This window comes from Panthera uncia, chromosome A2 (assembly GCF_023721935.1).
Source record: "Panthera uncia isolate 11264 chromosome A2, Puncia_PCG_1.0, whole genome shotgun sequence".
Taxonomy (NCBI): domain Eukaryota; kingdom Metazoa; phylum Chordata; class Mammalia; order Carnivora; family Felidae; genus Panthera; species Panthera uncia.
This window is the reverse complement of record NC_064816.1, coordinates 12,056,603-12,119,643: the sequence shown is the minus strand read 5'-3', so window position 1 is coordinate 12,119,643 and position 63,041 is coordinate 12,056,603. Positions and strand designations below refer to the sequence as shown.

General features: G+C 55.0%; 4 protein-coding genes across 8 annotated transcripts in view; all 4 read right to left on the bottom strand.

The window, feature by feature from the left end:
- Positions 1–5,112, bottom strand: part of COLGALT1 (collagen beta(1-O)galactosyltransferase 1) — a 19,566-nt gene extending 14,454 nt beyond the window's left edge. Inside the window, exons 1-3 of the mRNA XM_049640202.1 lie at positions 4,762–5,112; positions 3,135–3,245; positions 2,338–2,455 (exon numbers count right to left, since the gene is read on the bottom strand). Coding sequence (XP_049496159.1) covers positions 2,338–2,455; positions 3,135–3,245; positions 4,762–5,021 — 489 coding nt within the window. The 5' untranslated portion in view covers positions 5,022–5,112. The remainder of the gene's footprint in view (positions 1–2,337; positions 2,456–3,134; positions 3,246–4,761) is intronic.
- A 1,850-nt stretch (positions 5,113–6,962) lies between these two features.
- NIBAN3 (niban apoptosis regulator 3) lies at positions 6,963–26,515 on the bottom strand. The gene is made up of 15 exons (XM_049640218.1): positions 22,519–26,515; positions 20,886–21,016; positions 18,185–18,310; positions 17,496–17,610; positions 15,681–15,848; positions 14,994–15,109; positions 14,815–14,919; positions 14,455–14,617; positions 13,671–13,861; positions 12,636–12,794; positions 11,563–11,679; positions 11,359–11,466; positions 10,561–10,672; positions 9,073–9,156; positions 6,963–7,585 (listed from the first exon to the last, which is right to left on the bottom strand). The coding sequence occupies exons 1-15, from the start codon at positions 22,571–22,573 to the stop codon at positions 7,440–7,442; spliced, it is 1,896 nt and encodes a 631-aa protein (XP_049496175.1). The 5' UTR covers positions 22,574–26,515; the 3' UTR covers positions 6,963–7,439.
- An 87-nt stretch (positions 26,516–26,602) lies between these two features.
- PGLS (6-phosphogluconolactonase) lies at positions 26,603–34,245 on the bottom strand. 2 transcript variants are annotated; one of them, XM_049640210.1, is made up of 5 exons: positions 33,922–34,245; positions 30,374–30,481; positions 29,839–29,940; positions 29,411–29,551; positions 26,603–26,967 (listed from the first exon to the last, which is right to left on the bottom strand). In XM_049640210.1, the coding sequence occupies exons 1-5, from the start codon at positions 34,207–34,209 to the stop codon at positions 26,830–26,832; spliced, it is 777 nt and encodes a 258-aa protein (XP_049496167.1). In that variant the 5' UTR covers positions 34,210–34,245; the 3' UTR covers positions 26,603–26,829. The 2 variants fall into 2 exon arrangements, with proteins under 2 accessions (XP_049496167.1, XP_049496168.1); XM_049640211.1 differs by lacking the exon at positions 29,411–29,551.
- Positions 34,246–40,365: 6,120 nt separating this feature from the next.
- Positions 40,366–63,041, bottom strand: part of SLC27A1 (solute carrier family 27 member 1) — a 32,880-nt gene continuing 10,204 nt past the window's right edge. For 2 of the 4 annotated variants that reach the window (XM_049640201.1, XM_049640198.1), the window contains 10 exons: positions 51,974–52,368; positions 51,684–51,845; positions 51,521–51,590; positions 51,086–51,177; positions 50,907–51,016; positions 45,681–45,890; positions 44,355–44,481; positions 43,892–44,266; positions 43,354–43,500; positions 40,366–41,713 (listed from right to left, as the gene is read on the bottom strand). In XM_049640201.1, coding sequence (XP_049496158.1) covers positions 41,556–41,713; positions 43,354–43,500; positions 43,892–44,266; positions 44,355–44,481; positions 45,681–45,890; positions 50,907–51,016; positions 51,086–51,177; positions 51,521–51,590; positions 51,684–51,845; positions 51,974–52,368 — 1,846 coding nt within the window. In that variant the 3' untranslated portion in view covers positions 40,366–41,555. The remainder of the gene's footprint in view (positions 41,714–43,353; positions 43,501–43,891; positions 44,267–44,354; positions 44,482–45,680; positions 45,891–50,906; positions 51,017–51,085; positions 51,178–51,520; positions 51,591–51,683; positions 51,846–51,973; positions 52,369–63,041) is intronic. The other 2 variants (XM_049640199.1, XM_049640200.1) reach the window with 2 other exon arrangements.

The window sequence follows — 63,041 nt, the reverse complement described above, 5'->3', positions numbered from 1 at the left end:
CTTCCTTCCTTCCTTCCTTCCTTCCTTCCTTCCTTCCTTCCTTCCTTCCTTCCTTCCTTTCTAAGAGGTCCTTTTCATAACAATTTTAAAACACCGGACAAAGGGGTCCACATCCCAGTGTGGATTTCCAAAGGCCCCAGTCACAGAAAGACACTGGTATGCCGAAAGCGGCTTTGAGTTTTAAACTAACACACTGAGTTCCGCCCAAGTTTGCTGAGGGAGAGAAGTGCAAGCCAGCCAGCCTCGAACCTGGGGAAGCAGACAAGGTGGCTCTGTGCTAGATGGTTCCAGGAGGGGCCAGTCTCCTCTCTGCACCTCACTGGTTCCGAGACTCCACCCAGCACGTGGTCACCTACCTCTCTGAGCCTCCACCTTCCCGTCTGTAAATGGGCTGATAAGACATCAACCTACAGGGCTCCCAGGAGGAGTCTGTTCCTTTTTTTTTTTTTTTTCCCCCGTTTAAGAAAAGAAAAAGTAATTTATAAAGGGTGTTCCATTCTTTCTCCTCCACCCTCTCTGCAGAGCTCAGGTCAGGGACATGGGGTCCTCCTGGCACCCTCACATCTAGTCCCCGAACAGAGCCTGTCCCCTCAGCCTGAAAAAGCATCCCCAATCCATTTGCAGTCACTCCCCACTCCTCCTGCTCCATATTGGCCTCTACCCTGGCCTGCTAACCCCATTCCTGCCCCAACAGACCCTGCTTCCCCATGGGGGAAGCCACGAGGCTTCTGAAAATCATAAATCGGAACACAGTTCTCCTGTGCTCACATACCCTCCATGGCTCCCCATTACCCTCAAAGTAAAAACGAAATCTCTCCCTTGGTCTGCGTAGTCTGGCCCCCACCCACCACTCCAGGACCGCCTCCATCACCCCTCCAGCCACACCGGCCTCCTTCCCAGTCCCTGTATGCCCCACGCTTGTGCCCTACTCTGTTCCCTCTGCCTCAGACACTCCCTCAGTATCCCCCCGGAGGCCAGCTTCCTTCTTCCTTCGGATCCACTGCCAGGGTCCCCTCCTAAGGGAGGCCCCCAACCCTGCTCACTCATCACAACACCCTGATTATGCCATCTGTTGTGGACTGAACGGGGGCCCCCAGAAAACGATATGTTGAAATTCTGACCCCATCTTAACCTATATCTTACTTACATGTGCAAAGACCCTATTAAGATCACAGTCACAGGTCACCAGGGGTCAGACTGGAGTAGGGTGGGCTCTAAATTCAATGACTAATGACCTGATAAGAAGAGACAGAGAGAGGAGTCCGTGTGACCCCAGAGGCAGACAACAGAGCGATGTGGCCACAAGCCAAGGAACATGCGGAGCCCCCACAAGCTGGAAGAAGTGAGGAAGGACCCTCCCCTAGAGCCTTCAGAGGGAGCAGAACCCCGCGGACACCTTGACTTGAGACTTCTGGTCTCCAGAACCGCGTGACAATAAACTTCTGTCATTTTAAGCCCCCCCCCCCACCCAGTGCGGGCTACTTTGTCACCGTAGCCCCAGGACACTGATCCGCCACCAGCTGCCTTTGTACGATCGCAGCACTGGCTGCCTTTGGCTATATCCTCACTCAGTTTCATTTTCTGGTCACGTCCGCCTTTCCGGGGACGCTAGGAAGGCAGGGTGCAGCCCGTGCTGACCCTCACCGTGTCCTCGGGGTCCGGCCCGCGGACGGAAGGCAGGGGACAGGCTCACAGACGTCTGCCCACTAAGTAAATAAGGAAGGTGCAGACCGCAGCTCAGGGCCCGGCGTGTAGATGGAGACCAACCACAGGTACGTCAGGCTGGCACGAGTGCACTCAGCCTCCACGGGGAGCCAGGCCCAGCCTTCAGTGCCGTCCACCCCCACCCGCACCAGGGGGGAGATCACGTCCAGATCAAGGGGATGGGCGGACGGGGCTCGAACATCACTGCACTTGCGCCTGAACCGTCCCTCCCTCCAGAGGCAATGGCCGGCCCAGAAGGAAGTGAAAGTCAGGCCCCATCGCCAGTGCCCCCCAGCCCCCCACCGCATCCTCTAGCTTCTCGGAATTCGCCCAGAGGATGTTATCCTCGGGTGTGCAGGAGGGGCAATAAAAAGGAGACGGCCCAAGGGTCCCACCACAGGGGACGGTTAGGAACACAACCTGATGACTAAGAGCCCAGGGGGCCCTGCACTGAATCCCAGCAACTCTGCCACCCAGCTGTGTCACCTCTGACAACTCACTCCCCCTCTCAGAGCCTGTTTCCCTCCGTAAACGGGGGTGGGGTTAAAGTTGGTCTCTACAGCCCACTGCTCCGCCTCCCTCGGCCACCCAGACCTCCCCCGCCATCTGGGGGCGGCTGGCCGAGAAACTCACCAGGATGTAATCGGCCCACATGTCCCGGGCAGATTTCAGGGCTGCCTGGCGCAACTTCATAACGTGCTCGTAGCGCGAGTCGGACCAGTGTTTGGGGCCCTCCTCGTCCGGGTAGGACCTGCAGAGAGGCAGCTGTGCTGTGGGAAGCGTGGGGCACCATCGCAACCCAGGGGGCAGTGGTCAGAGAGGGCTTCCTGGAGGGGGGGATGTGTGGGCTGGATCTGAAGGCTGTGAGGAAGCAAGAGGAGAAAACTGGGGGAGGAGGCCCAGGGCCAGCTGCAGAGGAGGAAGAAAGCCCTGGAGATGGGGGTCGGGGGCCTCTATGCCTTGCAGGGTCATTCCTGAGGGTAAGAGGAGCCGCAGAAGTAAACTTGCAGCCTGTCCTCCCAGACTGCAATCTGGTCTGGGCAGCAGACGGGTTAAGAAAAAAAACCTGAAAGGATTAAAGAAACCAGGGGTCAGCACTGCCCAGGGGGTCATGGGGAAGCTAAGCAGTAGAGCTGGTGCCAGGGCACAGAGGGACACTGGGGACAAAGCAGTAGGTGTCCCCACCACCAGGAGGACAAGGGCCCAAGGGAACTTCGGGGAAGAGAATGTCTGGGGCAAAGGTCCAGCTGGAGGATTACGGCCCATTGAAGCTGAAGGCGGATCAGAGCAGCCAAGGCCAGCCCTTAAGGCTGCAGAGCTGGGACAATGGGGAATCAGGAAAGGTGTGTGAATAACGGCGCAGCCCAGTCCGGCTGTTGGGGCGTCGGGGGAGGGGGGTGGGGGGCATCCGGGCAGAAGCCGAAGCTCACCTGGGCTCCTCTGCCGGCCGCCACTCCACAGAGTGGTACCAACTCTTTACAGCCACCAGCCATTCCCGCAGCACAGCCGACGTATTGTCTGAGTTGTGGTCCGTGGCCACCCTGCGGGCAGAGCAGGACAGGCAGCGTGAGGCCGGGGACAGTGAGGCAGGGCAGACCACCGGGGCAGCAGGGCAACAACAGACTCCGGACCCCAAGCCAGCCTCCCACTAGCTTATAGCCCCGGGCAAGACGCTTCCCCCCTCGCTGCCTGTTTCCTCATCTGAAATACAGGTGAGGGAGGACTGGACCCACTTCCCCAGGCTGCAGAGGGGATCAAACGAGCTCATTCTGGAAAAACACATCAGACGTCATCAGTTCTATTGAGCATCTAGGATCTTATAACCACCGCAAGTACTAAATAGGTACAATTTAGTTTTACCATGTTTTCAAAGTTTATTCATTTATTTTGTGTGCGAGAGAGAGAGAGAGAGAGAGAGAGGGAAAGAGAGAGCCCCAAGGAGGCTCCACTGTCAGCACAGAGCCAGAGGGGGGACTCGAACCCACGAACCCATGGGAACCCATGAGATCATGACTGGAGCCAAAATCAAGAGCCCGACACTTAACTGACTGAGCCACCCAGGCGCCCCTGTGCAATTTAATTTTAAAATGTATCCAGTATATCACAGACCCTCACCCCCCCCCTCAATTGTCTCTTATGAGCAACACCACCTTATAGTGGGCTGTGGTTACTTATTAATTCAACAAACATTTCTTGGATTATCCAGGCCACGCAATCTGGGGTGGAGGAGCGAGAGCCATTTAAGAGTTCAGGTTAACCATAAAGATGAGAGCTATCCCCCCACCAAAAAAAAAAAAAAAATTGTTATGAAGTCGCCAACAGCAGTGATGATTAGTAATGCCAACATAAGGATAAGAGTAATGGTCACAGCTCTGGCCCATCGGGCACCAAATCAGAGATGCCAGGCGCAAGGGCTTCACGGGCACCAAATCAGAGATGCCAGGCGCAAGGGCTTCGCAGGCATTAACTGGTTAATTTTCTGAGATGGACCCAACCGCAGTGACATTAACGCCCCCCATTAACTGAGGCAGGAGGCGGGAAGTCACCAGCCAGGCAGAACTCGGCCCCATTCCCCTGCCACGAAAGAGCCACTTCCCCCTTTGGCCACTAGGGTCCGGTAACCCACCCACCCACGCTGGTTAGAGGGCAGGGAATCTGACTCCGGCTGGGTTCGGGATCCAAGGCAGCAGGAGCCGTGAGGTCTTTCTGTTAGCGGAAGTGCCGTGTGGGCCGCGGGGACCCCGGGTTCCCCTTCTTTGGGGCTGTGGGTGCTCCGAAGCGGGTTTGAGGGTTAGTCCCAGGCAGAGCGGCCCAGCCCTGGGCTGGGCGCGAGGGGTCCCGGATCTGCAGAGCGCGGTCGGTCAGTCCTAATGCGGCGGGGAAGAGACAGGGGGAGGGGCGGGACGGCAAAAGCAAAGGGCCCGCGCGCCCGGCCCGCCCCGAAGAGGGAAGCCAGCGGGGGCCACGCGTGGGTCCGGTCCGGCCGGGGCAGCAGGCAGCGCGTGGCGTGGAGCCGCCCGAATGGGGGCAAGCAGGCCGGGCGGGGGCCGAGCTCACCACAGCGCCGTGCGCTCCCGCGGGTGCCGCAGCCGCTCGAGCGCGCCCAGCGTGGCGGGCAGCGCGTGGGCCGCGTTGCGCGCCAGCAGCGCGATGAGGACTCGCGGCGCCTGCAGCGGCGACTCCGGGCTCCAGCGCTCCTCGGGGAAGTAGGCGGCGGCGCCCGGCGGGCCCCCCGGGGGCGGCAGCGCCAGCAGCAGCAGCAGCAGCACCGGGCGCGGCCGCCAGCCCCGCCTGCACGCGCGTGGGGCCTTCGCCATCGCGCCACGCGTCGCCTTTAAGCCGTTTTTTCTGCCGGCGGACGCCGACCGCGCCTTGAAGAGGCCGGGGGGGGGGGCCCCGCCCTGCCGCGCGCCTTAAAGGGGAGGAGCGCCTGGAGTGAATCAGCCGTCTGGGCCCGTTTCCCAGGCCCCGCCCTCAGGACGGCCTTAAAGGCACAGAGAGCCCGGAGCCTTCCAATCTGACGTGACTCTCGTGCCTTCAAGGTGCCGGAGCTCAGGACAAGCCCTGCCTCCCGACACCGGCCCCCGCCTGATGTGCCTCCAGGCGGAACTGGCTAGTTAGGACCAGGTTTCACGGGGACGTCGTCTAGGGCTGTTGGGTGTGAAGCGCGCGTGGCCCCTGGCGTCCTGCAGACCTGGCTTCAAATTCAGCCCCCACCGTGGGCTCCCAGTGTGAGCCTCAGTTTGTCCATCTGTGCTATAGGGTCTTCCCGACGCCTCAAGGCTGGCGGCTGCTGGAGCCAGATACTTGAAAATGCTGAGCACGCGATCTGGGGGCAGGGTGGGAGTTTCCAGAGAAATGCTATCAGGGAATTGTTTCCCAGGACCCTTATTAATGTACTTTACGATTGCTTGTTTCTGGGCCATTCTTAAAAACTAAGTTTTAAGAAGGATGCTGAGGTGTACATTTATTAGTATGGTGGTCGGAAGGAGGAGATTCAATATTGTTAAGTGAAATTCAGGGCACTGTAGTGTGTCCTTGTGCTCAGGGGACAGTGGGGCTTGAATTTAAGTAAGACAGGGCGGTGGGCTTGACCCAAAAAGCCTCACGTCTCCCGGCACGGCTAACCGAGTCACGTGATATTTGTCCTTCCTCCTCCCGATGCCCTTCTCCTTGTCCATCCCCTTCTTCCAAATTCATTTCTCTCCTTTCTTCTGTTCTCCAGTTTTTTCTACAATAATCATTTGTGCAAGTTCAGTTTTTAGCTGAATGTTTTGGAAGTGCAACCTAAAATTTACTGGTTACATGATTGACCAAGGGAGTGAGGAAGGCAGTGGACGAAGGGGGTCTGGCCACACTGGTCACTGCTGAATCCGAGTAGGGGCACACTTGGGGCTCTGCTTTAGGGGTATGTTAGCGACTTTCTGTGATAAAATGGCAAAAACAATTCTGCACTCTATGAACCTGGCCAGAGCATTCATATTAAGTTAGAAAAACAGAGTGACAAGATGTATCCCATACCCTGCTAAACTGAGAAAAGACTAGAAGGTTTTCGGACCAAAGAGAAATAGCGATTTTCTCCAGGAGGACTGGATGGCACATTCTTGTTTCTCCAGTTTTGCAGGATTAACATCACATCCTGGGTTTAAAAACTACAACAACAGCTGTACAAGGCTGCGAAGCCCAAATGTTATCTCAGAAGTTGGAGCTGGAGGGTGAAGTCAGGAAAAGTGAAGAAACTCTCTTTGGGGAGGCTGAAAACGCCAGGGCGGAAAGAGGCGGAACCATCTCCACGGGGAGTCTGCATCTCCCCCTCTGAAAGCTGAACCCAGAAGGACCCTGGGGAAATCCCTCCGGAACCTGCTCCGGAAGCAGCTGTAAGGCTTGTGATACAATGAAGCTGTCAACTGCCAGGACACAGGTGGCTTCTCTGGCAGGCAGAGGGAAGTCAATCACTGCTTCGCTCTCAGCTGAGAAACTAGATACCAAGTTAAGATTCGGAGCAAATAAATCCGAAAGGTCTATAGCATGCTGCGAATTAAATAGATAGATAGATAGATAGATAGATAGATAAATAAATAAATAAATAATAACCTGTACCGTATAGCAAAGCATTAATATCTTCAATATACAAAGAGTTTTTAGGGATCAATAAGAAAAAGAGAAAATCTACTGAAGAGGAAAGTAGGCAAAGCCATGAACTGGCAATACACTTTAAAAAAAAAAAAAAGCACAAACGGAAAAATGGCAATAAGCCTATTTTTAGGTTCAATTCAATCATTAAAGAAATTCAAAATGAAACCATGAAATGTGTGCGTCCCTCCAACTGACTTTTTTTTTCTCTTATGGACATTCCTAGTGTTTGGAAAGGATACAGAGAACGTGCACAAATGCTGTTGGTGGGACGGTAAAGAAACCCAGCGTTTCTGGAGAGGAATGAGGTAGAGATATGAGGGTTATAAAAGCCTCAGAGGGGCGCCTGGGTGGCTCAGTCGGTTAAGCGTCAGACTTCTGCTCAGGTCGTGATCTCACAGTTCATGAGTTCGAGCCCCGTGTTGCGCTCTGGGCTGACAGCTTGGAGCCTGGAACCTGCCTCAGATTCTATGTCTCCCTCTCTCTCTGCCCCTCCCCTGCTCACACTCTGTCTCTGTCTCTCAAAAATGAATAAACATTAAAAAAAATTGTTTAATAATAAAAGAAAAATAAAAGCCTTGAAATGGTATGGATGCTTTGACTTATTTGTCTGATGGGAACGAAGAGAGATGCGGTCGAGACGCAGCTGTGGATGTTCCTGGAGGAGGCCGTGAGCAGAGCGGCTGGACCTCGGCACCAGAGCCTGGTTGCCTGGGACAAGTCCCTCTCTGAGCCTCAGTTTCCTCGTCTGTAAAATAGAAAGCGTCATAAGGAAGACAAAATACATCAAATGCCTGACACGTAATAAATGCTCAGTAAATGTCAGCCTAGCAAAAGAAACTGAGCAGAAATTATAAGCACCCAGAAGATAAATGGGCCAAGGAGAGGAGCAAAGTTTCACCAAAAAGAAGCTAAAAACAGCTCCTAAACACATGAAAAGATGCTCAATCTCCTCTCCAATTAGACATGCTCATTAAGATGACGACCAGACACCATTATTCGCTCAGAAGATCTGAGAAACCCCGAGTCAGTGGATAGCCTGTGCAGCCGATGGGGAAATGGGCCACCTGCATACAGGTGAGGGGCACCAGGTGGGACCACCTTGGTGGAGAATGGTCTGGACACTGCTGTTGAAGTAACAAACACAAATGCTCTAAACCGTGAGATTTCGTATTGGGGGATTTACCCTGCACTTGCTTGGAAAGTCTGTTCAAGGTCATTTCCTGAAGCAATAACAGCTCAAAAGACTAGAAGCAAAATAACCATCACTGGTTAGATTCTGGTTAAAAACATTAAGGGGCCCGTTCAACAAGACCTCAACCTCAATTGCACATCCCCAAATATTTTGACACCCAGGAGTCTTTCTAAGACTGTTGAATCTCCATTTACGCCAGCAAGTGTGAATATTCTTCAGTTTATCTGCGCTGACCAACTATGGGATGCTAGCCCAGATCAGTGGTGTATCTGTTAGCTGCTGCTGTGTAACAAATGACCCCCCCCCAAAAGTGAGCAGCCAAAAACAACACACATGATCTCAGAGTTTCTGTGGATGAAAAATGTGGGAACTGCTTAGTTGGGTGGGCTCATAAGGCTCTCGTAACAGTCATACTCAAGGGGGTTGAGCTGTTAGCTCTTCCAGAATCCCTGCCCCTACCCCGGGTGCTGAACATCCAGATTATAGCCGTCCTGCCTCCTGGCCTGCTTCTGGTTGGATCGGTTGTTTTCTGCCCCATTTCAGGGAAGTCTCCATGACACATTTCCATCTCACAGCTGGAGCTGAGGGCCCCGGCACCTCCCAGCAGTGTCAGCCTCAGTCCTACATGCATTTACTGCTCCAACAAAGCGCTCGCTGTAGGATCCTGCAGTAGGAGGTCAGGCTCCCCCGGTGCTGAGCATGGCTCCCTGTACCCCTCTCCCAGAGCAGCCCTGGCTTGTGGTGAGCCCAAGGCTCCCATCACCATGAGCTCCCCTTGCAGTGTTGGGAACCGAGAGCTGCTGGGAGAGGCTCCACAGAGGCCTGGCAATATGCGATAGGACACAAATTCATGTGCATGTCAGAGGGTACCTCTGGCTCAGACAAACACTGTGGCTCCCCACTGCCCTTGTTTACTGTGAGCTTGGCCAACCTGGCTGGGTCAGGAGATAAGGTATACGCCGTTCCATCCAGGAATCCACACTTAAGAACCATCCCCCCAACAATTCAGTGGATGGCCCAAGAGCTTGTGAGATCCTCACCTGCTCCTGTCGGGTCCCACGGGGCCTCCGAGCAGCCATCCAGAGTGCAGGACATGTCACTGACACCAAGGGCCTTTTTCAGTTCTAAAGCAAGAGATAAGCCTTTGGACCCATCTGGGGATTCCATGCGTTCTCTCAGACAGGCCACAAGAGGGCAAAGGATGGCAGGAAATGTCTCAACCAGGAACCCAAAACAAGTGGCTCAAATAACCCTCTCTTCATATCTGTGGCCATGGCAGACATTGCTAGTCGATCGCCACATCTTCACTGAGCCCCCTGCCAACCCTACCTGCCAACACCACACTCCAAGCAGACATTACAAGTCAATTAAGGATGAAACACCACCAAGGACCCCTCTAGGAATAGAGACTCTCTGAGGTTACCTGTTTCTGGATTTTTTTTTTTTTTTCCCAACTAGAGAATAGCCTTCTTCCCTTTAAAATGCCCCTTTTCTAAGGGAACTTAGTTCTTTTTGTCACCCTTACTTCCTGGCTCCTAGAACCCTACTGTCTTCGGGTCCCCCCCCCCCCCCCCCCCCCAACTGCCCCTTCTGTGTCCCTACTTTCTGTTTGCTCCTTCAGATACAGGCGCTCCAGGACTCCACTCTTCCCTGTAAACACCATTCCCAGTGTCGTGGCCCCTCTTGTGCCCTCAGTGACGCCCAACAACCTCAGGCTCCCACCTCAGCTTCACGCCTGGGCTCTATCCCCTTGTTTGCTGCACCTTCAGTCCATCCTTTGCCTCTAGGACTGTGCCCTCAACCTCCTCCCCTGGCTTCCGGTGTGGCCGGTGTTGCCCTCTGCTCACACACCCTCCATGGCTCCCCATTGCCTGCCCAATAAAGCCTAACCTCCTCTGCCTGTTATTCAAGGCCCTGCACACCTGCCCCAGCAGCCTCCTGCCTCCTCTCCTTCCGTTCCCCTTCATATCCTCTGTATCAGCCACACGGATGCCATGACATCCCCTGAAAGTCACGTGGCTCATCCGAGCACACATCTCTTCAGCCACAGGCAGTGGGTCACGAGCAAACTGAAGAAGCAAGAAGGAGAAGAGATGGTTCTGGAACCACTTCCCAGCCCAGAAGATCCAAGGACTCTCGGGGCTTCAATGCCAGCCCAGAAAAAAACAAAAAACAAAACAAAACAAAAAAAACAAACAGACAAAAAAAGAAAACAGGGAGTGGTTGCTGAATGAATAAAGGTCAATGTGTCTTGTATCCCCAGTTTCTGAATTTTGCCTCCTTCCCTTCAGCCTGAGAACTCCTACACACCCCTTACAGCCTTGCCCCAATGCCCCCTCCTTTAGGGAACCTCCATCGCTGCCCTAGTCCCCATCTCGCTCACCCTAGTCCCCATCTGTCCCAGTCCTAACATTCAGTCAAAGGTTAGTGTTCACAGGAAGTAAGAGGTGATGGGGAACCCGGTGGAGCTTGGTATATACAGCCAGGGGGCACCAGGCTTCCTTGAGCCATAGAGGAATGGGGCTCACCTCCATCAATCCTCTGCAGCAGGACCCCCCGGACAATGTCTTCATAGATACCCTCGATGGTCAGGGCCGGGCTACCCACGGCGAGGACCTCCCCTTCGAACTCAGGCAGCTCCTAGAACAGAGGTGGGTGAGGGGTTGGGCTGGAGGAGAGGGCTGCGATCTTGACCCTGATCAGCTGGGGGACCTTGGGACTAAGTTTCCTCATCTTTAAAATGAACTCCTGGATCCATATGCCCTCAGGTTGTTGCGGGCATTGATGAACCACAGCACGGCACATCTCGATGGGAATTGTGCGGGGATCTCTGTCGGCCAACCCCCCTCCCCAGCTTCTTCTTCTAGAGGATCCTGTGAGCGCCTGAAGCAGACCCCTGCCTGGTGTCCCCGTGTGACCGGGCCCCTGTGACCTTCTCTCTCATTGCCTTCCAACCCCCTCACTCACTGAGCACCAGCCACGCTTGCCTCCAACGCACCAGGCATAGTCCTACCTCAGGGTCTTTGCACATGCTGTGTCTTCCCCAGGCCATGGCTCATGCCATCAGTTCACTGCTTCTCAGGTGTCATTTTCCGGAAGAGCCTCCCTGGCCACCTGGCAACCCCTCCCCCCCCCCACACACACACACATTCCCTCTCTGCCTCCTCCCTTCTCTGAGATACAATGCATGGCCCCCCCATCCAACCCAACCACAGGGCTCAGGGAACAATAGTCTCTGAGAGAGAGAGCATTCTGCCCACTTTTATAGAAAGACACAGGCACATGGCTGTCCTCTGGGCCCTGCGTGTATGTGCCCCATTTCTCACCGCTTTGCAGCTACTCTTCAGCTGGCTCAACACAAAGGGCAAGAAGATACAGAGCAACCATCCACGGATGAACCTCCTCCGTGCTGAGCTGCTGTCCGACTGGAACTTCTGCGGGGGCGGGGGACAAGCAGCAGCGGCCAGTCCAGTGGCCCTCTGAGCGCCCGGGCCCACTGCCATCTGCCATGCCCTCCCGGTGGACCTCACCTTCAGCACACGCCCCCTGACTTTCTCCAACTGCTGGGCAGCCTGGGTGCAGTCCAGGGCTGCGGTCAGACACTGGTCCGCCAGCTGTAGGAAGGTGGCCACGGCGTCAGCCATAAGCTGCGGGAAGAGTAACCTGCTAGAGCCCCGAGAATCACGCTCCGGCCGACGGAGCCCTGTGCCTGCCTGGCTGACCCTTCTCAGCACGCAGACTGACCCGACCAGTCACTTTTCCCCAGCCTCCTTCTTGTTTCAGGAAACAGCATCCCCTTCCTCTCGGGACTGGGGCATCATCCAATCAGTGGGGATCTGTGTGTAATCTAGCAGAAAGTGCCCTCCGCTCTGGAGGATGGTGCCTGGGTGCTCGGCCTGGGGAGCGGAGAGCCGGTCAGAGTTCAGCCTCGTTGCCTGAGCGCTCTTGTGCAGCGTACAACTTGAAAAACTGTACCAGGCAGCACTCGGTCTTCTCCATCCCCGTCTCCTTCACTCACCATGTCAATTTAGCAGGTCCCCTTCCCTTGGCCTTCAAACACACGCCACTTCTCTCCACCAACAGTGCCCATTCTGCTTCAGGCCTCCTTCCTGCGTCCTCTATTCCTGCCCCCAACAGCCTCTCTTCCCCACAGCAGGTAGGGCTTCCTAAATTTGGAATCTGGTCACGCCCCTCCCCTGCTCACACACCTGCTGTGGCTCCCCATGGCCCTCAGGACAGAGCCTGGCCCCTTCACCCCATACTCAAGTCCCTGACCCACCTGCCCCTCCACCTTGCTGGCAAATCTCCCGCCTTACTGCCCTCACTTGAAGCCTACAGCCCAGTGTCTCTAAATGGCTTCCAAATGCAGACGAACTCCCTCACCTCCCAGTGCTGTTCCCTCTACCCAGGACGTATTCCACCCCCCATTCCTCCCACCGCTGCTTCAGTTTGAAAGTCCTCTCCTCCTGGGGGGTCCTCCTAACCCTGGAGATGAATCAAGGGTCTCTTCAGAGCTCCCAAAGCACAACGGCCCTGTCCACCACGTGTGGTCACAGCCTGCTTATGGGCTGATGTCCGCACGATACCCCCCACTCGCCCTCACCTGCTGTGCGAGATCCTGGGCCCCAAATACCAGGCTTCGTGTGCCAAAGAAGCCAAATGGCGCCACCAGCTGCCCCAGGCGCTTCTGGCTTCGCTCAGCCTCACGGTAGCAGGCGTGCATCAGCTCTGAGTCCCATGGCATCTCCCCAAATGAGTAAACCTGTGCCCCGATGGCAGTCAGGTGAGAAAAACACCATCAGTCGATGGAAAAGCCGGGCCAAGGACCTCACAGCCAATTCGTAGCAAGAGAAATGCAAACGGAAACACATCCCACCTCAGCCATTACCCCCAAAATGCATAATAAAGACAACAGGTATGGTGTAGGACATAAAATGGTAAAACCTGAAAGAAATGGATAACACGCCGTGCTGGCACGACTGAGGGGCAACAGGCACACCAGCCCTTGTCACACCCGCACCCATCACCTGATCCCCTCTCTGTCCTTGGCTCTGGGGCCACAGAAATGGAGTAACCCGATATGGTCTCTGCCCTCAAGGAGCTCACAGAAAAGCTGGGGAAGATAAACTATCGACAATCAACTACAGAGGTATATAAGAGGAAGGAAGCACAGGTGGCTGTGGATGCAGAGAGGGAGCAGGGAAAGTTCCTAGAGGAAGTGATTCTGAAACGGAGGCTTAATGAGTTGAAGTTCTCCTGGCACTTAGTAGGTGTTCATTTAATATCAGAAGAACAGTGGCGACCTGCATGCAGCAGAAGTCACTGGCTTAGGGGAAGGGGGATGGGCTCTGGCAAACAGAGGAACGGGAAGAGGAGGTATTTGAGGGTAGGTGATTCCAGACCCATGTTGCTAAAATGCTTCTCTTGTCATTTTGCTCCTCCCCCGACCGTGTTTTAAACTGTACCCCTCAACGACCAGAGCATGGTGGTCTACAATAAGAAAAAAGCACCCTGGGGCAGAGTTCGGAAACGGTTTTCAAAGGAGGCTTTCAAACAGAAAGTGAGAGGGTTCACGCAACTCTTCTGTGAGGTTAACACGCCGCACGTCCGTCGAATGAACCCCACCCCGGGAGCTCACCTCCTTGCGCAAGCGGGTGCTAGAGGGGCTCCCACGCAGGTGGCGAGACAGGCGGTCCATGCCCTGGGCTAGGAGGGTCTGCACTGTTGAGAGCACGGCTTCCACGGTGCTCAGCAGCTTTTGCGTGACCCGGGACAGCTGTGTGTCCACCCTCCCGCGCAGGCAGGTCTCCAGGGGGCCCTCGACCTCCCCTGGAATGGGAAGACACTAGCCCGGGTCTCCTCCGCAAGGTGCTCCGCAAAGGGGGCGCAGGCGGCCCGGGGCTCAGCACGAGGAGGACAGGGGCTCAGACTCTGAGCACCCTGTTCGACCATTTTACAGGTGAGAAAACTGAGGCTTTGCGTGCGGCAGCAATGAGCTCAAAGCCGTACGCCCGAGAGGCCAGAGTCTGGATTCCAACCCGGTTGTCTTTGTCACTGAGCAGAGTGGGAGCCTCCGTCGTCTGACCGGGACAACCCGGGTCAGGTCTGCCACTACCTGTGCCTCCACCCCTCTCCCGACTGGATGTCATTAGCCCCATCCCTAGCCCGCCGCCTTTCCACGGCCGCGACCTCGCTCTTGACCCCGCCCTTGTCTGGCATCCTCCAGCCTTGGCCCAAGGCCACGCCCATACTCCAACTTATACCCCGCCCCTCATGCCCCGCCCTTTCTTTGTCCTGCCCTGTCCCGCTGGGTCTTCGGTCCGGATTCTCGGCCCCACCCCTTACGCCCACCCAGTTCCCCGCCTACCAGTCAGGCCCCTGGCCCCGCCCCTCCCGGCCCAGGCCCCGCCCCCAGGTCTCACCCCGCAGCCTCCGCGCCACGCGCGCCCGCAGCTGCAGAATCTGGTCCACGTCCGGGCGGATGGTCTTCTCCAGGGCCGCCAGCAGTTCGTCCTTTTCCGGCTGGAAGGCGCGGAGCCCGGCGGAGGCCCCGGCCAGGACGGCAGCGTGGACTGCGTCTAGGAGCTGCCCGGACCGGCCAAGGGGACCCCACCCGGGCCAGAGGCGCGACAGCGAGCCGAGATGGGGCGGGATGGGGGAAGAGAGAGACAGAGACGGAGAGCCAGAGAGACGCGCAGAGAGTTTAGGGGACAGTCGCCGGGAGGGGGAAGGCGGGCCCCAGGGTCCGGCCCCTATCCCCCTGTGCGGCCACCCGCGTGTACCTCGGTCCAGGCCCAGGCACGGTTGCGGCTGGCCCCCCTCAGGCCGGGCAGGGTCTGGGCTCGCAGCGCCGGCAGCAGCTCCCGCATCAGCACCCCGGTCAGCACCTGCGGGAGAGGGGGCCGTAGGCGCCCGCGGCGGGCCTAGAGGGGTCCCAGGGGCGGCCTTGCACCGCACTGACCTCGGCATCCGAGCCCAGGGTCACGTCGTCCTCGCCGAAGTGGCCTCGGCGCTGCCGATAGAGTCTTAAGGCGTCCAGGAAGGCACGGGCTGCGGGGGCCTGACTGCGCTGCAAGACTGAGGGGGCAGTTCCTGAGTGCCAGCCCACTTCTCCCCTGCTCTCACCTCTGCCTGGCTCCCTCTCACCCGGGCAGGAAGCCCTCCACCTCCTCACCAGGTCCCCAGACACCTAAATCTCACCCGTCTCCAGACGCTTGCACAAGCAGGGCCCTCTGCAGGGAACATGGTGCCCCAGGACCATCACCGGCCCATAAGGCACCTTGATACTCCGATTTAGGAAAAAGCATCCCCTGTGGGCAGTCACAGGCCAGGCTGCACGGCCCCTCCTGATAGGCACATCTGGGCGCTCAACAGCCTGCTCAACATGCATGTTGGTCCTGTTCCCCTTCTTCCCCTGGCTGGCCCCAGCTTCGACACACCCTCCTCTGAGCAGCCCTCCCTGATCTCCCAGGCTAAGCTCCCACAGGGCCCTGTCCCCATCACAGCCTGTTGTCACGTCTGTCTCCCCCCTCAAGCCATTTCGTAAACAAACTGGAAACTTGGGAGAGGACCCCACAGCCAGCAGGGGCAGAGCTATCTCGCCTCGGACCCCAGGACACGCAGCTGCCTGGCCTTTCCCGGGACCCACCTGTCCCACGGAGCCGGATGCCACCCTGGAGGGCCAGCCTCCAAGCCCGCCGCGCTTCCCCCGTGGCCGCGGAGAAACAGAGGTGCCGGCGGAAGGGGTGCTGCAGGAACAGGGGGAAGTTCACGGGCATTTCCAGGAGGGGTTCGGGCTCTTCCTGGGTATGCTCTCCTGGAAGCAGACGGAGGAGGCTGTGTCATCCTTCACTCACTCACTCTACAATCAGTCGTTCATTCGCTGGAAGAAAACACCCATGAAAGCGCCCCCACCCCCACCCCCCGCCGCCCGCTCGGGCAGTTGCCAACACTATCCTTATTCTGGCTCGGTCCCAGGGGGAGGTGCGCCCAGGGGAGACATCAGCGAGCCATCCCAGCGTCGTTTCTGAGCCTCAGCATCCTCCTCAACACGGAGGCCTGGACAGCCACCACCAGTCTGTCTGAGTTGGCACGTCGTCATCTGAGCCCTGCTTGCCCTGGGAGTCAGCCAGGGCCAGATTCAAACCCGGCCGAGTCACTTGCTAGCTCTGTGTGTAGGGCACGCTTTTCCTACCTGGACCTCGGTTTCCCTGCCTATAAAATGGGCCTAAAAGTGATATCGATGACCCGTTGGGAGAACTGTGGGGGAGCCAGGGTGAGTGAATTTGGGGGGAGGGGGTTAATTTATTGCAGGGGGAGGGCCCTAAATCCTCACTTTTTTCTTCTGATTTCCAGAACCGCAGCAAGATGCTGTAATCCAGAAGGTGGAAATCCCTGGGCATCGCGGCCCTTCAACGGCAGCCTCCGGAGGCAATAACAGCCTTTAACGCTTTGTTGGGGGGCATTACCCCAGATTTTAAAATCCGCACAAAGCGCATGATGTGCATCTGAGTGAGGAGATGAACTTTTCCGGTCTATAACTGGCCTTTTTGTTCCTGCATACGTCTGGGGCACCTTCAGCGGCTACCCAGCTTTCCTTTCTCAGGGCTGGGCCATAATTGATTTCATCAACCCCTGAGGGCCGGGTATTCGGATAGATTTTCTTCTTTCCGCTAGCCCCAACATTTCTGCAAACTGTCCTTATTGCTACCTCTTTGCATCGTTTGGTGGCAGGATAGCGCCACAGGGAAGCAGAAATGCGATTCTGGCTCTGTCCCTTACTGTGTGACAGTCCTCAGCCTCAGTGGCCTCATCTGTGCAATGGGGTAGTTAGCGATGGGGCCGGCTTCTGGGCAGGCTCAGTGAGATCACACGAGCCCCGCGCTGAGCACTCGTCATACATATGCCAGTCCAATAATGCGGTTCCTTTCCCTATTCGTGCACGGTATTGTGGTCATGAAAGAGAGAGGGGGGTAGAGAGAGGAAGTAGAAGGAGGAGGGAAGGGAGGGAGGGTGGGAAACCCTCCGGGGAATGCTAGGCTGAACAGTACCCCCTGCAGCAAATCTGTGTGATAGTCCCGCCCACCCGTGACTATCTCCCCACATGCTTGCTAGTATCGGGTTTTATTGTTTTTACCCTCGCTACTTTGATTCCGGTCCAGTGTCCCAACTCTCCTTCTCACTCTAGTAAGAGTGGATATTTCTCTTGCTAGAGCTGGGGTACTCACCCAAAGGGCAATGCTGCCCCCGGGGGACACTTGATAGTGTCTGGAGATATTTTTGATGGTCACACCTCGCGGGGGGTGGGGGGTGTCCTACGGGCATCGAGTGGGTGGAGGCCACGGATGCTGTTTAACATCCCGCAATGTATGGGGTGCCCCGCCCCTTGCAAAGAATGATTTGGCCCCAACTGTCAACAGTTCTGACGTTAAGAAACGTGCTCTTGAGATCTCGGGAACCTTACCTGAGGGGACTGGGCAGAGAGCATCCAACAGGCAGAGATAGTCACGCTGGGAAGTCAGGACAGTATACCCTGTCAAGGCCACGGAGCTGAGGGGATGGCCCCCATTCTCATATTCCTATGAAAGGCATCCAGAGAACCAACTTGGGACAGGTCTAAACCACGGCTTCCGTGTCCCAACTGTGGGATCAGGGGAAGGCTTGGGGTTAGCTAGGGAAGTCCCCCACCCCTCCTCCCTCCCTCCCTCCCCTGTAGTCGAGCACCCAGTACCCACTGGGTGCTAGGCCAGTCCTAAATATTATACGAAGGTTATCTCCTTGAATCCTCACGGCCCCATATGACGTGGACCAGCACCAACCCATTTCACAGAGGTGGAAACTGAGTCCCAGGAGCACAAATGACCTGCCCGAGCTCCCCAGCCAGGCATGATGTGCGAAGGCCTCTCGGTTTCAACCTCAGCTCTGCTGATGACCATGAGGAAGTCGCGACTCCTGGCCTGGACCTCGGTTTTCCTACCCAGCCCAGCGGGGGGGTGGTTGCCCACCCCAGGCCCATCTCATAGGGACCCTCAATTCATACTAGGTGACTGAAGACAGGAGAGAGGACCATGTTGGGAGCTGGACCCCAAAACCCATGCCGAGGAGCGTGGCCCGGCGAGGCCAGGAGGGAAGGGAGGAGAGCCGCTTCCTTACCTCCCTATGGCTGAACCACTCCAGGCGGCCATCCCCACGCAGGACACAGAAGATCGGCTGCCACCGAGGCGGGTGGCCCCACAGCTGGGTCAGAGGCCCTTGGTGCTCACGGACTCGGGGAAGCTTCTGCGGGAAGAGGGACCAGTGGGTGTCAGGGGCACAGACCGGTGTCCCCACGTCCAGACCGCCTGGAGAGCACCCCACTCCACACCCCCCATCCCAGGCTCTACCAAGTCCAGGGTGCCCGGGTGCTGCTGAGGTAGCCCTGTAACCTTTCTAAGCCTGCCCACGGCATGCACTTGTTTGGGAGAGCTCCAAATACACGTGGATTCAGTCCTCCCCACAGTCCTGGGGGCAGACACCTTGTCCCCACCTCCCCCTGAGCCTCAGATGACACCCCAGCCCTGGCCAACGTCTTTTTTTTTTTAATTTTTTTTAAGGTTTATTCATATTTGAGAGAAACAGAGTGCAAGTCTGGGAGGGGCAGAGAGAGACGGAGACACAGAATCCGAAGCAAGCTCCACGCACGCCCCGAGCTGTCGGCACAGAGCCCGCTGTGGGGCTCGAACTCACGAACCGCGGGATCATGATCTGAGCCGAAGTCGGCCACTTAACCGACTGAGCCACCCAGGCGCCCCAGCCCTGGCCGACATCTTGATTGCAGCCTGTGAGAGACCCTGAAAGAAGGAAACTCAGGAGGCTGTGTCTGGATTCCTGACCCACGGCAACTGTGATACGTGTGTGTTGTTTCCAGCCACTGGTTGTGGGATGTTTTGTTATGCAGCATTAGCTAACTGATACAAGTGGGATTGCTGGGTCGTGGAGCCGGTGGAGTTTACCTTCATGGGAGAAACAGCCAGTCCTCTGCCCACAGACCCCTCCCTTGGGCAGGATGGGGCATCCCTTTGTTTTATTACCTTTGTTACTCTTCTCACTACCTGGCCACCTGAACCGTGTGCCTTTTATTTCATCACCGGGTCCCAGAGCAAGTCCCGGTAACCCAGACGGTGCTCGATAAATATCCTGTGAATACGCTAACTGCATTTGTGATGTTTTCATTCTTTGATAGAAAGTCACGTGTTGGCTAAATGATTCTCCAAACCTTTTCTGAGGTCTGAGATTTTTCCTAGTGATATTGTTAAAACATGATTATAGAAATGATATATGATAAGTGTTTTATAAGATGTTCAAACTGAAGCCAGGGGAAAGCCCCCACACTGTCGAACCCCAACGTCAACTGTGCCCTGGCCCCCGTGGCTGGAACCTACAGGCGGTAAAGGGGCAGGTGGGGACCACACCTGCGGTCCCATGATGCCTTAGGCAGGACAAGGAGAGTCCCGGGTGAGAGAGGGCTCTGTGTCCACAGTGTCGGGGAGCCTCCACCCCAGGGCAGGCAGAGCTGAAAAAGGAGTCATCTGAGAGAGGTAGGAACAACTCAGAGCCCTGATCGGGGAAGTGTCAATAACCAGCATGGGCTCCAGGTTCAAATCCTGCCTTGCCTCTTGTTGTTGTTGTTGTTGTTTTTTAATGTTTATTTTTTGAGAGACAGAGCATGAGCATGAGCAGGGGAGGGGCAGAGAGAGAGGGAGACACAGAATCGGAAGCAGGCTCCAGGCTCTGAGCTGTCAGCAGAGCCCGATGCGGGGCTCGAACTCACAGACCGTGAGATCATGACCTGAGCTGAAGTCAGATGTTTAATCGACCGAGCCACCCAGGCGCCCCTCAAATCCTGCCTTGCCCCTCGCTGGCAGGGCGACCTCGGGTGCTTCAGTTTCCTCACTAGTCAGAGACTCATTTCCCAGGCTGGTGAGGACAGGGTGGGTGGTACAGGGCATGTGGAGTCATTTGTTGGCTTGGCAACATCTGGAGCTGGGGCCAGGCAGCTCTAGGCTCTTACGTCCTATCAAGAAACGTCCTGAGCTCCTACTGTGTGCGGGCACCACATGGACGCAAGGGATTTGGGGTGGGGGGTGGGGACAAAGCCTGGCCCCTGCCCTCCCAGGGCAGACAGATGGGGGAGGCAGACGTGTGACCCAAGGCTTCCCTGGATAAACAGCGGGACGGGGATCCCAGAGGAGGCACCCAGCCCAGGGAGGGGCTGTGCTGATCAAGGAAGGCTTCTTGGAAGAAGCGGTGGCCGAAGCACGAGGAGGAACAGGGAGGGTGCACCAGGCAGAGGGTGCCGCACGTGCAAAGGCTTGAGGGTCCAAGGGGCATGTTTCATGCCCAGTAGACAAGACGAGCCTTTCCCAACTTCAGAATTTGGCTGTGCCCTCCCCCTAGAATCCCCTTCTCATCCCGGGCTCCGCGTCCAGCAACTTCTCGTCCTGTACATCTCCGTTCAGAGGGGGCCTCCCTGCCCCCCGACTCCCCACCCCCGCCCCCAACACTGCCTCTCATCTTGTCTTCATGGCACCTAGCGGCAATGATGCTGCAACACGACACAGTAGTCTGTCATTCCTCTCCCCGTCACGCTGTGAGCCGGGGTGGGGGCGGGGAGGGGTGGCGCATGGCAGGACCCACCCCCACCGCCACTGTGTCCCCAGCGTCCGGCCTAGGACGTGGCATGCAGTAGGGGCCCAGCGCACGTTTGTTCAAAGGATGCATTTTAACAGTCTTCCCGGGTCTCGGCGCCAGCAGGGGCGAAGGCGTCAGGAGGGCCCCCAACCGAACCGGCGCCCCCTCCCTTTGTGGCACCCACTTTACTGCGCATCAGCTGGCATCCGGCGGGCTCCTGGGGCCCCAGCTCACGGGAGATCTGTCGCAGGACAGAGGCCGCCAGCTGCTCGCGGTAGCAGGGCAGGAAGTCCCTTAGCATGGTGTCCACCTGGCCTGCAGGGACAAGGGGACACTCAGGCGGTTGAATCAGACCTGCCTGGGGAGGGCCGAACAGGCGGGGAAGCCGCTTGTGAGCTCCTACCCTTGCCCCAAAGCTGCCCAGCGAGAGGTGCTCCAAATTCCATTCACCCTTAACCCTCCACAGACTGTTTCCATCCACGTGGGAACAGGGGGTGGGGGAGTTGGGTGACCCGGGCTTAATTTATAACAGACGTACAATAAATTTTAATCGTATAGAGCATCCGATCTGATGAGCTTTGACACCTTTCCAGCCCAAGAAACCATCGCCACAATCGAGGCGGTGAACGGAGCCATCCCACCCGAGTTCCCTCTTGCCCCTTCCGTGGGGAGGTTTTCAAAATCTTTTAAGAGCCTCACCCTAGCCCCAGGGAATTTTCCGGGGTGACTCGATCTAGGAAGCGACCACACAAGTGTTAAAGTCCGTCAAGCGGTTCCCCTAAGATGTGTGCACTTGGCTGTATGTAAAACATGAATCCATCCTGCTGCCTGGAATGTGGACCCAACGGCCAGAGCATCAGCAGGCATTATGCACCATGAGGTGGCCTTAGGCACAAAAGCCATGCATGGGAGAATGATGAAGCGAAGGAGTTCGGGTGTCTAACTTGTATCAGCCTGCCTGCCACTGTACCTCCCTATAGGAGAGAGAAATGAATCTTTATCTTGTTTAAGCCCCTACAGGAAAAGAAAAAGAAAAACACGGCATAGAGTAACTTACTGAATCCTTACAATGGTCCCATGAGATAGGGATTGTTGCTATCCCTGTTTTGCAGATAAGAGAATGAGACCTAGGAGATGAAGTCATTCACCCAAGGTCACACAGTAAGCGGCCGTGGTGTGAACTTGGATGGTCTGGGTGTTGGTAAGACTTGCCACATGCCCGTGCACATGCTGTTCCCCCTATCTGGGATGCTCTTCCCACATCTGCCCACCAACTCCGTCACATCCCTCCAGCCCCGGCTTGGCCCTCATCTCAGTGGGCAGTTGCCCACCCCTCCTTCTTCCCCTGATGTGGGGAGCGTGGGGGTTCTCCACCGTGCTCATCAATCAACTGCCATTCTTGCAATGATAACTTGGCTTTCCTTCCTGGTCTAGATCACGAGTCCAGGAGGGCGGAAGGATTCTCGACCCCACCGTGTCCCCCGCAGAAAACTCGTCCCAGGAGGTCTGGCTGGGCTTGGGACACCTCCCACCTGGCCCCCCGCCCTCACCCCGAACCCACGCCCTGAATAGGCCTATCAGATTTACCGAGTAAAACTACAGGACGCCAATGAAATTTGAATTTCAGAGAAATGAGGAGTCATTTTTTCGCATAAGTATGTACCCCAGGCAAAATGTGGGACATACTCATACAAAACAAGAATATTCGTTGCTTATCTGGAACGTAGGGCATCCTGCTACGGTCAGCCACCGTGTCGGACAAACTTGGCCCTGAACCCCACCTGGCCCCCGACCCACCTCACCCCGTGCCGGCTCACCTCTCAGGTGCTGTTGCTGCCGCTTGTCCAGGGGGCTCGAGGGCCGCCCACCCATCCTGCTGCAGTCACTGGGGGCTCCCTCGAGAGCAAAGCAGACACTCCCTTCCCTCCCACCACCCCCAGGTTTCTGGGTTCAGGGGCACCCCGGGAGCAGGGCAGCCCGTAAGAGGCCTGGATGCCGCTGAGACCAGCCGCCTGGGCTCAGAAGCCAGAACATAGCCCCTGCGTGAGTGTGTGCGTTTGTTGGGCTCAGTGGGGAATGCCCACCCCTGCCCTGCCCCACCCTGCACCTGCGTCCTCCTGGGACCAAGGCCTCCAGAGCTGCTGGTTTCTGCAGGGGCTGCTGGGGCAGCCCCGGGGGTGCTTTGGGGGTATGGAAGACAAGAGTCCCAGCTGGCTTTGGAGGAGGGACGCAGGGCAGACACCCGGTGGGACCAGTAGCTGTTGTTGGGGTGTGGGGCAGGGACGGGTGATGGGCAGGGACGGGGTGTCTAAATCCTGGTGCCCGCTCCCACTCTGCCAACCCCTTGCTGGGTGGTGCTGGGTTCTGAGAGGATCCGGCCCTGGCCCAGCCCCCAGCAGCCCCCAGCCTGACAGCCTCAATTCCTGGGGTCAGTGCTGGCGCAGGGGGAGAGGGTGGGGAGCTGTTGGTATGCCATGGACTGATGGGATATGTCCCTTGTGTTCCTGTCTTGTCAGCCTGTCCTCCATCAGTGCACATAGCACTGGACTGGGTTGGGTTAGTTGGGTCTCCCTACCCCTTAACCTGTCTCTCCAGTGCCTAGCAGACAGCAGCCCTCAGTTTAGTGAAGGGAGGGAGGGAGGGAGGGAAGAAGCAGAGTCGGCACTCCAGGCTGAAATATGATCAAATGGGAGTTTTGCAGGCTTTCAGATGAGGAGAGTGTTGAGTGCACGTGGCCAGAATGTGGATGTGATGGCTGGAGCAGGTGCAGTCCACCCTGGGCCATGAGGTGAAACCCACATACCGACAATGGCACAACTATGATGTAGGAACCGGGGATCCCCCCCCAAGAGTTCGTGACATTGCTCCACCGGCCCTGGGTGGCCTCCCTCCAGAAAAAGAGCTAACCCTCCATTTGTTTAAGCCACCAGGGACATCTGATTGTAACCCTCACCAATGCCCCCGGATCCGGATTCGTTTCTTCTGTCAACGAACATCACTCCTTGCCTGCCTGAGTGTCATCCTTGAACTATGTGCCAGGGATGCAGAAGTGGGTAAAGCAGACCGTGGTCCAGCCCCCACGGACCATCCGTTGGCACACCAACAAAACTGTCAGGTAATGAGAAGGGTGAGGAAGAAAACTGGAACAGGAAGAGGTAGAAAATACCAGGAGTGGAGAGGGATCGGGGACATGATTTGTGCCATGACCTAAAGCAAGTGACAGCCCGAGCCATGCAAAAAGCTGGAGGAAAAAGAATACTGGAGAGCAGGCACAGCACAAGCAAAGGCCCTGAGGTGGGAACGGGCTTGACAGGTTCCGATATAGCCCGAGGTGGGTGGGCTAGAGGAAGGCAAGTGAAGGGCAGACAAAACAGGTCTGGATCGCTGCGGCTACAGGGAGAGGAGCAGAGGGGAGAGGCCCCCCACATGGTGTCCCCATGCCCGTCTCCTCACTTCCCTTGGCTTCTTGGCACCCCCATCCTGCCTTCCGCCTGCGGCACTGGGGTCACGGCCACCTGCTGTTGCCCGAGCCCACGGCTGGGTTGCTTTCGCTGCTTTTCTTCATGTTTCCGCTCTGGCCCTGGCGCACTTCCTCACTCTCACATCTGAGTGACTGACCCAGACAAGATGTTGGAGGAAAGTTCAGTTTCTGTGGTTTTGGCTTCGGGGTTTCAATCCCCATGGCCCCGATCAGGTGCCTCTGCGGGACGCCCCCAGCCCCCAAACGTGGCAAAGCTCAAACACGGCTGAGAGGCACCCGTGCACCCACCAGCCTCCCCCACTGCAGCCCCTAACGCCACAAAGCCGACAGGTGACCCACGCGGGGTCACGCTCTGGGAAAATGCTACGGCGCAGGCACATCACAGACTGGGGTGTCTTGGCACATTCAAGGCTCTGAGAAGGTCCGCAGCCCAGGGGGACACAGCGGCTGCTGCTGGCCCCACGTGGGCCGGGAGAGCCCGGTCAAGTGTACAATGGGCTGAACCCTGTGCTCCAAAAGGATATGTCCACAGGCTACTATCAAAAAGCCAAAACAAGCGTTTGTGAGGATGCGAAGCAACTAGGACCCTTGCGCCCTGTTGGCAGGAATATAAAAGGGCACAGCCGCTACAGAAAACCCTACGGAGGCTCCTTGACATTCAAACACGGAATTACCATGTGAATCAATAATTACACTTCTAGGAATATCCCCAAAGAACTGAAAGCAGGTTCTGGAGGAGGCGTTTGCACACCCACGTTCACAGCAGCCCTCCCACAAGAAGGAGAGCGTGGAAGCAGCCCAAACGCCTCTCGGCAGACGAACGGGGAAAAAAACGTGACGCGTGCACGCAGTGGAAGAGGACGGGGCCCTAAAAAGGAAGGCAATTCTGCCCCAGGCTGCAACATGGAGGGACCGCGAGGACGTTATGCTGAGTGAGATAAGCCAGCCGCAAAAGGACAAATCTGTAGGACTCCACTCATAGGAGGTACCCAGAGTAGTCGGAGTCATAGGGACAGAAAGGAGAAGCGCGGGTGCCAGGGCCTGAGAAAGGGGAGCGTGGGGAGCTGTCTAACAGGGGTAGAGTTTCCCGTCTACAAGTGTTCTGGGGACGGAGGGCGGGGACGGCTGCACAGCAGTGTGGACGGACTTAAGGCCACTGCACGCGACACTTAAAAACGGTTAGGGTGAGGGGCGCCTGGGTGGCTCAGTCAGTTAAGCGTCCGACCCTTGATTTGTGGCTCAGGTCATGATCTCACGATTGAGCCCCAAGTCGCGCCGTGTGTGTGTTGACAGCGAGGACCCTGCCTGGGGTTCTCTTCCTCTCCGCCCCTCCCTGGCTCATGTGTGCGTTCTCTCTCTCTCAAAATAAATAAATAAATAATAACTTTAAAAAATGGTTAAGATGGTAAATTTTGTTATGTGGTTTTATTTTTAAATGTTTTTTTATTTTTGAGAGAGAGAGAGAGAACAAGCAGGGGAGGGACAGAGAGAGGGAGACACAGAGGGGCACCTGGGTGGCTCAGTCGGTTAAGTGTCGACTTCAGCTCAGGTCAGGCTCTGGCAGTTTATGGGTTCGAGCCCCGCATTGGGCTCTGTGCTGACTGCTCAGAGCCTGGAGCCTGCTTCGGATTCTGTGTCTCCCCCTCTCTCTGCCCCTTCCCTGCTCGTGCTTTGTCTGTCTCTCTCTCAAAAAAGGAAGGAAGGAAGGAAGGAAGGAAGGAAGGAAGGAAGGAAGGAGGGAAGGAAGGAGGGAAGGAAGGAAGGAAGACAGACACCGTATCCGAAGCAGGCTCCAGGCTCTGAGCTGTCAGCACAAAGCCCAACATGGGGCTCAAACTCACAAACTGTGAAACCCTGACCTGAGCTGAAGTCAGATGCTTAACCCACTGAGCCACCCAGGAGCCCCTGTTACTTGGTTTTTAACACACACACACAGGGTATGTCCATCCCTTAACCCCTAGAACCTCAGAATGTGACCTTATTTGCAGGTGTAATTCCTAAGGATCTTGAGAATTCATCCTGGATTTAGGGTTGTCCTATAGCCAATGACCTGTGTCCCAACGAGAACAGGAGAGGACACAGACACACAGGGAGGACACATGACAACAGAGACAGACATGGAGCGATGTGTCTAGAAGCCAAGGACGGCCAAGGAGTGCCAGCAGCCACCAAAACCCAGAAGAAAGGCATGGGACAGATTCTCCCTCAGAACCTCCAGAAGGATCCAACCCTACCGACACCCCAATTTCAGACTTCTGACCTCCTGCTCTGGGGGACCACACATTCTGTGGCACTTTGCTCCGGCAGCCCAGGGTGCCCATCCCTGCCCTCCACCCTCTGGGACGAGGGCTTTAGGTCACACGCACAGCCTGGGCATCCCTGATCCCGCTGCCCACCAAGGACCACGAGACAGTGCAGACTTCAAGCACACGCGCCCTTTAATATCTGGTCACCCAGAGCCACGGCCGGTGGGCTGAGGGCCCCCGGGCCGGGCCGGTGGCTGGACCCCGGGGGCTTCTGGCGGCACCACGCGGCTTTTCGAAAATGAAGCCTGGAGCGGCAGCGGGGGCAGCGGGGCCCAGCCCAGGAAGGTCCCGGCCCACGGGGGGCCGTCTGTGGTCCCAGCTGCGGTGTCCCTCGGGGCCAGCTACAAAGTGGAATGCTTCTCAAAGGGCACAGTCAGGAGTCGCGCCGCGGCCTCGTCCAGGAACCAGCAAAGTTTCCCCGTGTGGGGCTGGACCAGGGCGGCGGGGAGGGGGTTCTCCTCCTTGGCCTCCAAAATGCGCTGCATAAAAAAGGCAGGATCGTGAGGCCCCGACCCGCACCCCCAGCACCCCTCGGAGCTCCCAGGGCCCCCCACGGACAAGACTCTCCTACTCTCAGAATGTGATGTCACTCTTCCGGCTGTCCTGGCTTTAAACGATCAGCAGGGGACTGTGTAATCCTGGGGTTGGCACACACCTTTCCGGCACAGATCAGAGTCACTCTTTCGGCTCTGCAGGTCATACCCTGTCTCTGTCACAACTACTCAGCTCGGCTGTCACAAGCGGCAGGATGTGGTCCCGTGGGCTGTGGTGTGCTGATCCCCTGATGTGACCTCACGATCGGTGGGAATTATAAATACTGCTTTCTGATGGCCAGGCCTGCCCCCATGCCCTCTGTCATTTCCTCTGACCATCGCCCTGTGAGGTCGCCTCATTTTCCACCCCCATTTTACAGTCAGGGAAAGCCTGAGGCTTGGGCAGTCTCACGTGAGCCTACTCTGAGCTAAAACCGCTGCACTGATCCTCAGGAGGACAACACGGAAGGGCCCTCCCCGACCCACCTTGCAGATGGGAAAGTTGAGGCCTGAGGGCTTAAGTGGCTGCCCAAGGCCATGCTGGACGTCACAGGCAGGGATGCTGGCCTGTTGGATTCTTTACAGTCTGAACCCTTAATCCCAACCCAAGCCACTCCTGTGAGGACATCTGGGCTTAACAGTTTGGGAGGAATAATTATTACTTATTAATTTAAAAAAATATATATTTCTGGGGTGCCTGGGTGGCTCAGTGGGTTGAGTGTCTGACTTCGGCTCAGGTCATGATCTCAGTTTACAAGTTTGAGCCCCAGATCAGGCTCTCTGCTGTCTGTGCAGAGCCCGCTTCAGATCCTGTCCCCTCTGTCTCTGCTCCTCCCCTGCGTATGTGTGTGTGTGCACATTCTCTCTCGAAAATAAACATTTAAAAAAAATTTTCAATGTTTTATTTATTTTTGAGAGAGAGAGAGAGAGAGAGAGAGAGGGAGGGAGGGAGGGAGGGAGGGAGGGAGGGAGGAGGGGCAGAGAGAGTGGGAAACATAGAATCTGAAGCAGGCTCCAGGCTTTGAGCTGTCAGCACAGAGCCCGACGCGGGGCTCAAATCCACGAACCGTGAGATCATGACCTGAGCCGAAATCCATTGCTTGACCAGCTGAGCCACTCAGGCGCCCCTCAAAAGTAAATATTAAAAAAAAAAAAAAAAAAAAAGTAAAAGTAAAAAAATATTTCCTGTTTCTTCCATAATTGGACTTTTCCACTGATGGCAATTAAAATAGATTTTTTATTATTTAGTTTACTTCTTTTTTTTTATTAAAAAAATTTTTTTAACGCTTATTTATTATTGAGAGACAGAGAGACACAGAGCATGAGCAGGGGAGGGGCAGAGAGAGGGGGAGACACAGAATCGGAAGCAGGCTCCAGGTTCTGAGCTGTCAGCACAGAGCTCAACGCGGGGCTCGAACTCATGAACTACGAGATCATGACCTGAGCTGAAGTCGGTCGCTTAACCAACTGAGCCACCCAGGTGCCCCTTTTTAGTTTATTTTTTTTAGTTTACTTCTAATATCTTATTTGTTTTATATTTTCCTAAAATATTAAGTAAACTTTTTTTTCTTATTCCTCCTTTTTTAGTTACTCCTCCTGCATAATTTCCCTCCCTGATTAGTTTTGCCAGGGATCTAACTTTGGGATCTATTACCATTAAGCTTTTAAGAATATTAACCAATCCAGGGGTGCCTGGATGGCTTAGTTGATTGAGTGTCCGCCTTCGACTCAGGTCATGATCTCATGGATCGTGAATCAACCCTCACATCAGGCTCACTGCTGTCAACACAGAGCCCACTTCAGATCCTCTGTCCTCCTCTCTCTGACTCTCCCCTGTTTTCCTCTCTCTGCCTCTCCCCTGCTTATGCTCTCTCAAAAATAAATAAACATATAAAAAAAGAATATCAACCAACTCATTAATTTCTGACTTCAATGTCACTTATTCCTTCCACTGACTTTTCTTGGATTTTTGTTATTGTTCTTTTTCCTAAGTCTAGAGTAAAACACTCAATTTGTTTAACTGTTTTTTTATTTAATAATTTTTTTTTTAAATTATATTTTTAAGAAATCTCTACACCCAATGTGGGGCTTGAACTTCCAACACCAAGATCAAGAGTCGTCCCCTTATTTAATAATTTTTGAAAGTACACCTTAAAGCTACAAATTTACCTCTGAGTGCAGCTTTGGCCTCATCTCATCAATTTCACTTCATTTCATAATTATTTATTCCTAAGTAGCCTGTAATTATAGTGGCCATCTCCCCTTCAAACCAAGAATTACTCAAGTCCCTTGGGGCCTGGTGCTTCTAGCACAATAATGTCTGGGGCCATATTCCATCCCTGGGCCCACATGCCATGACCTTCCTGGGAATGGGGCCCTCAGCCATTACCTTCAGAACAGCTGCCTTGCCTTCTCCGGTTGCCACAAAAATGACAGTTCGGGCTGCATTTAGCACAGGAAGCGTGAGGGTCACACGCTCTGGTGGTGGCTTTGGGGAGTCGCTGATAGGGGCCACGATCTTCTCCCGCTCCTGGGGGAGGGAGGCCCCGGGGTGGAATGTCACTTCAATTTCTCGAGCACTCACATACACCAGGCATGATCTGTCCGTCATTCCATCACCCCGCCCCCACCATTAATCTTGTGGTGCTTGATTTAAATCCCCATTTTAAGATGGGTAAACCAAGGCTCCAGAGTTGGCTAAGGCTTGCTAGTTGGCAGAGGCTGACTCAAACCCTGCTGTGGGCACCTCCCGGTCCCCCAAAAGTGGTCCTCCGTCCGGAAGTTCTAGTCGGCAGAGGCCCATGTGGCTGTGCTCACCTGCAGGAGGGGGTGGTCCGGGAAGAGTGAGCAGGTGTGGCCGTCAGGACCCACTCCGAGAATCAGCAGGTCAAAAACCGGAATGGGGTCCCCTTGGAAGGCCTAGGTGGGGAAAAGACAGTCCTGAGAGGTTGGGGGCGGGGTGGGGCTCAAAGGACACAAAGAGACAGTGGTTGTAACACAGGGAGCAACAGGCAGCCTCACCTGCATGAAAGGGCCTCTGTAAGGTTCCACATTTCACCCGTGTGACTGGCCAAAAGCCTGGGGACACAACTGTCCCAGACCTGCTCCCAGAGTGTCAGAGGCTGAGCTACCTTCAGGGACCCAACGGTGGGGCTGTGGACTCCCGGGAAGGGGGAGCGGGGGTGGTCCTGAAAGGCATCTGTCCAGGGTGGGGCCGTGTTTGCAACCACCCCCGGGGCGGGGGCGGGGGGTGCTAGTTTTTGCTGGTGATAATCATACAGTGCCACCCACAGGCCTGCTCCATCACCACCGCATGGACCAGGCCTCCCTGGGGCCACACCGTGGGACTCACCTGTCTCAGCTTCTTGGCATAGTCCTCGGCCGCCTCCTCCACAGGAAGCTGGGGGTTAATGGTGATCACCTGGCTGTCGGGAATGGGCAGCCTGGAGAGCAAGTGGGTCTGCAGCAGAGGGAGGGACAAAGTCACCAACAGCCACACATGGTTCCCAGAGGCACAAGGTTTGCACGCGTGACCACCTGGATTCTCCAGGTGAAGATGCCTCCAGGACAGGACTGTCATACACCCACCTCCTGGGTGAGTCGGGATCCCGGGGGCGTTTCCGCCAGGAGTCTTTCAAGGCCAGCATGATTGGGGGCCTCCTGGCCCCAGCCTGCACCTGTGTGGCCACATCACAGCCCTGTTTCCAAGTCCCCAGGGTCCTTTGGACCTCAGGATAAAACCCAGCCCCTCTCTGCCCTCCATGATGCCCAGCTGACCTTGCCCCCCCCCCCGTGATAGCACACACCCTGGCCTCTGCAAGATGGGTTTAATTTCTGTGGAAGTGGCCGGAGTCGGGCCTCCTGCCAGGTGGAGGGCTCTGGCCCGTTCCCTCGTCTCCCCAGGTGAACCTCAGGGCCTTTGAACTGCTCTGGGATGGACCCTGGCGACCCCCACCTTGGTGCCTCCCACCTTGGTGCCTCCCTTCACACAGGATCTAGCCCGTGGACGCAGCGCCAAGCTGAGTCACAAAGGAAAAGCAGGAAGCAGCAAAAATATAGTATCAGAGGGGGAAAGTGACGGGGACATAGAGTAAACAGGCCAGGGGCGCCTGGGTGGCTCAGTCGGTTAAGCGTCCGACTTCGGCTCAGGTCATGATCTCACGGTTCGTGGGTTCGAGCCCTGCGCAGGGCCCTGTGCTGACAGCTTGGAGCCTGGAGCCTGTTTCGGATTCTGTGTCTCCCTCTCTCTGTCCCTCCTCCACTCGCACTTGTGTGTGTCTCTCTCTCAAAGATAAATAAACATTTAGAAAATTAAAAAAAAAAATAATTTTAGAGAAAGCAGGCCAGACACACAGTCTTGAAGAGTAAGAGCGATATACTGAGGATAATGGGGAGCCAAGGAGGGTGTGTCAGCTAAGAAGGGACACGGTCAGATCTGTTCTCGGAAAGACCGCTCTGCTTTGTTTGTCCAAGGTCCCCATCTATACACACGCTCGGGGATTATACTAAGCAAGCCAGTGGGGAATATCAGGGCCCTATTTCTGTCCCACGATCGTCTCCTTAGCTGCCCTTCCCCTACGGGCTCACAGCCATTCCCTCCCCCTCCTGCTGGGCTCCTTCCAGGGAGCTCAGGGGTGGAGGGTCAGGCAGACAGGTTCCCGGAAGCAGAACTGCTGGTTGATCAGACTGTTTCTCTCTTGACATTCTGCAGGCACCGAGGCACCATTCCCGCCGAAGGCAGCGCCTGCAAATCCTTCCAGCGGAGACAAAGCCCTGGCCTCAGCAGCAGAAGACCCACGGAGCACGCAGCGTGCACGGAACACTCACACCGACAGAGCCCCAGGGTATGCGAGATCCGTCCTTGAGGACAGAAGAGCCTCTGCATCCCTATACTGGGTTGACCAGTGCCCCCCCCCCCCCCCAAATTCATGCCCACCCAGAACCTCAGAATGTGACCTTATCTGGAAGCAGGTCTTTGCAGATGTGATTAGCTGACTTCATAGTAGATTGGTGTGGGCCCTACATCCAATGACTGGTGAGAGACTGGAGGCCAGGGGACACCCGGAGCCCCCAGAGGACGGAAGAAGCGAGGAAGGGTCCTCCCCTTGAGCGTCCGGAGGGAGCGTGGCCTCGCCAACACCTGGATTTCAGGTTTCTCCGGGGCAGAGAAAATAAATCCTTGTTTTAAGCCACCCGATTTGTGGTCCTTTGTTAACAGCAGCCCCAGGGAACTCACGTGACTCCCCCAGAAGGAGTAAATCCTGGCCCCACATTTGCTCCTGTGGCAAAGCGTAGGCCTTGGCCATAACCTCTGCCCCAGCTCTGCCCATGGCCAGGTCCTCATACCTCCAGGCCTCAGTTCAAACATCACCCCTCAAAGCTCCCCCAGCCCCCACCATCCTGGCTGAAAGGTCATCCCTGGGCTCTTTCTATCATCTCACACAATTATCTTTTGTCCACACTGCACTACGCGAATACTCTGCGGGGCTTCCCCTCATTTCCTGCCCTGTTAGTGCCCGATGCCCCACTAGGAGCCCCATGAGAGAATGGCCCAGCGTCCCATCGTGTCCCCAGCGTTGGATACAGAGACATACAAGGAACATCCCCGCAACACTTTTGTTTACCGTTTTGTTAGAATTTTGTTACTAGAGCAAGCACAGTTTTCCTAATTTAAAAAGAGTAAAAGTTCTGGGGCGCCTGGGTGGCTCAGTTGGTTGAGCGTCCTGCTCTTGGTTTCGGCTCAGGTCACGATCTCAAGGTTCGTGAGATCCAGCCCCGCTAGGGATTCTCCCTCTCCCCCTCTCTCTCTGCCCCTCCTCCCCCTTCTCAAACTAAATAAACACACTTAAAAAAACAAAAGTAAAGTTCTTCAAATGTATGCAAACTAAAATGAAGAAACATGAGCCCACTTTTTAATTAAACTCTTGAAAAAGACCCACAGGGAGGCCCCCGCCCCTGAGACGTGTCCCAAGTGCTATCCGGGGCGTCCCTTCAAACTCTGGCTTCCCTACTAGTCTGGCACATAAGCTCTCCTCCTCTTCTCGTTCCGGTTTCTCCACCTATGAAATGGAGGAACTAACAGCCCCCACCTCATAGGTTATCGTGCAATTTCATGAGCTGATGTGGCTAAAATGTTTGGTAATCAGTAAGCCTTCCTTCTTGTGACAAAACAACGACAACAGAAAATCATCAGCTCCAACTTCTACCTAAAGAGGGGGAAACACACCCAGGACCTGAGGGACCAGAAGCTTCTGGCCACGCCCGCCCCTTCCACACCTCCCTGGGCGCGTTTTCCACGTCTAGGGCAGGAGGAGAGAACTCAGATGCAGCTGGGGAACCCCAGGGCAGGCCACGACCCCCTCCAAGCCTCGGTTTCCCGGATTCTATAGGATCTGAGGCCACAAGCCAAGCAAAACCACCCCTGGAGGTGATCAGCACCGAAAGCTCGAGGTAGCTCGAGGTAGATCACGAACACGTCCAGACTGGAGATGAGAAAACCGAAGCCCAAGCTCCACACCAGATACCTCCTGCCTGGCCCTTCCCTACCTCTGCCCTTGCAAGTTGCCAGGCTGTGGCGCCTGAATTTCTCTAAGTCCCTGGCATGGGCCACTCTGTTTCACCTCCACGCCTTTGCCGGGCCACAGGATAAAGCATTATAGGACCTCAAGGTCCCCACGGGCCCACTCGGGTGGCAGTGGAGGTGGGAGTTCAGGGCACGCAGCAGACCCCTCCCAGACAGTGGCAGAGGGGACAGCGTGACCCTCCGTGACCCCCACAGCTGGGTTCAGGAGGTGGGCGCGGCCTTCTTGAAATGACCCCCGGCGGCCCCCGTAGTCAGGTTCAGGCGGTGGGCGCGGCCCTCTCGGCGGCATGACCCCCGGCGGCCCCCGTAGTTCTCACCCGATAGAGACCGTACGTGCTCTCGGCGTGCTCGAAGGGCACGAGGCGCTCGTCGCAGAAGCCTACGGTCCAGCGCGCGAGGCTGGCGGGGTCGGCGGGGGCGGCGGCGGCGGGCAGCTCACGGGCCAGCATCGAGACGAGGCTGCCGCCCGACAGGCCGAGCGCGAAGCGGGCGCGGGCCCCCGCCAGGCAGCACGCCGCCCGCTGCGCCACCAGTTGCGCTAGCGACGCGCCCAGCTCCTGCGGACTCGAGAACACCGAGATGAGGCCCGGGGCCGACGCGGCCATGGCGACGGCGGCGGCGGGGAGGCGGAAGCGCCCCGGGCAGCCGCCAGCGCGCCTGCGCGAAGGCTGGCCCGGCCGCACCGCTGTCAGTACCTCCGGGCGGCCGCCTACGGCACATGCGCAGTCCCGCGAGTGAAGTCGCGGCTCGTCCCGGCGGTCGATCCGAAGGGGCTCGTTGATTCTTTGCACGCTGTGCCTGAGCTCTTTGCTGGGCCGGGGCAGGCGGAACCGGTGCGGTTGATCTCAGCCTCGCGGTGTCAGGGCGGGGTCGGAGAGAGGACCCCACATCTGGGGTCCCCAAGAGGGTGGCGTGGGGGTGGAATGGAAGGAGGAGATGGGAGATTTCCTGAAGGAGGGCGCGTTTTGGTGGACTTGGAAGTTCCTGAACCTTCTAACATACTGATCTCGTTGCTCGTTGTTGTCTTCCTCTTTCATTAAATTACAAACAACATGAGGTCAGGGTGCGTTTTATTCACTCGTGTCCCGAAAGCCCCCTGAACTATGCTTGTTGCAGAATTGGGGTTGGAAACATACTTGTTGAATTGCTTCTGAAAATGCTCCCTGGCGATTTGTGTGCCTGAGGACCCTGAGAGGCCTCTACCCTGGCTCTTGGCTGGAGGAGCTCCTAAAATGGGGCAAATCGGTCTTGGCTGATGAGAAAGGGTATTCCAGGGAATAGCATGGGCAGGGAAGCCTGGAAGCAGGAGACCTGGTGGGCCTGGCCAGCTGGGCCACTTATCCGGGTCAGAGAATTCAGGAGCCTGTGGTAAGTGCCATGAGACTTGCATGGGTAGTGCGTCTTTAAAATCAGTAACAAGTTAAGAAAACAGTCTATTTACAAAAGCACCAAAAAGAATAAGATACTTAGTAATGAACTTAATGAAAGAATCGCAAAACTTGTGCACTGAAAACTACAATACTTCGCAAAAAAATGATTTAAAGATGATCTAAGTAAATGGGAAGACATCTTCTGTTCATGGACTGGAAGATTTAATAGCGTTACGATGTCAGTACTCCCCAAATTGGTCTACAGATTCAACGCAGTTGCTATCAAACTGCAGACTTCTTTTTTTGGGTAGAAATTGATAAGCTGATCCTAAAATGCGTATGGAATCGTAGGAGGCCCCAAGTAGCCACAATAATGTGGAAAGAAAAGCAAAGTTGGAGGACTCACATACCCTGATTCCAAACTTGCTTGCAGAGCTGCAGTGATCCAGACCTTGTGGTATTGGCATAAGGAGAGAGCTATCAATGTATTAGAACCTGGCAATGCAGATATAAACCCGTACATCCATGGTCAGTGGATCTTTACAAACAAGGGTGCCAGGGATCATTCAATGGGCAAAGAATGGTCTTTTCAACAAATGGCACAACTGGATAGTCACATGCAAAAGAATGAAGTTAGATCCTATAATGGCAGAACAGTAGGACACCCCCACCCCCACCCCACCGCTCCTGGCAAAGGTGTCTACACCATGATCCCCAGAACCTGGTGAATAACGTTAGGTTACTTGGCAAGGGGAAATAGTGGTTGCAGATGGAATTAAGTTGCACATCAGCTGTCCTTAAAATAGATAGCCTGGATGGGCCCCAAGTAATCACCAGGGTCCTTGTAAATGGAAGAAGGGAGCGGATGAGGGAGAACCAGAGGAATGACAGCATGAGAAAGACTCAACCCACTGTTGCTGGCTTAGAAGATGGAAGAAGGGGCAATGAACCAAGAAATGTGGGTGGCATCTAAAAGCTAGGAAAGGCACGCAAGTGGGTTCTTTCAACCGCTAGAGGAAAGGCAGCCACAGGCCAATGCCTTGATTTTAGTCAAGTGAGCTCCATTTCTGACTTCTGACCTTCAGAACTAGAAGACCATAAATTGGTGTTATCAGTTTAAGCCAGTAAGTTTGTGGTAATTTGTTACACCTGCACTGGAAAACAAACACAGATCCCCCACCTCATACGATATACAAATTAAAATGGATCGGAGCGCTTGGCTGGCTCAGTCAATAGAGCATGGAACTCTTGATCTCAGGGTTGTAGGTTTGAGCCCCACGTTGAGTGTAGAGATCACTTTAAAAAAAATGGATCGGGGGCGCCTGGGTGGCTCAGTCGGTTGAGCGTCCGACTTCGGCTCAGGTCATGATCTCGCGGTTTGTGAGTTCGAGCCCCGCATGAGGCTCTGTGCTGACAGCTCAGAGCCTGGAGCCTACTTCGGATTCTGTGTCTCCTCCTTTCTCTGCCCCTCCCATGCTCATGCTCTATCTCTCTCTGTGTCTCTCAATAATAAATAAACATTAAGAAAAAAAAAATAAATGGATCAAAGGCCTAAATGTTAAGGGCTGAAACGAAAAACCCTTAGAAGAAAACAAAGTCATAAATCTTTCTAAAAAGTGTATTTCTTTATTTTGAGAGAGCAGAAGGCAGGCATGTGTGACTGGAGACTGACCACCCAGGCCAGACTGGAGATGAGACCAGGAAGGGAAGGGCCACACCCCTTAGCAGATCCTCTGAAGGGCTTGAGTAGGGGAGAGGCCTGGGGTATGTTTTTAAAAGATCACTTTGGCTACCACATAAAGGGATTGTGGAGGGATGGGGTGGGAGTAGGGAGGCCAGCCAGGAGCCACATTTAGTGGGTTAGAGAAATCTAGTGCTGGCTGGGTTTGGTGGGTTTAGGGTCTGTCTTGGAGGCAAGGCTCCTGATCGATCCTTCCTTCCTTCCTTCCTTCCTTCCTTCCTTCTTTCTCGCATATCGCATTTTTTATTTTTATTTTTTAAAAATGTTTATTTATTTTTGAGACAGAGACAGAGCATGAATGGGAGAAGGTCAGAGAGAGAGGGAGACACAGAATCCGAAGCAGGCTCCAGGCTCTGGGCTGTCAGTACAGAGCCTGACGCAGGGCTCGAACTCACAGACTGTGAGATCATGACCTGAGCTCGAACTCACAGACCGTGAGATCATGACCTGAGCTGAAGTTGGATGCTCAACCGACTGAGCCACCCAGGCGTCCCATTATATTGCTTTTTAAAAGATCTACTTAAAATTCAAGGAAGCAAATGGTTCTTTGGATAGGTTAGCCTCAAATAGCCCCACTGTTAAGTTTGCAATATAGATCTGACTTCAGGATGGATGTTTTTCAGCGTCGCTTCATCATGGTGTTCAGTATGAAAGCTTTCCAAGTGTGTTTTTTTTTTTTTTTTTTTTTTTAATTTTTAACCTGATCCTTTCTAATGGATGGGCCAAGGAGTATGAGGAAAAAGAGGAATCAGGATTGAGTCCCGAGTTTCGAGCTTACTGAATTAGATGCCTGGTGGAGCTTAAGCTAACTGAGACACGGAAGCAGGTTGGAGAGAACACGCAGGTCCATTTGTTGCCCGTGTTTTGTCTGAAATAGACATATTTCCCAAAGAAAGTGCTGGCAAGGACATGGGAAATTGGAACTCTTACACACAGCTGCTGGCGGGACCATAAAATGGTGCAGTCACTTTGAAAAACAGTCTGGCAGTCCCTCAAAATATGAAACAGTTGCCATATGACCTAGTATTTCCACACTTTGGTTTATACCCCCACCCCAATTAAAAACATATGTTCACACAAAGACTTGTACACAAATGTTCACGGCAGCACTATCACAATAGCTAAACAGGGTAAATAACTCAATGTCCATCAACTGGTCGATGGTCAACATGTGGCTCATCCATACACTGAAATATTAGTTGTCCATAAAAAGGAACGAACCTGGATGAATCTTAAAAACATGACGCCAAGCGAAAGAAGCCAGACATCAAAGACCATATGTTGTATGATTTCACTTACATGAAATGTCCAGAACAGACATCCATAGAGACAGAAAGCCAATTAGTGGCTGCCAGGGGCTGGGGAGAGAGACTTCTAATGGGTATGAAGTTTCCTTTTAGGGGAATGAAAGTGTTCTGGAACCAGAGAGGTGACGGCTGCACAACTTTGTAAACACTCAACACCACTAAATCGGGCAATTTAAAAAGATGGATTTTAAGGTATGTGAATGACACCTCAACTGAAAACAAGTCAGTAGGGGCGCCTGGGTGGCTGAGTGGGTTAAGGGTCCAAATCTTAATTGCGGCTCAGGTCGTCATCTCACAGTTCGTGGGACTGAGCCCTGCATTGGGCTCTGCCGTGACAACATGGAGCCCGCTTGGGATTCTCTCCCTGTCTCTGCCCCTCCCCTGCTCTCACACAAGCGCTCTCTCTCAAAATACACAAACATTTAAACAAAACAAAACAGTAGGAGTTGGCCAGGCATGCAGCGGACGAACAATGGTTCAGGCACAAGAGACAGCAGGTGCAAAGGCACCGAAGGGAGACGCAAGCTGGGAATGACCACTCGCGGTGGAAAGAAAAGAGCCTATAGGATGGCAAGCTCCGGCCAGGGAGCCTGGACTCTTTCCAAAGCGAGGGAGACCCTCAAAGGGTAGGAGGCAAGGTCCCAGCCTACAGCTACCTCCCCTTGGAAGGTTCTCATGTCCTCAACTCCCCCTCCTTCACACGCCCTCTCTGGCACGGCTTCTCCCTCCTTGTCCCTCGCACACCACTGCTCGACCCCACGTGCCGATGCCAGACCAGGACGAGTCTCTTCCCACGTCACAGGGACGGACATCCCCTCCGTACACATCCTGCCGGGGCCCCTCCATGAAGGGGAGGCTTGAGGCCACAGATGGCCTCCTGATCCCAGCTCTTCCTCCAGACTTAACCCCGGTTCCTGGGGCAGGGCGGGGGTGGGGAGAGGGCGTCCCAGACCGACTCGTCTCATCTGGCATGAACAATACAAAGCTCTCAAGCCATGAAACGTCGTGGAGGGCGCCTGAGCGGAGCTTCATCCGGCTAAGTGAAAGAAGCTGGTCTGGAAAGGCTATCTACGTTGCGTGATTCCAAGCGCGTGACCTGGAAAAAAGCAAAACTATGGAGACGGGGAAAAGATCGGCGGCTGCCAGGGGTTGGGATAGGAGGGGCGGAGGGACGGAGCACCGGGGACGTTTAGGGCAGAGAAACTAGGATACTATCACAACGGATGCACGCATTTGCTGAAACCCACAGAATGCACAACACGGAGTGAATGCTAACATAAACCGTAGGCTTGAGATAAGAACGCACGGACACAAGGCCCATCAACCCTAACAAATGCAGGGCGGTGATTGATGGTAAGAGAGACAGGGGGCGGGGTGACAAGAGTATATGGCAACTCTGTACTCTCCACTCTTTTTTTTTTTTTTAAATAAACCTGACGTTGCCCCAATAAATAAAGTTTATTATTAATTAAAAAGACAGACACAGAGCCTGACGCAGGATTATTTTCTCGTCAGCTCGGAGCGTCTTACCCTTCTGGGGCTCACAAGCTTTGGACCAAGAAAGGTCCTGCTGACCCGCTTTCGCACCGGGAGCCGCTGGCATTGACTCCATTCCCCTGCTTGTACCTCAGTTTCCTCATCTGCACAATGGGGACCACGGCGGTTGAGGTCTCGGGGCACGTTATACGGAATGCAGTCGTTTGGTCAGCACACCAGGGGCGCTGCACCCCCAGAGGCAGGATCCTTCCCCTGCCTTCTTCTCCTGGCCGGCTGTGGGCATCCAAGGACAGCCCCGCCCATCGATGGTTCATCCATTCTTGAGCCAACCAGGGCCTGATCCATCCCCAGGGCCGCCGCTCAGTGCACCCACCCAGCAAATGCCCAGTCACCACAAACCTTTCCTCCTCTGTCCCCTGAAGCGGAGACGAGCGGAGGCAGATGTTATAATACTGGAGGAACAGCAGAAGTTGGGGCTACGTGGATAGACCCTGGCGCTGGATGTCCTGGATTAGAACGCCAGCTCCAACAGCCACCTCTGAAGCTCTCACTCAGAGCTACGGCCACGCTGGGCACCCGCCAGAACCTACAGGCACCTCCTCTGGGACTGGGGCCGGCGCAGGGCTTCGTGAGGCCCCAGAGGCTGCAGGGAGGCAGTGAGAACGCTAACCCGAGGCCCCAGAGGCCGTGCCGATGGGCTTACAGGCAACAGGGGACAGCAAGAAAAAGCCATGTGTCTGGCTCTTGCCTGGTGAACATGAGTTCCCCAGCGGAAGTCCTGCCTTGTGAAACTCAGAAAGCGTTCTGTGCCACACGGGGACAGACAGTAAATAACTGGGATTCAGGCACTGGACACTCTGCAGGTTTATTTCTTCAATTCAACTAGGAAACAAAACCTTGGTGCTTGGAAAGGCCCATGCGCAACAGCACTGGCCCCAGTGTTTGAGGGGCTGGATGCTACTGCAGAATTGGGGGGCGGGACGGACAGTCTGAGTGGCCAGGAGTCCGGGATGAGTCCGGGATGAGCCACCAATGAGGCCGACCACCAACACGAGGTCTGAACTGTCACCAACAAAGCCAGTGGGGATATTCAATGGGCTGGAACTTCCAAGGCCCCGAAGTCCATCTCAGACACCACCCCCAGGCGGGAGACCTCCCCCTCCACCACCGCTGCCACTCCTGTGGGTCCCACCAGCAGCGGCATCAGATGGGGACCCCCTAGAGTCCTTTGCCAGGGTGAGTGTCTGGATGGGGAGCCGAACAGCCACCCAGCGCAGTCTTCAAGGCTCCTCTAGCAAGAGCTCCGTGGAGGCACCTAAAAGGAGACATCTGGGCAGGGGCAATGTCTAAGGGGTCACAGTCAATTCTGGAAGCTTCCGGGCATCAGGAAGGGCAGACAGGGGACAGGAGGGAGGCCCACCAAAGATGGTTAAGTGCAAAAGGCAACTGGCCCAGCCTGGGAGAGATTTCTAGCTGGCCTGGAGGTCCCTTGACAATGACCCCCCCCCCCCGCCCCCCGCCGGCACCCGGGTGGGCGGGGCAAACCACGTGGATCCTCTGCTCGGGAAGGGTCATAGAGGGTCTGTCTGGAGCTCAGACTGGCCTGTGACGCCCTGGGGCCCAGCAGCCTGGGGAGGCGCGGACTCTCGCTCCTTAAGGCACAGCTGAGACTCGGGAGGCTGAGAAGCTCCACTCTGGGTCCATGACCCAGCAGGGAGGACAGCTGCGCCCTGCATGCCCGCAGATCTCAGGAGAGAGCAGGGGAAAAGAAAGAGGGAAGAGGTGTGGGCATACGGGACAGCGGGGAGGCTGAGAAGCAGGGAGGAGAGAGACGCACAGAGACACAGGCACGGGAACTCAGGCAGGAGACAGCCCCGAGGAGGAGAGAGGAGAGAGAGGGTAGCAGAGCCATGGGCTCTTCCTGGGCTACTCTGGCTGCTGAACACCAGGGTGGCCCCACCTGGCATAGCTGGGCCAGCCCCCCAGCCTCACTGGCAGGGCCGGGCTGGGAGTCTCTAGTGGGCGGAGGAGGAGCGTCAGAGGGCAAAGGCACCCGAGCAGATGCGAGTGTAGACACTCTGGTCGAGGGGCAGGTAGTGGCCCTGCTTCAGGTCCAGGAAGAAGAGCCGGTCCGAGGTCTGGCGTGGGTCAAAGCCCTCATGCTGCAGCCGAGTCTTCTGGATCTTGAAGGTGCCTGTAGGGGTGAGGATGGGGATACTCAGCAAGGGGGTTCCAGGGACCCCCAACTCACCATCCTCTCCTACACCTCAAGGCTTCTGCATAGACCATCCCCTCGGCTGGAAACATTCTTCCTCATTTTGTCTGCCTGATTCTCCTTTGCCCTTCAGATCCTGACTTCATGCCCCCTCCTCCAGGGAGGCCTCCCTGACTACCCCCATCACAGCCGCATACTCTGTGTACTCCCTGCCTGGTCACATGTACAGCCCCGAGACCAAAGCAGGGCTGAGTCTGTCACACGGTAGGTCAGGGGGCAGCAGCCTGTAGCCGACGGCCAAATTTGGCCTATCATCTGTTTTGTAAATAGTTTTATTGGCATGAAGCTATGCCTACCCATTTACACATTGTCTAGGACAGCTTTTATACCACAGAACCAGAGGTGTATGGGACAGAGACTGCATGGCCCCAAAACTGAAAATACTTACTATCTGGTCCTTTAAGAAAGAGTTTGCACTCCCTACAGTGAACAAGTAAAGGAAGGTTTCATGAAAGATAAGCCTAGGAGCACCTGGGTGGCTCAGTTGGTTAAGCATCTGACTTTGGCTCAGCTCATGCTCTTGAGGTTCATGGGTTCAAGCCCTATATCGGCCTCTCTACTGTCAGCACAGAGTGCTCTTTAGATCCTCTGTCCCCCTCTCCTTGTGCCCCTTCCTTGCTCTCTCTGTGTCTCTCTCTCTCTCTCTCAAAAGTAAATAAACATTGGGGCACCTGGGTAGCTCAGTCAGTTGAGCATGTGACTTCGGCTCAAGTCATGATCTCACAGTTGGTGAGTTTGAGCCCCACGTCGGGCTCTGTGCTGATGGCTCGGAGCCTGGAGCCTGCTTCAGATTCTGTGTCTGTCTCCCTCTCTCTGCCCCTTCCCTGCTCATGCTCTGTCTCTGTCTCTCAAAAATGAACAAACATTAAAAAAATGTTTTTTTTTTTTTAAGTAAATAAGCATTAAAAAAAAAAAAGATAAAGCTAAGGGTTCGGGCTAGTAGGAAAAAATGGACGAGGGATACCTGTATGCTTTAGAGTTGAGAAGGTGTCTTGTTCTAAATATAACTTCAAAAGCATAAACCATAACATTAAAAAAAGGGGGGGGGTAAGTTTGTATCAAAATTAAGGGCTTCTTTTCAACAAAAGCCCCATAAATAAGGTTAACGGTTCGACTCCCAAATAGAAGACTTCTGATGTCCGAAACTGCTACGGAATTAACATCTGGACTATTAGGAGAAACTCTCACAAATCGAAAAGAAAAAGACAGCAAGGCTATACAAAGATGGGCAAAAGATACAAACAGGCAATTTACAGAAGCAGGAAATCTCCCAGATAACAAGATGATTTGCTCAAAGTTCCTAGTCACCAGAAAAAATGCAGGAAATGGAAGAAATGCCCCAAACACTGCAGAATGCCTAGTGGGGGTAGGATCGAGGAATGGAAATAAGTAACGATGCTAATGAAACAAGAGAAAGGCCCTGCATGAGCCCACCGTGCCTGCTGGCCACGAACCATCGTGTCAGACTTGGCACAACGATCTGAACCAGGACAAATAAGCAAATGGTCGTTGAACCAAAAGACAGATGGACGGACAGACGGAGAGGCGAGAGGCCGCACCTGTAGTGTCCACTTGGGGCAGGAGGCGTAGGAAGATGGGCCGGGCATAGGGTGCCAGCACCTTCTGCAGCTCTTGGTACAGCACATTGGGGCTCAGCTGGCCGTGGGGGTCCGCGATGGCCGCCATGCCTGCTTTGCCCTCTACTCCTGGAGATAGAGGTTTCACTGAGAACACCCCACCTTTTGTGCCGCCGCAGGACTGAATACACCCTCAGACAGAGGCCCCTGGTCTCTGATCTCTAGTCCCTTCCATCTGAGATAACACTTGCTGAAGCAGCAATCATTATTATTATTGAGCTTTTGCTGTACTTGCTGCAACTCTGAGACAGTCACTTTCATGATCCCATGTACTGGATAAGGAAACCGAGGGGTTAGCATCCAGGAGGGGTAACTCCAGCTCCAGTGCCCCGACGCAGGTTGCTATGTGCAGTTATCCGAGCTGAGCACTGCCCAAGAGCACCTGTACCTCCAAGCTCATGCAGGTTGGGCGCCTCTGGGGCTGCCATACCCTAGGACCACCCCCACAAACCCAGCTTGCCTGGCACAGCCACCCCGTACACAGCCACATCTGTCTGGCCCAGCAGGCGGCTGAGCACGCCCTCCACCTCAGTAGTGGAGACATTCTCCCCACGCCAGCGGAAGGTGTCCCCGCCGCGGTCCCGGAAGTACATGTAGCCCAGCTCATCCATCACCAGCACGTCACCTGGGAGAGGGGAGGAGGAGAGGTAAGATGGTGGCCCGCCGTCCCCACGGCCAGCCCCCAGGACCTTCGCACCTGAGAGGTAGGCACTGTCGCCCTTGCGGAAGACACTGTGGGCGATCTTCTTGCTGGTGGCACTCTCGCTGATGTAGCCATCGAAGCGACGCAGCGGGTCCTGCTGGTTGATCTGGCCCACGAGGAGGCCAGGCTCCCCTGGAGAGGAGGCCACCCTCAGGCTGCGCTGGGTGGGCAGGGGGCGGGGGCCCCGGTTCCCCAGGGGACTGGGCAGGGCCTGGCTCACCGGCCTGACACGGGATGCAGAGGCCCTGGGCATCCCGCAGTAGCTCCATGGTGTCCTCGTTGACCTTCACCAGCCGGATGGGGTACACGTGGGGCAAGATACGGCTGTTAAAGCCACAGGAGCCGACCTGGGATGGGGCGAGCCACGTCGGTGAGGAGCCCCCGTGGGGTATGGTGTCCTCCCCACTGACGTCTTGCCTCTCCTGCCCCAGGGCCTGGAATTAGCACCCCGCGTCCCTGAACTCTGTGGCCTTGGGCGATCCGAAAAAGGGGGTATTAAGGGCAGTGCCGCCTTCCCAGGACTCATGCCCCTCCTCCCATCTCCCCGGCCTCCTTTGGCCATCATCTCGTGAGGAAACCTGCTGACTGGTCACCACTTCCTGGTCCCTAAAACCCTCTATGCTGGCAGGAAGTGAATGCCTGGGGTAACCCCGGAGCCACGTGGGGACACTGGCAGAGCTTCTGCCCGCTCCCCGCTGCATGCCACCTTGCCTGGCTCAGTCCAGTGAGCACAAATCCCTGTCTAATGGGTCTGTGCTGCTGTGTGCTGTTGGGTACGTCTGTTACGTACCCAACACAGCAACCTGTGTTAATGCAGCCAGAGTGTCTTCAACAGACATGCACGGTGGGGGCAGTGCCTTGTTCTCAGGTCCTGAGGACCCAAAACAGAGACAGACAGGAAACAAATCACTGCCCCTCCGGTGCTTGCTTTATTGTGGTGCTTGCTTTATTGTTATTCTCGTTAGCTGTGCCTGGCTTAGGATGGGAGGAGTTTGATAAGGCAGCAGGGTCCTGCTAAGGCAGGATGGAAACATTAATTGCGAATCATAAAAGCAATTGCAGAGAGCTTGCAACCTGGGGGTGCGGCGCTGAGCTCGTGATTACGTCGGGTGATTAGAACAGGCCCAATGGGCTGTCGTCCCCATGTACAGAGGAGGAAGCCAAGGCCCAAGGAGTCTGAGTGCCTTACCCAGTAGGAGGGGATGGGCACCCCAACCCTGGCCCCTGGATCCCCCAGAGTCCCACTGTCCCCCCCCCCACCTCCACAGGTGCAAACAGAAAAGGCTGAGCCCTTTGCCCAAGGTACACGTGGCCTCACCGAGGACTTGAATTCAGGTCAAGCCACTAACTGTGCATGCCGGAAGAGGGACCCGCCGCGCGCCCTGGCAGTCCCAGGCGCCCCCCGCCCCCTTCCCCTGCCCTGTGCCACCTGGCCGGGCCCTCCCAGCAGATCAGGCTGCTCTGGGAGAACGCGGGGCCGGGAGGCAGAGGTAGCAGCGATCCCGGAAGGTCAGAGCCTGCCCCGCGCCGCCCCACCGCCGCCCACCTTCCCGTCCACGTTGGCAATGCTGCAGTTACACTCGGTCGCTCCATAGAACTCGCCGATCTGGCGCACGCCGAAGCGCTCGGTGAACTCCTCCCAGATGGCGGGCCGCAGCCCGTTGCCCACGGCCAGGCGCACGCGGTGCCGCCCCTCGGCCTCGCGCACCGGCTGCTTCAGCAGGTAGCGGCAGATCTCCCCGATGTACTGGACCACCTGGGGGCGGGAGAGGGGGGGAAGCGAGGGTTGGGCGGCCACGCCGGGCCCCAGCCCCCGAGCCACCCCTCCAACCTGGGCGCTAGGGACAAAGCGCTCTTAAGGGCGATTGTAACAAAACAGCCCAGGCCGTGTACGCCTGCCCCTCGCCCGCATCCACGCCAGGGGCAGGGGCCGAGAGGATGCGGTCAGCGTCCCCCATGCCCCTCCGCGCTCCGTCCATCCCCACGCTGCCTCTCTGACCCGAACCTCAGCGCCCCCCCCCCCACCTCCACAGGGCTCCTTCCCTCCCTGTCTCAAGGCTCCACCCCCGGGGGGGGGGGGGAGTCATCTCCCAGATACCCCAGGTGCCTTCAAGTCCTTATCTGAGGTTTGGCTTCCTAAGGATTACCCCCGATCACCACCACCACCACCAATTTTACTAGGGGTCACAGACAGTAAGTAACCGGACCAAAGCTGATAAGTGATAGTCCTTGATTTGAATCTGGGCATCGCGGCTGGAGTGTGAATGAAACAGTTACACGCTCAGGATGAAGCGCCAAGTTGATCATGACAGCTCCAAAGTGTTCACAGCGTCCCCTCACCAACAGGATCAAGTCCAAATTTCTGCCAGTGGTCAATTCCCTTCGCCCTCCCCCCCCCCCCACTGCCTCCCTCCTTCCCTTTCACACCAACACCCTGTGCCACACAGGGCTCCTCAGGGCCTTTGCACATGCTATGCCCGCTGCCTGGAGCGAAAATCCTTCCCCAGGGATGCATCTGGGTCCCCAGGGTTTGGGCCAAATATCACTGCCGCGGAGAGGCAGGCATTCCCTGCACAGTGCTTGTTGAATCCCTGATGAATAAACACATGTGCTGAGTATTCTACCGCCAAACACAGAGCTCATCCGTTTAATTCTCCCAACACTCCACGCGGGACAGGAAGGCATGAGATTCACAGAGGGAAACAGCCTGTCCAAGATCATCAGCTGCTGGACACGAGGCAAGCCCAGGATGGGGCAAGGGCAGAGCCTGAAGGTGGGGAGTTCTCTCCCTCGGTCCCTAGGCTCAGGTCAGTGCTTTTGCGGGGGGCCCAGCCCACGCCAACCTAAGACACAGCGGGGCCAACCAGCCCAGTCCGTCCCCAGCTAGTAACTGGTTCAAGGGTGAGCACATGACCAGAATTAGGCCAATGAGAATCAGCCCCAGACTGTCGCTACCTGAGCTGCTGAAAACCTGCCAGAAGAAACAGGGCTAAGAAGGGAGCTGCACACCTAGGAAGGAGAAAAACAAGAAATGGACAGAGACAGAGCACCTCCTGGATCAGGTGGTGCCTGAAGCTGTCCAGCTCTCAGCTGTCCTCTTCAGGCCAGGGGAGGGACAACCCAGCCACGATTGAGGCAGCGGAGGGAGACAATGACACTGTCCCCCCCCCTCCCCACCAACCATGGCCCTGAGTCTGTGTCACGCTGAGAGCAAACAGCTGATGTTTACCTCTGCCTGGACCCCGGGACAGACCCAGGGCTGAAGAGAAGACAACTCAGGTCAGCTCAGAGAAGCAGACATCAGATGGCCTATGCCAACACCTCCAGCCTGCACGGTGGCACCTAGATAGAGGCTGGGAGCAGATCATCGACCAGGGACCCTGCTACAATTCCCCCGCGTCAGGGTGACCTTGTACACTAGGTGCACTCACCCCAGTGGGCAGGGAGACAGGGAGAGACACAGGCATCACACATTCAGCCCCCCCCCCCCCAGGGATGAGGAGGGGTGGAGTCACCTGTCCCCTGCCCGTCTGTTGCTACACAGGGAAGAAAGTGGGGTTCTAATGTTTATTTATTTTTGAGAGAGAGAGAGAGACAGAGACAGAGCATGAGCAGGGGAGGGGCAGAGACAGAGGGAGACACAGAATCCGAAGCAGGCTCCAGGCTCCGAGCTGTCAGTGCAGAGCCCGACGTGGGGCTCGAACCCACGAACAGGGAGATCACGACCCGAGCCGAAATCGAATGCTTAACCAACTGAGCCACCCAGGAGCCCCAAAAGTGGGGCTCTAAATGACAGCCCGCTGCCTCCCCTGAGGACGGATGGACTGTTGTTTGGGCCTGGGGCCACCGCTGCAAGTAAACAGCAGCCAAGCAGTTTCCCTGTCCAACAGCCAAGGGATGGGATTTCCGAACCCAAATGCATGCACTGGTTTTGCCAATGTCCTTGTTAAACTTGACCTCTGAGGATTCCGTCCTCTGTTCCTTAAAGAGCCCCTCAGTGTTTAGCACGTACCTTCTTTTAGACACAGAAATTCCCCTTCTTAGAAACAGACTACCAAGGGTCCAGAGACAGTGAATGATGCCCGATGCAGCACAGCATGTCAAGGACAAAGAGGGGGACCACCTGACACCACGGGCCTCCCAGTGGGAGGGCACAGCACCACCGACAAGGAATCCTTGCCAAAAGAGTTGAACTTGAAGCTGATCAAATATCTAGACCAGGGGTTCTCAACCACAGGCAGTTCTGTCCCCCCAGAACACTTGGCAACATCTGGATGCATTTTGAACGGTCACGACTGGTGGGGGGTGGGGGTGCGTGGGATGCTCTTGGCCTCTAGTGATGTCAGGTCAGGAATGCCTGTCAATATCCTGCAGTGCACAGGATGGCCCCCAGAGCAGAGACTGATCCAGCCCCAAATATCCCAAGCATCATGGTGGAGAGACACTGTGCTAGACCCAACAACTCCCAATGGACAGGAAATGCCAGGGACAGAGGAACACGTTAAGAGACACTGTCTCCAGATCGGGAACATACTACAGGACAAGCAACTTCCTTTCTTCAGTAAATACACACAAGATGGGGAAAAAAAGAGAAACAAGAGGTTCCTACAGATGAAAGGATTCCCATGAGACACATCGACGGTCGAAACGTGTGCGTCTCCTCTAAAAACGGATTTTGTCCGAATTCTAGAAACAGGGGAAAGACCACCTTTTTGACAAGGCGAGTCCCTGGGGATTGAGCCGCTGCCCAGATTCCTGATGACACTGCGGGGGTCACTGTCACTTTTTGGCTGTGATGGCAGTGCTGAGCTTACAGGTTTTTTTTTTCTTTTCTTGTTGCATTCACGTATACCTAAAATTGACCATCTGAAGGACTTTTAAGTGCACAGCTCGGTAGTATTAAGTACATTCACACTGGGAGCCAGCCATCACCATCCACCGGAACTCCTTTCGTCTTGGAGAATTGAGACTCTGTCCCCACTAGATGCTGGGTCCCCACCCCCTCCGGCGGCCCCATTGGCTTCCATGTTTCAGCCGTTGTAAATTGCGCTGCTGTGAACCTTTGTGTGCAAATATCTCTTCGAGACCCTGCTTTCACGCCTTTTGTCTTAGAAACAGCCCTCACCAGACACAAAAAGCCACACAGTATCTGATCCCATTTACAAGAAAGGTCCAGGACAGGCAAATCCATAAAGATAGAGAGCAAATTAGTGGGTACCCCAGGCACGGGGGTGGGGGAACAGGGCTGGGGAGTGACTGCTGATACCGGGTTTTCCTTCAGGCATGATGGAAATGTTCTGGAATTAGAGGTGATGGTTACACAACATGGTGAATGTACTAAGGGTCACTAACTGTCCGCTTTAAAAATGGTTTATTTCGGGGCGCCTGGGTGGCTCTGTCAGTTGGACATCCGACTTCGGCTCAGGTCAGGATCTCGCGGTCCGTGAGTTCGAGCCCCGCATCGGGCTCTGTGCTGACAGCTCAGAGCCTGGAGCCTGTTTCCGATTCTGTGTCTCCCTCTCTCTCTGACCTTCCCCCGTTCATGCTCTGTCTGTCTCTGTCTCAAAAATGAATAAATGTTAAAAAAAAAATTAAAAAAAAAACGAATTTTGCCTCAAAAGCAAAACAGTCCTCATCTTTCAGAGGTTTTCCAGAAACATCTATGTAGGAAACACATTGCTCTCTGGGGGTTGTTTCACAATGATGCCGAAGGAGGGATGTGGGTGGGGCTAGAGAGGGCAGGATGGGGTGTTTGAAGGCCCCTGGGGCCAGTGACAGGTGCAAAAGAGAAAATCCTCCTCGGATTTCCTTTGGTTAGTGAAATCAGGTACTGATGTAGGTCTTTCCCCAAAGCAAAGCACTGTCACTCGAACTTTCAGAAAGCGGTGGGGGGTGATCTGTATTCACAACTCTCAATAATCAAGTGGATCAAACAGACCCGCTTGCACTTCAAGACTTGGTTTAACAACGTTCCTCAAGGGCCGCCCGCAAGGAAAAACGGAAAATCCTCAAAAGGAGAGCAAATCAGTCATTGCCCCCCCAAAGACCCCCAAGATGCCAACCCAGAGCCCCCACCCTGCCTAGCTGTGTGACCTGGGCAGTTGGCCTAACCTCTCTGGGCCCCACCCATCCAAGGTGAGGTGGGCACCTGCCAACTTGCCAGTCCCTGGACACATCCCATTCTCTCTTCTCCTCACCCCTTCTTCCTGGAGGCAGGTGATAGCACCTGTATTTCTATCCTCATCAGGACACTGAAATCCGCAGCCTGGTTTCCTCTCACCGTGGAGGGGAGAAGAGAGGAAGGACCGGGTCCTAGCGCCCCCCCCCTCATTTTCTACAGGACTGTGGACGTTCTCACCCCACCTGAACCCCACACCTTGTGGCCTTAACCAGAGCAGGGCGGTGACTGCACCCACAGGCCTCATTTCCTGCAGCCACCAGCAGGGAAGGCTGCTGGGGCCCAGGGCGGCGCGTTAAACTCAGGCAGCCTGGCCCCAATTCCAGATGCGTTACACGCCTCAATTTCCCCACCTGCAAAATGGCCTCTGCGATGCCTCTGCCCACTCTCAAGCAGTCCTAAGATTCCATGAAGTTTCCATGTCGAAGTAAGGTTAGCCTGGGGCTGACACGGAGCACGTGCCCAAGAAGCACGTGCCACCTTCCTGTCCCCCTCCGGGGCCCTGGAGAACAGGGGGTCGGGGGAGTGGCTGCCCTACAGCGGAGGACCTGCAGGTGGAGGGCGGGGCAGCGTGCGGGAGGGGCGGGGCCTGACCGTGCAGTTGTACTTGACGCAGTCATCCCAGAAGCGGCTGGCTGAGAACTTCTTGCGGAGGACCACCGTTAGCCCGTAGAGGAGACACTGCCCCACGCCCATGATGTTGCCTGCAGAGGGCGGGCTCGGTGAGGGGTCCCCAGTCCCGGCCCCGCCCCCGCCCGGCCTGTCCACAGTACCTGCCGTGTGGTACAGGGGCAGGCAGTCATAGAGCACGTCTGCCACCTGCATGCTGTAGGCGTAGTGGCCGAAGGCTGCGATGCGGTAGTACCTGCGGGGGGTGGGGGCAGGGAGTGCAGGGGCTGGGGCTTATGTCCTCCAAGGTATGGGAGTGGGGGGGAATCTGTGGCGGGGGAGGGGACACAGCAGGGACCCAGGCAGAGCCAGCCCAGCTCACAGCAGGGGGGGGGGGGGGGGGGGGGGGGTCTGGTTTAGGATTTGAGACCCTCCCGCGGACGGAGCGGCAGTGTCCTGAGATGGGCCGTGCGTCTTCCCCGGGGGTGAAGACAGAAATGTCCCCAAGATCCCAACAAGAGCGGAGGGAAGGGGTCGGCCGTAGAGGCGACCGGGAGTCACCCTCCAAAGCTGGGGTGATGCCCACGGGCCCCCCTCACCTGCTGTGCACTACAATGGCGGCCTTGGGCAGCCCCGTGGTCCCCGACGTGTAGATGTAGAAGAGTCGATCTGCAGGAGACGCATGTGTTGGGGTCTGAGGAGGAGGGGGTGGGGGGCGGGGGGCACTGGCAGCGGAAGGCGGGTGTCCCGTGCTAGCCTCACCATCCATTCCCTTGTCAGGGGGCTGTGCCAGGGGGGCGGTGGAGGCCTCCTTCAGCAATGGGTCCAGGAGTCGGGCGTCCGGCAGGATGCCCTCAGGCCCCAGTTCTCCAGAGCAGAACTTGAGCAGACTCTTCCCCAGCTGTCCGCTCACCTCGGCCACCGCTGCAGCCCAGAACAGACGTCACGGTCAAGGGCGGCCTGGGATGTACACGCCATCTCGCCGCTCCCCGCCCCCCCGAAGGCCCCCGCCCCCCCCCCCCCCCCAAGATGCCAGCTGCGCCCGGCCTCACCTGCTGCCAGCTCCCCTCCGAAGATGAGGGCCTTGGCACCCGAGGTGCCCAGGCAGAAGGCCAGGGGCTCCCGCCGCAGGTTCACATTGAGCAGCGCGGCTTCCACGCCCGCCTTGGCCAGGCCCAGCCACAGCCCCACGAACTCGGGCCGGCCCTCCAGGAGGATGGCCACCACGTCACCTGGAGTGAAGCCCAGCCGGCAGAAGAGGTTGGCCACGGCATTGGAGTAGGCGTCCAGCTGCGCAAAGGTCCAGCACACGCCGCTGCCCGCGTCCACCAGCGCCAGGCGATCAGGCTGCCTCTGTGCCACCACCTGGAAGATCCGTGGGATGGTGTGGCGGGCACGCTGGTGCCGCCGCAGCTCCAGGCGCACGCGCATCAGCACAGAGAGGCCGCTGGGAGGGGGAAGGGAGGAGAGGCGTCACCGGGTGCCCCGCCCGGCCTCCAGGAGACCTCTCCAAGCCTCAGTCTCCATCTGGAGAAAGCAGAGGGAAAGGTCCCTGCACCTCCGAGGACGGCGAGGCTTCGATAAGGACGCTTTGGTTGCTGGGTCTCTCGGGGGACTGAGAGCGTGAGAAGGGCTGTTGACCAAGTACCGCAGACCGTCCTTGTTTCTCTCTCCTGGGACGTCCGGAGCCTCCTGCAGTCCCCACGAGCACCTGCAGCCTGGACTCCTCATGCCCCACCCACCCGAGCCTGGGGTCCTCGTCATCTCCTCCGGGAAGCCTTCCGGGGCTCGGCCCCTGCACTGCGCCCACTGCTCCCCCATCAAAGTGTAGAGTCCCCCAAACGGGGCCAGGCTGGGGCAGACACAGGCTGGGCTCAGGGAATGCTTTCTTGTTCACCTTGGGAAACCTCCCCATCCTCTGTGCTCCCCCACCAAAGCCCCTGTGAGGAGCCACTCGGTCATGGGTCTGTTCCCCCCACCCCCGGGTCATGAGCCCCCCCCGGGGAAGTCACATCTGCACCGGCCGCATGCCCGGTACGTACTAGGTCCATACACAGAGGCCGGACTGTGTTCGTGTCTCCCAACCTGGAACTCGAGGTAGCGGCCAACACAGAGGCAGATTCTTCCACTCACCTCCCAAATGATGAGCACCTATTGGGTGCCAGGTCCACGATGGGCGAGACAGACCCAGCGGTAACCCAGATCTAACCCTTCTCCCCCTCCATCTTCCTTCCGCTCCTTCTCCTTTTCCTACCCCTTGCTCACTCACTCCAGCCACAGGGCCCTTCTTGCTGTTTTCCTGAAGACACCACCTGGCATGCTCCCACCCCAGGGCCTTTGCATGGGCTATGCCCCCTGCCTGGACCAGGACAGATCAAGGCCCCATTCTCCTGGAGCGCAGTGAGCCTGCCACAAGCAATCCCACAGGACAGTCTTGGAGGGAGAGAGAGGCGTCTGGAGCTCCCGGGCCGGGCCTGAACCCCACCGCCCACGAGAGCAGCCAGCCTGAGCCTGGCAAGATCTTCGGTGAGAGGAGAGGCCGCCACACGTGAGCACGGTCTCAGGGCAAGGCCACACTGAGAAGAGGCGCAGGCATAGGGACAGCAGTGAGGAGGCTGCTCCCCAACCGGTTCCCTCTGGGTGCCCACCCTGTTACTCTCAGGGTGACGACGGCCTCCATGTAGATGAACACCCCTAATTGGAGAGCCCTGCTCATCGAAGCCCCTGTTCCCGCCGCAGGTTAACATCGAGCAGTGCGGCTTCCACGCCCGCCTTGGCCAGGCCCAGCCACAGCCCCGCGAACTCAGGCCGGCACTCGAGGAGGATGGCCACCACGTCACCAGGGGAGGTAACCAGGGGAAGCGACACCTGCATCTGATCAGGAGCCTGGCGCATAGTAGGTGCTCAGTAAACAGAGGTTGAAGGACTGCTTTCAAGCCCCTGACCCTGGAGCCCAGCATCCCGCCCCTCCCTGGCGACCAGTGCAGAGGCCCAGATTTCTTCAGGGCCCCAGACCTGAGCACCTACTTTGCACAGGCGAAGCTGATCAGGATCAGGTGTGAGAAGTCCGATCGGTGGAGGAAGGGGACGGGGGCTGGGGTGGCCAAGGATACTGATGGCAAAGGGGCAGGAGTCATCTTGTGGGGAGATGGGAACATTCTCCAGGACCTTTGCCCGTGCGGTTCCCACTGTTGAAACATTCTGCCCCAGAGCCCCCACCCCCACCCCCACCCCCACCCCCATCAGGGTTCCTACACATCCTTTACCTCTCAGCTCCAATGTCCCCTGCCTGGAGAGGTCTCCCCAGCCCTGCCCAGCGTGGATCACTATATAGCTGTTTGAAAACACTCTTGCAAATTCTTTGACAGTCGTCCCTTCAAAAGGCAGGTCAGGTCCTATTTTCCCCACCCCTCAGGAGTGGGCAGACTCAGGGACTCGCTTCTAATGAAGAGAATGGGGCAATAGTCATGCTGTGTGATTTCCGAGACTGGGGCTCAGAGACAGCACCTCTCCTCCAGGCACGCAGATGTTCTCACACTCTTTCTGGACGCTGGACCTCGGAACCCAGCGCTGAGTTGTAAGGAAAGGAAGCCAAGACCACATGGAGAGGCCACGTATAGGGGTTCTAACAACATGTCTGAGTGAACAGAGCTTTGGGTAATTCTGGCCCCGGATCCTGAATCTTCCACCTGAGGCTCCAGACACAGCAGAGCAGATAAGATGGTGACATCTTGGCGACATCTGAATTCCTGACCCACAGAAGTCACAGGCAAAGATACTGATCATTGTCTTAAGCCTCTAGGTTCTGGGGTAATTTGTTACACAGCCATGGAACTGACGGGTAACTGATACACTCCCAGGCCCTGTTTCACTCCTTCGGAGCGGTCATCACAATCTAAACCCGCCATCTTCCTTTACCGATTTCCTGAACTTTTTGTTAATTTCTACGAGAGCGAGCACCCAGTTTGTCTGTCTGTTGTGTCCAGGGATACGGTTCCGGGACGAAGCACAGGACCTGGAACGTAAGGACGATGCTGATATATCCTGTGGGCGGACTCAAATGCAGCCCCGCCTCTCTTGCCTGCGCACAACTGTACTTGTTTGAAGAGCATCCCCCAAAATTCGTGTCCACCGGAAACCTCAGACCGTGACCTTCTTTGGAAGTAGGGTGTTTGCAGATGTAATTAAGGGAAGTCTGAGATGAGGTCATCCTGGTTCCCCAGTGGGACCTAAATCCAATGACAGGTGTCTTTTTTTTTAATGCCTAAAAACAATTTTTTTTAATGTTTATTTACTTTTTGAGAGAGGCAGAGACAGAGCGTGAGTGGGGGAGGGGCAGAGAGAGAGGGAGAGGGAGAAACAGGATCCCACGCAGGCGCTAGGCTCTGAGCTATCAGCACAGAGCCCGAGATCGTGACCTGAGCTGAAGCCGGACGCTCAACCGACTGAGCCACCCAGGCACCCCTTGGTTCTTGCAGTTTGTGGGTTCAAGCCCCGTGGCTCCAGCTTCGAGCCTGGAGCCTGCTTCGGCTCCGGTGTCTTCCTCTCTCTCTGCCCCTCCCCTACTCACGCTCTCTCGCACCCTCTCTCTCTCCCTCTAAAAGCAAATAAATATTTTTTTTTATTTTAATAAATAAATAAATAATAAAGTTTATTTATTTTGAGAGAGACAGAGACAGCGCGAGCAGGGGAGGGACAGAGGGAGGGAGAATCCCAAGCAGGCTCCATACTGTCAGCACAGAGCCCGACGTGGGGCTCAAACCCATGAAACTGTGAGATCGGGACCTGAGCCGAAACCAAGAGTTGGATGCTCAACCAACTGAGCCACCCAGGCGCCCCCAGGTGTCTTTTTAAGAGAGAACACACAAACACAGGGGAGGAGACATGGGGAGACAGAGGCAGAGACTGGAGTGACCTGGTCACAAGTCGTGCGATACCTGGAGCCCTCAGAAGCGCAGCCCAGAGGGAGGAAAAAGCGGCCTGGAGTTCATGGCCTTAGTTCAAATCCTGTTCCACCGCCTACCAGTGGGGCCTGGGCAGACGCTGCCCTCTCTGCAGGCCTCAGTTTCCTTACTTGGAATATCAGGAGACTGAATCCAACAACCTCCAAGGTGTTCTCCATCCAGCTCAACAAAGTGCCAGTCCTGCCCCTGCCTTATTTACAAGCAGGAAGTGGGGCCCAGAGCAGCAATTCTCAGCCTATTGGGTGTGAAGTGTGTTAAGTGCCCAACCAAGAAGAAGGGCTGAACCAGAAGGGATCCATTGTTACTCTGCCCAGAGAGAGCCTGCCTCTGGGCTTTGTAAATATTCTTCTACCTAAGTGCTCTTCCTTTCCCCAGGTCATGGCAAGACTGGCCCCTCTCATCTGCCCACTTGTGCGCGGTGCCCTAACCACCCTGGTTCAAGGAGTCCCTCGCTATCCCCGCCTCGCCCCTACGTGTTCGATCCTTCTGGTCACTGTCTGATGTTTCATCATTTCCTTCTCGGTTATTCTTTTCCCTCACTAGGCTGTGGGCTCCAGAGGACGGGAGAAGTATCTGGCACGTTCACAGCAGGTCACAGTGAACATGGTGTCCCCCCAAGCCCAGATGGGGTGTGGCTCCCAGGAGGTCCTTGGGGATGGATGGAACAAATGACAGTGGCCAGAATCTGACCATCTCACCAGCCCGGCCTGGCCCCCACCAGCACACAACGGGACCCGTGCCCTAGTCAGCTCTTCGTGGTTTCCTGGGTCTGCTCTGGGCCAGGCCCCACTCCCTGCATAATGGGGTGAATGGTGGTCCTCAAAAGATAGACCCAATTCCTGGCCCCCAGAACATGTGGAAAAAGGGTCTTTGCAGGGTCTTTGCGCAGGATACTCCTCTGCTCAGTGTTCAAAGCCCTTGAAATCTGGCTCTGTCTGCTGACCCCCTTGGCTCCTTGAACTCCAACACTGCCCAGCCCATACACCTCCCTGCAACACATCAGCCCCTTTCCCACAATCCCTGCACCATGGGACATGGCAGTCCCATGTTCCCTTTCCTCTACCCAGAGAAGCTGTCACTGGCATGTGATGGCTGGAACCACAGCAGGCAGCATGAGAGTATGAGGGTACCCGGCTGGAGATGCCAAGCCTTTGCAGCAAGTATGGCAGAGCATAAAGACCGAAGGAACCCGGGTCAATGACAACATGCTGCACGGGGAACTGACCAACCTCAAGCCATCTCGTGTCAAAACTCCACGTTACATGTGGTTGTAACTGTTCTTTACTGCCAATGCCACTCCTAGTTGAGATTCGCGCTACTCGCAGCCAAAAACCTCCTTCGAGAGTTTAGCTCCCTGGAGGGGCTGATCCACTCGTGCACCATACCTCCACGGAGCACCACCACATGCTGGACATCACGACAGGGACAGGGACACCCAGGTGACTAAAGTAGGCGTGATCACTGTCCAAATGGGGTTTACAATCTAAGGAGGGGAAGGGAACTAATAACCGAGGAAAAAGCGAAGAAAACCGATGATAGTTTGTTTTTACTGTTTTGTTATTTATTTTTGAGAGAGAGCAGGGGGGAGGGGCAGAGAGACAGGATCCCAAGCGGACTTCGCGCTGTCAGCACAGAGCCCGACGCGGGGCTCAAACTCACGAACCGTGAGATTATGACCGGAGCGGAAATCAAGAGTGGACACTCAACCAACTGAGCCTCCCAAGTGCCCCAATCCAATGATAGTTTTATGCTAAGTTTCCTAAAAAGGAAACAGGATGATGTGATCAAAAGCTTTATCCACAGGAAGGGGGGGGGGGGGGGGGGGGGGGGGGAGAGAACACTTTAAGGAAGCGACGACATTTGTGCTACATTTTAAAGAATGGGAAGGAGGGGCGCCTGGATGACTCATTCAGTTGGGCCTCTTGGTTTTGGCTCAGGGCATGATCTCACGGTTCGTGGGTTCTAGCCCCGTGTCAGGCTCTGCGCTGACGTCGCGAAGACTGCTTGGGATTCTCTCTCTCTCTGCCCTTCCCCTGTGTGCTCTCTCTTTCAAAATAAATAAATAAACTTTAAACAATTAAAAAATGATAAAAATAAAGAACGGGAAGGAGCCAGCAGTGGGTAAAGCGCGGCCGGTAGGGGGAAAGCATTCCAGGTGGAGGGTACCGTGAGTGCAAAGGCCTGGAGGTGGGAAGGACAAGGCCAGCAGGCTAGAGAGGAGTGAGCAAAGCAGAGAGTGGGAGGAGACTGCACGGCAACAGGACTTTCTCCATGGTTCTGGATCGTTCCACCAATTAGAAGATCGATCTTGGCAGGTTAAAGTCACCTGGGGGAAATGATACTGTTATTCATTTGTAGCTTCCAATGAGCAGAAGACAGAAAAGAGCCCAAACGATCTGTAGTATAGGAGGGGTTCGATGCCCAATGGCCGATCCTTACAACGGAAGGCTGTGGGGCCCCGACGCAGGTAGATGAGGAAGGAGCCATGAGGTGAGAAAAGTCACGGGTGATTTCACGCAAAGGCAGCAGGCAGGTCAAACACCCAGACACTGACTGATCATTGAATTTCCCTGTTTCCCCCCAAAATAGCCAGTAAAGAGATTTTTTTCTTTTCATTAATTTTTTGAGAGAGAGAGAGGGCACAAGTGAGCGAGGGACAGACAGAGAGAGAGGGAGAGTCCCATGAGGGGTAGAGAGAGGGGGAGACAGGGGGAGAGAGAGGGAGAGAGAAGGGGGGCTCAAACTCAAACCGTGAGATCATGACCTGAGCCAAAGTCAGATGCTTAACCGACTGAGCCAACCGGGTGCCCCAGTCAAGGGATTTTTTAAAAGTGTGAACACAAAGACTAGGAAAATGGGAAAGGCAGGGGTCCTTGGAGGTGGGAGAAAGCCGAATCCTGGACTCCAGCGCGAAATGGGTAGAAATCTGTCTGGGAAGCAAGCCCCTACATAAAATCAGTCACAGGGATGTAACGTACAACAGGGGGACTGTAGTCAATAAGACAGATCTTCCTGGACTTACAGTGGGGTTACACCCCAAAAAACGCAACGTAAGTTGAAAATACCATAAGTCAAAAATGCATTTAAAACATCTAACCCAATAAACATTATAGCTGAGCCTGGCCTACCTTAAACGTGCTCAAAACACTTACATTAGCTCACAGTTGGGCAAAATAATCGAACACAAAGCCTATTTTCTCAAAAAATATTTTTTCTGGGGCGCCTGGGTGGCGCAGTCGGTTAAGCGTCCGACTTCAGCCAGGTCACGATCTCGCGGTCCGTGAGTTCGAGCCCCGCGTCAGGCTCTGGGCTGATGGCTCGGAGCCTGGAGCCTGTTTCCGATTCTGTGTCTCCCTCTCTCTCTGCCCCTCCCCCGTTCATGCTCTGTCTCTCTCTGTCCCAAAAATAAATAAAAAACGTTGAAAAAAAAAAAATTTAAAAAAAAAATAAAAAAAAAATATTTTTTCTGATGTTATTTATTTTTGAAGGAGAGAGACACACAGAGGGAGGGAGGGGCAGAGGGAGAGAGGGAGGCACAGAATCCGAAGCAGGCTCCGGGCTCCGAGCTGTCAGCACAGAGCCCGACGCGGGGCTCGAACCCACGAACCGCGAGATCATGACCTGAGCCGAAGTTGGACGCTTACCCAACTGAGCCACCCAGGAGCCCCTACAAAGCCTATTTAATAAAGTGTTGAATATCTCACATAATTAACTGAATACCGTACTGAAAGTGAAAAACAGAAGGGCTGAATGGGTACAGAATGCCTGTACGGGTCGTTTACCCTCGTGATCGTGCGGCTGTCTGGGAGCGGCGGCTCACTGCTGGTGGCCAGGATCAGGACAGAGTCTCATACTGCCTGTCAGGGAGTCTGGGAAAAAGATCCAAATTCCACATTCAACGTACAGCTTCTACCGAATGCACATCACGTTTGCATCATCGTTAAGGCAAAAAATTGTAAGTCAAACCACTGGAAGCCAGGGAGTGTCTGTACCGTATTCCATGATGAGCCCCCAACCTTCGTCTCCTCTGCATGGTTTCCCGCAAAGCACCCTTGGCCGGGTGACCCCATCATGAAGCTCGCAGTTGAAAAGACACCCCCCCCCCATGCCCCTGCCGAGAGCTTCTAACCAGATTTACAACTAAGGATTATCGGACCCCTGGGGATTTCCTCTACTAGGGATGACGGAAACTAAAGGAAACAAAGGGGCGCCTGAGTGGCTCAGTTGGTTGAGCGATTGATTTTGGCTCAGGCCACCATCTCCTGGTTCATGGGTTCGAGCCCCACGTTGGGCTCTGTGCTGACAGCTCAGAGCCTGGAGCCTGCTTCGGATTCTGTGTCTCCCTCCTCTCTCTGCCCCTCCCCTGCTTGTGCTCTGTCTCTCTTTCGAAAATAAATAAATAAATAAATGTTAAAAAGATTTCAAAAAAATAAAATAAACAAAAAAGAAAATTTTTGAGGAAATAGAGATTGTGCAAAGAGAAAACAAAACTAATAAAGTCAATGATATTCTGGGAGATGTAAGAAAACATGCATGCATGAAACAAGAATGAGATGCTATTTAAAAGCTTTCAGGGAGGGGCGCCTGGGTGGCGCAGTCGGTTAAGCGTCCGACTTCAGCCAGGTCACGATCTCACGGTCTGTGAGTTCGAGCCCCGCGTCAGGCTCTGGGCTGATGGCTCGGAGCCTGGAGCCTGTTTCCGATTCTGTGTCTCCCTCTCTCTCTGCCCCTCCCCCATTCATGCTATGTCTCTCTCTGTCTCAAAAATAAATAAAAAACGTTGAAAAAAAATTTAAAAGCTTTCAGGGGCGGCTGGGTGGCTCAGTCGGTTAAGTGTCCGACTTCGGCTCAGGTCATGATCTCGCGGTCCGTGAGTTCGAGCCCCGCGTCGGGCTCTGTGCTGACAGCTCAGAGCCTGGAGCCTATTTCAGATTCTGTGTCTCCCCTCTCTCTACCCGTCCCCTGTTCACTCTCTGTGTCTCTCTGTCTCTCAATAATAAATAAACATTAAAAAATTTTATTTAAAAAAAAAAAGCTTTAGGGAATGAAAAAAAAAAATCCTGGAAAATTGCAATGTGAGGGCACCACAGAATGCACAGCACACAGAGTAAACCCTAAGGGAAAAAAAGAGCTTTAGTTAATAAAAACGTATCAAAAGGTTTCTATAGTTTTCAGGGTATACATTTTTCATCTCTTTGCTCAGGTTTATTCCTAGGTATTTTATGGGTTTTGGTGCAATTGTAAAGGGGATCAGTTCCTTGATTTCTCTTTCTGCTGCTTCCTTATTGGTGTCTAGAAATGCAACAGATTTTTGTGCACTGATTTATATCCTGTGACTTTGCAAATTCATGTGTCAGTTCTAGCAGTGTTGTGGTGGAGTCTTTGGGTTTTCCCCATAGAGTACTCCTTGCTGATTTGGATACATTTTATTTCTTTGTGTTGTCTGACTGCTGAAGCTAGGGCTTCCAACACTATGTTGAACAATACTGGGGAGAGTGGACCCCCTTGTCGTGTTCCTGATCTTAGGCGGAAAGCTCTCAGTTTTTTGCCATCGAGCATGACATTAGCTGTGAGTCTTTCATATATGGCCTTTAATAATCTTGAGGTATGATCCTTCTATCCCTACTTTCTTGAGGGTGTTTTATCAAGAAAGGATGCTGTGTTTTGTCAAATGCTTTCTCTGTATCTATAGAGAGGATCATATGGTTCTTATCTTCTCTTTTACTAATGTGATGTATCATATTGATTGATTTGCAGATATTGAACCACCCTTGCAGCCCAGGAATAAATCCCACTTGATCATGGTGAATAATTCTTTCAATGTATTTTTGGATCCGGTTGGCTAGTATCTTGTTGAGGATATACTGAAAACTATAGAAAGCTTACAAAAGAAATTGAAGAATTCACGGAAAAACATTCCATGCTCGTGGATTGTAACAACAAATATTGTTAAAATGTCAATACAATTCAAAGCATATGCAATGCAAACCCTATCACAATAACACCAACATCCTTCACAGAGCTAGAGTAAACAACCCTAAAATTTGTATGGAGCCAGAAAGACTCTGAATAGCCAAAACAATCCTGAAGAAGAAAATCAAAGCTGGAGGCATCACAATTCAGGACTTCAAGCTGTATTACAAAGCTGTAATCATCAAGACAGTATGGTCCTGGCACAAAAACAGACACCTAGATCAATGGAACAGAACAGAGAACCCAGAAATGGACCCACAAACGTATGGCCAACTAATCTTTGACAAAGCAGGAAAGAATATCCAATGGAAAAAAGACAGTCTCTTCAGCAAATGGTGTTGGGGAAAAAGACAGCAACGTGCAGAACAATGAACTTGGACCACTTTTTTACACCATACACAAAAATAAACTCAAAATGGATGAAAGACTAAACATAAGATAGGAAACTATCAAAACCCTAGAGGCGAAAGCAGGCAAAGACCTCTTTGACCTCGGCCGCAGCAACTTCTTACTTGACATGTCTCCATAGGCAAGGGAACCAAAAGCAAAAATGAGCTATTGGGCCCTCATTAAGATAAAAAGCCTCTGCACAGCGAAGGAAACAATCAGCAAAACTAAAAGGCAACAGACGGAATGGGAGAAGATATTTGCAAAAGACATTATCAGATAAAGGGTTAGTGTCCAAAATCTACAAAGAATTTATCAAACTCAACACCCAAAAAACAAATAACCCAGTGAAGAAATGGGCAAAAGACATGAATAGACACTTTTCCAAAGAAGACACCAGATGGCTAACAGACGCATGAAAAAATGTTCAACATCACCCATCATCAGGGAAATACAAATCAAAACCACAATGAGATACCACCTCACACCTGTCAGAATGGCTCACATTAACAACTCAGGCAACAACAGGTGTTGGTGAGGATGCAGAGAAAGAGGATCTCTTTTGCATTGTTGGTGGGAATGCAAGCTGGTGCAGCCACTCTGGAAAACAGTATGGAGGTTCCTCAAAAAATTACAAATAGAACTACCATATGACCCAGCAATTGCACTACTAGATATTTATCCAAAGGATACAGGATTGCAGATTCAAAGGGGCACATGCACCCCAATGTTTATAGCAGCACTATTCACAATAGCCAAATCATGGAAAGAGCCCAAATGTCCATCAACTGATGAA

Excerpts from the sequence above, each read along its gene's own strand:
- NIBAN3 (XM_049640218.1), bottom strand. The coding sequence starts at position 22,573 with ATGGGTGGGCGGCCCTCGAGCCCCCTGGACAAGCGGCAGCAACAGCAC. Across the intron at positions 21,017-22,518 it reads GCAGCAACAGCACCTGAGAG|GCCAGGTGGACACCATGCTA; the intron begins GTGAGCCGGCAC and ends TTGTCCCTGCAG. Across the intron at positions 10,673-11,358 it reads TGAAGAGTAGCTGCAAAGCG|GAGCTGCCTGAGTTCGAAGG; the intron begins GTGAGAAATGGG and ends CCTCTGTTCTAG.
- PGLS (XM_049640210.1), bottom strand. The coding sequence starts at position 34,209 with ATGGCCGCGTCGGCCCCGGGCCTCATCTCGGTGTTCTCGAGTCCGCAG. Across the intron at positions 30,482-33,921 it reads GCACGTACGGTCTCTATCGG|ACCCACTTGCTCTCCAGGCT; the intron begins GTGAGAACTACG and ends CCTCTGCTGCAG. Across the intron at positions 29,552-29,838 it reads CGGACCACCCCCTCCTGCAG|GAGCGGGAGAAGATCGTGGC; the intron begins GTGAGCACAGCC and ends TCCCTCCCCCAG.